General features: G+C 43.0%; 1 protein-coding gene across 1 annotated transcript; it reads left to right on the top strand.

Moving 5' to 3' along the window:
- Positions 1-54,841: 54,841 nt before the first annotated feature.
- Positions 54,842-56,587, top strand: LOC129863894 (sine oculis-binding protein homolog). The gene is made up of 2 exons (XM_055936286.1): positions 54,842-55,180; positions 55,393-56,587. The coding sequence occupies exon 2, from the start codon at positions 55,520-55,522 to the stop codon at positions 56,273-56,275; it is 756 nt and encodes a 251-aa protein (XP_055792261.1). The 5' UTR covers positions 54,842-55,180; positions 55,393-55,519; the 3' UTR covers positions 56,276-56,587.
- The last annotated feature ends 4,361 nt before the right edge of the window (positions 56,588-60,948 follow it).

A 60,948-nucleotide genomic window follows, 5' to 3' on the forward strand; every position in this document is an offset into this window, starting at 1 on the left:
GTCTGTGGTGCTGAAGATTTACAGGTTCATTTGGAGGTTCTCTCTGTTACGCCCTGATGGTTCACTAATTTACAGTGATCATTAACTGTGTGAAGATTCTCCTGGTTGTCAGTAAATGTATGTAATCTAGTCTGCTCCAAGCCCAAAGTGAATGCTGTGGGGCAGGATCCATCTTCCATCTCCAGGGTTTTTCCAGCTGTTGCTCTTTACATCGCAGGGCACAATTGAATGCATCGCACTCACTTGCACCGGATCCTTTTCTCCAGTGCTCTTGCTTCTCATAGTCTCCTTTCCATGTGAGACCGTGGTACTTGACCTTGTTGTTACGGTAGCTATGGTATGTCTTCAGGCTGACTGTGTGGTTATAGTCTTGACACATTCATAACCACCTACACTGTTGCTGTCACACCCACAGCCATCAGCCCATCCTACGGTTAAATGCTCTTAAATGGCCTAATGACATTTCCAACATCCAGATAAGTTCCAAAATAAAGGAAACACCAACATAAAGTGTCTTACTAGGGTGTTGGGCACCACGAGCCAGAACAACTTCAATGCACCTTGACATAGATTCTACAAGTGTCTGGAGCTCTGTTGGAGGGATGCAACATCATTCTTCCACGAGAAATTCCATCATTTGGTGTTTTGTTGATGGTGTTGGATAACGCTGAAGTGCTCAATTGGGTTGAGATCTGGTGACAGATGGATTTGGCATATGGTTTACATTGTTTTCTTGCTCATCAAACCATTCAGTGACCACTCGTGCCCTGTGCATGAGAGAATTGTCATCCTATGGGGGATAGCCATGGTAGCCAAAATAATGGCCTGCCCAGCATTTCTATACATTGCCCTAAGCATGATGGGATGGTAATTGCTTAATTAACTCAGGAACCACACCTGTGTGGAAGCACCTGCTTTCAAAACACTTTGCATCCCTCATTTGCTCAAGTTTTTCCATTATTTTGGCAGATACCTATATGTTTCCTGAGAACTACATATTACATGTAATCTCATCCCAGTATTACTCTCTTCTCTCCCACTTAGCCTAGATTCTGAACGTTGCTTTCCATGTCTTTTAAGGACACATGTACCCTCCTTCCATTGTTTCCATGGTTACTCAAAGCCTATTTCACACTGTCAGAAAATGTTCTGAATTTGCATGTCCAGGTTCTCACAGGGATGTGGCGGTGTTTAAGAATGAAAAGGATGTCAGGATGCAAATGTTAACGCTTCATTACGTGGGGTTTAAAGGCTAATCTGTTCCACTGAATACTGAGTACTTGTCACGGCTGTCGTAAGAACGGGACCAAGGCGCAGCGGATGTTGAGTTCCACATATTCAATTCAAAGAGAAACTTAAACAAAACAAAATATATCAATAATCGAACAACTAAACGTGACTACGTGGTGCACATGCACAAACACAAAACAACATCCCACAAACACAGGTGGGAAAAATAGCTACTTAAATATGATCCCCAATTAGAGACAACGATTACCAGCTGCCTGTAATTGGGAATCATACAAAACACCAACATAGAAAATACAAACTAGAACACAACATAGAAATTAAAAACTACAATACCCCCTAGTCACGCCCTGACCTCCTACACCATAGAGAAACAAGGTCTCTCTATGGTCAGGGCGTGACAGTACTAGCACTGCCAGGAGTTTTCCCATGTTGTGTGGGAAGAGTGATCTGTCTTTATGAAATATGTAGTAATAATAATAATAATAATAATACATGGGACTTACTGTATATAGTGCTTTTCAAGGACCCAAAGGTGGTTAATAGTTGGTATCAGGTAAATAGTGCTGAGCGGTTAGTGCTTTTTGAGGTAGGTTCGGTTTCGGTTAGATTATCTTTTTAAATAATCACAGTTTTCCATTTTGGTTTCGCAAAACAAATAAACAATTAAATACACTATGCATTTTGTGGGTTGAATGCTGTAACAACACATAATACAACCATTTAAAAAGTCCCATGAAGGTATTGACTGCCATTACTGCTTATCACATAATCATATCATTATCTTAGTTTGTTTTATTCACTGCTTTAGCACACTCTGCCAACCCGGATGTCTTAGCCGTGTCTGAATCCTGGCTTAGTAAGACCACCAATAACTCTGAAATCTCCATCCCTAACTACAACATTTTCAGACAAGATAGAACGGCCAAAGGGGGCGGTGATGCAATGCAGAGATAGCCTGAAGAGTTCTGTCCTACTATCCAGGTCTGCACCCAAACAATTTGAACTTCTGCTTTTAAAAATCCACCTCTCTAAAAACAAGTCTCTCACCGTTGCCGCCTGCTATAGACCACCCTCTGCCCCCAGCTGTGCCCTGGATACCATATGTGAACTGATTGCCCCCCATCTATCTTCAGAGCTCATGCTGCTAGGTGACCTAAACTGTGACATGCTTAACACCCCGACCATCCTACAATCTAAGCTTGATGCCCTCAATCTCACACAAATTATCAATGAACCTACCAGGTACAACCCCAATGCCATAAACACGGGCACCCTCATACATATCATCCTAACCAACATGCCCTCTAAATACACCTCTGCTGTTTTCAACCAAGATCTCAGCGATCACTGCCTCATTGCCTGCATCCGTAATGGGTCAGCAGTCAAACGACCTCCACTCATCACTATCAAACGCTCCCTGAAACACTTCAGCGAGCAGGCCTTTCTAATCGACCTGGCCCGGGTATCCTGGAAGGATATCAACCTCATCCCGTCAGTAGAGGATGCCTGGTTATTTTTTTTAAATGCCTTCCTCACCATCTTAAATAAGCATACCCCATTCAAGAAATGTAGAACCAGGAACAGATATAGCCCTTGGTTCTCTCCAGATCTGACTGCACTTAACCAACACAAAACATCCTGTGGCGTCCCGCATTAGCATCGAACAGCCCCCGTGAAATGCTACTTTTTAGGGAAGTTAGAAACCAATATACACAGGCAGTTAGAAAAGCCAAGGCTAGCTTTTTCAAGCAGAAATTTGCTTCCTGCAAAACAAACTCAAAAAAGTTCTGGGACATTGTAAAGTCCATGGAGAATAAGAGCACCTCTTCCCAGCTGCCCACTGCACTGAGGATAGGAAACTCTGTCACCACGGATAAATCCACTATAATGGAGAATTTCAATAAGCATTTTTCTACGGCTGGCCATGCTTTCCACCTGGCCACGCCTACCCCGGTCAACAGCACTGCACCCCCCACAGCAACTCGCTCAAGCCTTCCCCATTTCTCCTTCTTCCAAATCTAGTCAGCTGATGTTCTGAAAGAGCTGCAAAATCTGGACCCCTACAAATCAGCCTGGCTAGACAATCTGGACCCTTTCTTTCTAAAATGATCTGCCGAAATTGTTGCAACCCCTATTACTAGCCTGTTCAACCTCTCTTTCGTGTCGTCTGAGATTCCCAAAGATTGGAAAGCAGCTGCGGTCATCCCCCTCTTCAAAGGGGGGGACACTCTTGACCCAAACAGCTTCAGACCTATATCTATCCTACCTTGCCTTTCTAAGGTCTTCGAAAGCCAAGTTAGCAAACAGATCACCGACCATTTCGAATCCCACGTACCTTCTCCGCTATGCAATCTGGTTTCAGAGCTGGTCATGGGTGCACCTCAGCCACGCTCAAGGTCCTAAATGATATCTTAACCGCCATCGATAAGAAACAATACTGTGCAGCCGTATTCATTGACCTGGCCAAGGCTTTCGACTCTGTCAATCACCACATCCTCATCAGCAGACTCAACAGCCTTGGTTTCTCAAATGATTGCCTCGCCTGGTTCACCAACTACTTCTCCGACAGAGTTCAGTGTGTCAAATCTGAGGGCTCGTTGTCCGGGCCTCTGGCAGTCTCTATGGGGGTGCCACAGGGTTCAATTGTTGGGCCGACTCTCTTCTCTGTATACATCAATGATGTCGCTCTTGCTGCTGGTGAGTCTCTGATCCACCTCTACGCAGACGACACCATTCTGTATACTTCTGGCCCTTCTTTGGACACTGTGCTAACAACCCTCCAGACGAGCTTCAATGCCATACAACTCTCCTTCCGTGGCCTCCAACTGCTCTTAAATACAAGTAAAACTAAATGCATGCTCTTCAACCGATCGCTGCATGCACCTGCCCGCCCGTCCAGCATCACTACTCTGGACGGTTCTGACTTAATATGTGGACAACTACAAATACCTAGGTGTCTGGTTAGACTGTAAACTCTCCTTCCAGACTCATATAAAACATCTCCAATCCAAAGTTAAATCTAGAATTGGCTTCCTATTTCGCAACAAAGCATCCTTCACCCATGCTGCCAAACATACCCTCGTAAAACTGACTATCTTACCGATCCTCGACTTCGGCGATGTCATTTACAAAATAGCCTCCAACACCCTACTCAACAAATTGGATGCAGTGTATCACAGTGCCATCTGTTTTGTCACCAAAGCCCCATATACTACCCACCACTGTGACCTGTACGTGCTCGCTGGTCACCATAGCAGCATCCACCCGTAGCACGCATTCCAGCAGGTATATCTCACTTGTCACCCCCAAAGCCAATTCCTCCTTTGGCCGCCTCTCCTTCCAGTTCTCTGCTGCCAATGACTGGAACGAACTACAAAAATCTCTGAAACTGGAAACACTTATCTCCCTCACTAGTTTTAAGCACTAGCTGTCAGAGCAGCTCACAGATCAATGCACCTGCCCATCTATAAATAGCCCAAACAACTACCTCTTCCCCTACTGTATTTATTTATTTATTCACTCATCTACTTTCAAATTTACCATTCCAGTGTTTTAATCGCTATATTGTATTTACTTCGCAACCATGGACTATTTATTGCCTTTACCTCCCTTATCTCACCTCATTTGCTCACATTGTATATAGACTTATTTTTCTACTGTATTATTGACTGTATGTTTGTTTTACTCCATGTGTAACTCTGTGTTGATATATGTGTCGAACTGTTTTGCTTTATCTTGGCCAGGTCGCAGTTGTAAATGAGAACTTGTTCTCAACTTGCCTACCTGGTTAAATAAAGGTGAAATAAATAAATAAATAAAAAATAACTTATTAACCATCATTTATTCACATTATTCACAATAAATATTTCAGTTGTGTATATTACCTTTGTTTTATTTGATGACTTTATTATTTAATTCCAAGTCATCATCTCATCTCTAAAGAGCTGCTGCCTATTCTGTCTGACAAAATCACTATTTTAGTAGTTCTTCAAAGTAAATAAGGCATACTTTTATGACTGATGATTACCAACTATGAATCACTTAGATAATGTTTTTTCAGGTAGAGATACCTCACGAAGCAACTGCTCTCTATCCCTCTCGCTTGCGCATTCTGCTCTCTTTTACATAGCAAGCGTAAAAGAAACACAGACCGGATATGTAGGCACGCAATGGATTATGTTCATTGTAGTTAATTACCACGTTTTCTGTGCTCAACTATATAGAGTATTGACCTGTTGAAAACTACAACTCTCTAGTACATTGCACAGTTCGGGCTTGATCTGATCCATCTCTTGAGAGAAACTGTGCAATGTGTGCATTGAGCTCAACTAAAAAAAAAAAAAAATTCAGTTAATCACTCAGCACTACAGGTAACTTATGTTACAGAATGCTACATAATAATGTTCAATTATTTAAGCATTTTCCTGCCACCCACCTCATTAGATATGGTCAAAGATGAAATCCATACAGACAATCCTGCTCTAGCTGAATGAAGCAGTTGTTTATCATTTCCAGCATTCCTCTGACAGACTAATAGGGTAAACTGGCATGTAAGCATGGATAATCTGGATAGCTCTTGCGTCTCCCGGGTATACTAGCGAGAGTTAGATCATTTTAACTTCTTGTTGGAATAGTCATGAGTCTCGTGAATGTGGTGCTTTAAGGTCTGTTGTATGATCGTGTATGTGAAGTTAACAGCTGTTGACTATGACAGTGAGTACTGTATGTCATGGATCAGCTTAAAGGTATATGGACCAAACTGGCTGAACAGTTTTGGCTCGTCAGTAGATTGCCTGTCTCTCGTACTCCAAACAGTTCACGTAGCTGAGCCTTTCCTGTTCAGGCTGTCACTATGTCCAGATTTGGAGTTGCATGAATACCTGCTGCTCGTCTCTGCTACACTTCCTCACAGAGCCAGAGTTAAGCCATGAGGGGAGGTGACATATCCAATTTTACAGCCCGCCAGTCTCCCAAATGCTGTTATAAATCCATTCACCCTGTCAACTTAGAGAAGATCTTTCCCTGCTGCACCGATGCAGGTCTCTGTAAGTCATAGGATTAGCATGTTGTGTGGCTGAAGCAGCCAGAAACCACTTTGTAAGGTAGAAGATGAGAGGTGTGTGTGGAAATGCTGTATTGTCTGGGAGATTTTCACAGAATAGCATCTGGTGAATTGATATCTTTGTTCCTCGTGTTGAAAATGTGGGTTGAGCTCCTGTCAACAGCCTCAGCCTCAGCCAATAACTCTCCCACAATCTCTCCCTGCAGAGGATGCCGTCAAATCTTAAAGTCCTTGAGTACAATGTGGATAGAAGCTTGTGTTTTTTTCTCTTGAGACAAAATGGCATCCGGTTATGGAATGCACAATTAGCTTGTGTCCATGAGGGATCATGTCTGCCAACTGCTTAGACTGCAAACAATGTTTGGCTTGACAGACTGACAGAAAACCTATAATACACAGCACACAACACAGACATTTTTTATTATTATTTTTTTATTAATTTTTTATTTAACCTTTATTTAACCAGGAATGGCTAATTGAGATTTAAAATATATTTTTCAAGAGCGTCCTGGCCAAGATAGGCAGCACCAAGTCATTACAAGTAATCTACATGATATCTGAATACAAAAATATACGGTGAGTTAATATAAAAATATAAGTTAAATAACAAATAATGAGTTATTCGTCATATGGTAGTGGTTGCACTGAGATCGAGGGCTATATTTCCAGCTGGTGGTAAGGAAGTGCTAGTGTCAAATGCACATTAGTTTGCGTTTTCATCATGTAAAAACTGGGGTACTGGCATTTTCAAGCCATAACGCCAGGTTCGGCAATTTACCTGATGAGGTAGGGGTGGCAATATTTGAAAACAAGCACAAACGTCACAGTTTTGTGCAGCACAACTAGAGATATTTAAAGATGCCTTTAATACATAAAAAATAGGGACCAGTTTTGGTTCAAGAGTACATCTTTAAGACTTACCAAAAGCATGCCTTAGTGGTAATGCAGTGGTTCTGACATACCATTTTCACAGGCTACCTGCATTCATTGGCTTCTTAGATCATGATAAAGATCTAGCCAATGCCTTTTTTTTTTTTATCTTGCATGTAGGTTGATTTGTCCATGGAGGTATGATGTCACTCTGCCTGCTGAACCATAATTAGGCGCTTGCTGTAACTAGTTAATTAACTCAGAACTTTAACGTCAGCTGGAGGAGGGGTGTCAAAAACATTCCTTGCAACAGCCTGCTGACCCACAGATCCATGAACTAAAGCAGGTAAGCTGTGCTGCTCCTCTTCATAAGTGATGAGTTTTCTTTATTAGCCTACTCTAGGCCTGTACTGTTTTTCGATTAAACAATTAAATGGCCTAAAAAGTACATCCTTACCTCTACAGCACAATGGAGTATGTGGAGACTGTGTCATACCCTCTGTCCTCTCTGAGGGGTTAGTGTGGGGACTCTAGCCTGCTGCTTCTGATGCTGCTCCATCTGATGAATAACGTTCCAAAAAACAGAATGTGTGTGTCAGTAGTTTTATACTGACCTACTCATAATACTGATTAAAGTGTGTTTTTTTGTGAGCGATAAGAGTGTGTTCACTGTTCTATAAAGTTGATGTCAGATGTTTGACTTAATCTTGTTCCCAGACACTTCCACCCAAAAGTGAGGAGGCTGGTGGGCCAACGCTTCAAACTGTGGTCAGAAGGAGCTGGGGTGCAGACGGCTGTCGGCAGACGGTGAGAGTGGAACACACACACACACACACACACACACACACACACACACACACACACACACACACACACACACACACACACACACACACACACACACACACACACACACACACACACACACACACACACACACACACACACACACACACACACACACACACACGTGAGAGGTGAGAGGAGAGTACATATAGGTTAGAATGAATACAATGTGGCTGCTACGTATGAAAGTGAACTGTGTTTATGCGTGATCAGTGGTGTATTAATTCCACCGATTCTGTTGAAAGACCTTTCTTAAACCGAAGCAAACGAAACGGGGATAAAAATACCTACATTTGTCCAATAGAAACTCTCATTTGTAACTGTTGGACTAATGATTGCACCATAGATAAGCTAGATGCAGGCAAGAGTGTGCAAGGCGGTATTAAATGTGTCACTGTCTGTCCATGTGTCACTGTCTGTCATCTCAAATCTCTCTCTCGACCTGTGTACACCTACGTTGTAAACTTTCATTGATAGGCTAGGTTGTAGCAACCTCATGATGGGTATAGGGAAAATTTGAGTATCATGTAGTAGCCTAAACGTATTGATGTTACATTGAACTGGGTGAATGGAATATGAATGACAGTCATCCAACAGGCTGTAATAGAAATAGAAAAAATTGATTGTCCTCCCTCATCATAAACAGCACTGACCACCACTGCTTTTAATATAAGCTCCCTGTCTTGTCGGTCAGTAAAGCCACCAAGCATTGAAGGAATGCAGATAGGTAGTTAGCTAACTAACTAACGTTACTTGTTGGTTGCCCTTATTTATAACTAACCCGGTGAAAGCTAGCTGGAACGATGGTCAGGTAACGTCAGATAGTCACACAGCTTTTACTTTGAAAACAGATTGAACACGTATCCTGTTGCAGCCCCTCTTCTCTACGCCCACACTGTCTCTGTTCATTAATTCAATCTTGTGGACAACATAAGAAAAATTAATTCATGGCGTCTAAAATATTATCCGTCTTACACGGAACCCAAACCGGCTGCGCGCGTGCACCATGGTGCGCCATCGTGCATACATTTATTTTGTCCCCCTACACCAAACGCGATCACGACACACAGGTTAAAATATCAAAACAAATTCTAAACCAATTACATTAATTTGGGATCAGGTCAAAAAGCATTAAACATTTATGGCAATTTAGCTAGTTAGCTTGCACTTGCTAGCTAATTTGTTCTATTTTGATAGCTTGCTGTTGCTAGCTAATTTGTCCTGGGATATAAACATTAAGTTGTCATTTTACCTGAAATGAAGAAGGTCCTCTACTCCGCCAATTAATCCACACATAAAACGGTCAACCGAATCGTTTCTAGTCATCTCACCTCCTTCCAGGCTTTTTCATCTTTGAACTTATATGGTGATTGGCATCTAAACTTTCATTGTATTACTACACCGACCGGCAACACAGTTCGTCTTTCAATCACCCACGTGGGTATAACTGTCACGTTCCTGACCTGTTTTCTGTTGTTTTGTGTGTGTTTGGTTGGTCAGGGCGTGAGTTGGGGTGGGTATTCTATGTTGTGTGTCTAGTTCGTCTGTTTCTATGTTCAGCCTGATATGGTTCTCAATCAGAGACAGCTGTCAATCGTTGTCCCTGATTGAGAATCATATATAGGTGGCTTGTTTTGTGTTGGGGATTGTGGGTGGTTATTTCCTGTCTCTGTGTTTGTGTTCTGCACCAGCTAGGAATGTGACGGTATGTTCTTTTGTTATTTTGTATAGTGTGTTGTTTTGTGTTGATTAAATTCATTATGGAAAATTACCACGCTGCGTATTGGTCCTCTGATCCTTCTCGCCTCTCCTCGTCTGAGGAGGACGACTTAGACTGCCGTTACAATAACCAATGAGGAGATGGCACGTGGGTACCTGCTTCTATAAACCAATGAGGAGATGGGAGAGGCAGGACTTGCAGCACGATTTGCATCAGAAATTATAAAGGAGTTCTATTTTAGCCCTTGGCAACGCAGACGCTCGCGAGCAATGTGGGTGCAATAATTGAATAACATAGATTTCTAAATTTATTTTGCAACGCTCTCGCACGCGACGCGAGCGGTGTGGTCAGCCTATTAGTTGTTGAAGTTTGGATATTGATTGAACAAACCGTACACGGATCCCTAGGGTTTCAAGCTTTGGTTGATGTCAAATTTAATCTTCAAGTTATGTTGGTTCTCCATTTCAACCAAAAATCTAAGTTAAAGAATAGGACTAAATCAAATCACACTTTATTTAGAGTCCATTGAAAAATGTTCTTTGAACTTTGAATTTTGGTTGAGATCGGTATGTTAATCCAACATATCAATTATTAATTTGTAGACAAACTGGAACTAAACTCAGGCTAAGTCAATGGCACAAAATAATGTATGCATCTCCTTCAAATTTTTATATTTGGTTGCGTTGACAACCAAACCCAATTCAATTCCACTTTTGCAATGCAGTAAATAGCCTATTAACTTGTCGACAAGTTAACAAAGTATATGTTGGATTCACGTCTCCAACAAAACAAAGTGGCTCAGATGAATCTATCCAAGCATTAGACACATCTCCTTTAAATGTAGATCTTTGGTTGTGTTGTAAACCTTGCCCAATTCAATATGGCTTTTGTAATACAGTAAATAGTTTAAAGTTCAGGCTATTTATAATTATTTAAATTTTTGTACCTTTGTTTAACCAGGCAAGCCAGTTAAGAACACATTCTTATTTACAATGACGGCCTCCCGGGGAACAGCGGGTTAAAACTTCTTGCGGATCAGTGGGACGCTACCGTCCCAGCTGGCCAACATCTGGTGAAATTGCAGAGCGCCAAATTCAAATTAAATTACTATAAATATAAAACTTTCATGATATCACAAGTGCAATACATCAAAATAAAGCTTAACTTGTTGTTAATCCAGCCACCGTGTCAGATTTCAAAAAGGCTTTACGGCGAAAGCAAACCATGAGATTATCTGAGGACAGCGCCCAGCACACAAATGCATAACAAATCATTTTCAACCAGGGAGTTGCGACACAAAAGTCAGAAATAGCGATATATTATATGCCTTACCTTTGAAGATCTTCTTCTGTTGGCACTCCAAAAGGTCCCAGTTACATTACAAATTGTCCTTTTGTTCAATAAACTCCTTCTTTATATCCATAAAAATTCAGTTTAGCTGGCGCGCTTCAGTCAATAATCCACTTGTTTTCCCTCCTTCAAAATGCATACAAAATGGTTACCAATAAACTTATCCAAACAAGTCAATCAACGTTTATAATCAAACCTTAGGTACCCTAATACGCAAATAAACGATCAAATTTAAGATGGAGAATCGTTATTGTCTTTACCGGAGAAAAATACCAAAGAACGCGCTCTCTTTCACGGAAACACTACAGCCAAAATGGGTGCAAACCTAGAAAAACTACAATTTCTGGCTCATTTTTTTTTTTTAAACAGTTTGAAACTTTCTAAAGACTGTTGACATCTAGTGGAAGCCCTAGGAACTGCAATCGGGCATGATTTTGCCCTATTATAAAAGTGCCAGCCATTGAAATAAGTGGTAGTGTAACGGCGATCCTCCTCCTCTCCATCTTCGGAAAAGGAGGAGTATTGAGGGAACCAAGGCGCAGCGAAGTTTGAACACATATTTATTAAACAAGACGAAAAACGAACACGAACTACACTTGAAATGATACAAAATAACAAACGACGTAGACTGACCTAAACATGAGAACTTACATAGACACGAAGAACGCACGAATAGGAAACAGACTACATAAACCGAACAAACCGTATACAGTTCCGTATGGTGCAAACATAACACAAACACGGAAGACAATCACCCACAAACAAACAGTGAGAACGCCCTACCTAAATATGACTCTCAATTAGAGGAAAACGCAAACCACCTGCCTCTAATTAAGAGCCATACCAGGCAACCCAAAACCAACATAGAAACAGATAACATAGACTGCCCACCCAAAACACATGCCCTGACCATAAACACATAAAAAACAACATAAAACAGGTCAGGACCGTTACAGGTAGGATTATTTTTCTTTTTTTGTGATGGTTTGTCCTCGGGGTTTCGCTTGCCATTTCAGTTCTGTTATACTCACAGACATTATTTTAACAGTTTTAGAAACTTTAGAGTGTTTTCTATCCAAATCTACCAATTATATGCATATCCTAGCTTCTGGGCCTGAGTAGAAGGCAGTTTACTTTGGGCATGCTTTTCATTCGGACGTCAAAATACCGCCCCCTATCCCAAATAAGTTATTATTAGCGTTGTTCAGGGGCAGAACGACAGATTTTTTTCAGTTACTGGACCAACGCTCTAACCACCAGGCTACCTGCTGCCCCGCTATATTACAAACAAATGTAACAGTTTTTATTCAAAGTAGGCCTAACACATCCACGTCCACATTTTGAGGTTACTGTAACTACAAAAGTCATATTATCTAATCATAGAAGCGTGCATGTTCAAGATACAGTAGCATGCAAAGCTTGCAGGTTTGTGGAGAAGTTCACAATATAAATATCTGTGCAGAATCTCAAACAGCAATGATCACTTGCACTATGTACTTTTAATGTAATCTCAACTACATTCCAGGTTATTTGGTTGTGCTATTAGATGAAGCAAAGTGATAATATATTAAGTTGTTGTATAAATACAAAATATTTGACATTTCATTCCCATTTGAACTTTGTTGTCCTTTTGAATCGTTGAAGGTTCAGTGATAACACATTTAGATGACAACTATACCAAAAGTCAGACAATGTTTTCCATTGGAATTTGGTTGTGCTTTAAATGGTTGAAGGCATAATAATAACACATTGGGAATTCAAGAGACTTCTGGTTGCCTTTTTAACATGGGTGAATAGAGGTTGAAATATCATTGATCAACATCTCAACCAAAAAGTACCCACATTTCCACATTGAAATGACGTGGTGTGCCCAGTAGGCAGCTACCATCACTGTGGCATGCACAAGATTGCTGCACCGGTGCAAGATGTCACCTCCGTAGGCCGCACTTCAGGACCTCAGAGACCATTACATATCATAAGGCTTCATACAGTAGCCTGAAACTCGTAGTTTACAGGCAACATCAGGCCTGCAAAATTCCACAAACTTTACCCCAAAATGTTCCAGTAATCTTCCAACCAGGATATCTGGAAAACGCACCAGAATTTTGCAAACCTAACTGTAAATCACATTATGCTGGCTTGCAAAGTGATGTGTAATTTCTATTGGAATCTAGCCAGCGTTACGCTATCCAACAGTTGACATTTGTATTCACCTGCAACCTGCATTCCTAATGACTGCCAGGGTAAAGAACAGTGGGAGGAAACTACCTAAGCCATTTAAACTGGAACAACCATTTCAGTAACGAGTGAAAAAATGTAATGACTGGATTGTTGTCCACATCAGCAACAAACTAACATGGTCCAACCACACCAAGACAGTCGTGAAGAGGGCACGACAAAACCTATTCCCCCTCAGAAGACTGAAAATATTTGGCATGGGTCCTCAATATGTTCCACAGCTGCACCATCGAGAGCATCCTGACTGGTTGCATCACTGCTCGGCCTCCGACCGCAAGGCAATACAGAGGGTAGTGCGTATGGCCCAGTACATCACTGGGGCCAAACTTCCTGCCAAACTTCCACCTCTATACCAGGCGGTGTCAGAGGAAGGCCCTAAAAGTGTTCAAAGACTCCAGCCACCCTAGTCATAGACTGTTCTCTCTGCTATTGCATGGCGAGCAGTACCGGAGAGCCAAGTCTAGGTCCAAGAGTCTTCTCAACAGCTTCTACCCCCAAGCAATAAGACTCCTGAACAGCTAATCATATGGCTACCCAGACTATTTGCATTGCCCCCCCCCCCCCCCACTCTTCTACGCTGCTGCTACTCTGTTATTACATATGCATAGTCACTTTAATAACTCTACCTACATGTACAGTACATATTACCTCAATTACCTCGACATATTGACTTTGTACCAGATGGCGCCGGAGGAGTCAAGATGGAGCCGGCGGAGATGGCTGCCGTTTTACGGTCTCCTAACCAATTGTGCTATTATGTGGTTTTTTTCACAATATTTGTACATTATTTTGTACATAAGTTTCTGCAACCGTATCTTACGGCAGAAAAGAACTTCTGGATATCAGGACAGCAAACACTCACCTCGGATTAGACAAAGATTTTTCAACAACAAGCAGGACTCACACGATATTCTCCAAACACCCCACAGGGCAGACATCCCAGTTATTCGCGAAAGCAAGTGACGCAGAGGACAAAGAGCCGGATGCCTCATCTGGACCCGTAGAAGGCGAGTAGGAAAGCTGCCGTTACCGTCAATATTACTCGCCAACGTGCAATCATTGGACAATAGACTAGGCGAGGTACGATCCCGAATATCCTACCGGGACAGGACACCGGAATACCTAGGATAGGATAAAGCAATCCTTCTGCCCCCCCCCCCCCCCCCCCCCCCTTAAAAGATGTAGATGCACTATTGTAAAGTGGCTGTTCCACTGGATGTCATTAGGTGAATGCACCAATTTGTAAGTCGCTCTGGATAAGAGCGTCTGCTAAATGACTTAAATGTAAATGTAAATGTAAGACAGGAGAAGTACTCCAGGTATAACCAACTGACCCTAGCCCCCCGACACATAAACTACTGCAGCATAAATACTGGAGGCTGAGACAGGAGCGGTCAGGAGACACTGTGGCCCCATCCGAAGAAACCCCCGGACAGGGCCAAACAGGAAGGATATAACCCCACCCACTCTGCCAAAGCACAGCCCCCACACCACTAGAGGGATATCCTCAACCACCAACTTACAATCCTGAGACAAGGCCGAGTATAGCCCACAAAGGTCTCCACCACAGCACAACCAAGGGGGGGCGCCAACCCAGACAGGAAGTTCACGTCAGTAACTCAACCCACTCAAGTGACGCACCCCTCCTAGGGACGGCATGAAAGAGCACCAGCAAGCCAGTGACTCAGCCCCAGTAACAGGGTTAGAGGCAGAGAATCCCAGTGGAGAGAGGGGAACCGGCCCTGGAGAGACAGCAAGGGCGGTTCGTTGCTCCAGAGCCTTTCCGTTCACCTTCACACTCCTGGGCCAGACTACACTCAATCATATGACCTACTGAAGAGATAAGTCTTCAGTAAAGACTTAAAGGTTGAGACCGAGTCTGCGTCTCTCACATGGGTAGGCAGACTGTTCCATAAAAATGGAGATCTATAGGAGAAAGCCCTGCCTCCAGCTGTTTGCTTAGAAATTTTAGGGACAATTAGGAGGCCTGCGTCTTGTGACCGTAGCGTACGTGTAGGTATGTACGGCAGGACCAACTCGGAAAGATAGGTAGGAGCAAGCCCATGTAACGCTTTATAGGTTAACAGTAAAACCTTGAAATCAGCCCTTGCCTTAACGGGAAGCCAGTGTAGGGAAGCTAGCACTGGAGTAATATGATCAAATTTCTTGGTTCTAGTCAGGATTCTAGCAGCCGTATTTAGCACTAACTGAAGTTTATTTAGTGCTTTATCCGGGTAGCCGGAAAGTAGAGCATTGCAGTAGTCTAACCTAGAAGTAACAAATGCATGGATTAATTTTTCTGCATCATTTTTGGACAGAAAATTTCTGATTTTTGCAATGTTACGTAGATGGAAAAAAGCTGTCCTTGAAACAGTCTTGATATGTTCGTCAAAAGAGAGATCAGGGTCAAGAGTAACGCCGAGGTCCTTCACAGTTTTATTTGAGACGACTTTACAACCATCAAGATGAATTGTCAGATTTAACAGAAGATCTCTTTGTTTCTTGGGACCTAGAACAAGCATCTCTGTTTTGTCCGAGTTTAAAAGTAGAAAGTTTTTAGCCATCCACTTCCTTATGTCTGAAACACAGGCTTCTAGCGAGGGCAATTTTGGGGCTTCACCATGTTTCATTGAAATGTACAGCTGTGTGTCATCCGCATAGCAGTGAAAGTTAACATTATGTTTTCGAATAACATCCCCAAGAGGTAAAATATATAGTGAAAACAATAGTGGTCCTAAAACGGAACCTTGAGGAACACCGAAATGTACAGTTGATTTGTCAGAGGACAGACCATTCACAGAGACAAACTGATATCTTTCCGACAGGTAAGATCTAAACCAGGCCAGAACTTGTCCGTGTAGACCAATTTGGGTTTCCAGTCTCTCCAAAAGAATGTGGTGATCGATGGTGTCAAAGCCAGCACTAAGGTCTAGTAGCACGAGGACAGATGCAGAGCCTCGGTCTGACGCCATTAAAAGGTCATTTACCACCTTCACAAGTGCAGTCTCAGTGCTATGATGGGGTCTAAAACCAGACTGAAGCATTTCGTATACATTGTTTGTCTTCAGAAAGGCAGTGAGTTGCTGCGCAACAGCTTTTTCTAAAATTTTTGAGAGGAATGGAAGATTCGATATAGGCCGATAGTTTTTTATATTTTCCGGGTCAAGGTTTGGCTTTTTCAAGAGAGGCTTTATCACTGCCACTTTTAGTGAGTTTGGTACACATCCGGTGGATAGAGAGCTGTTTATTATGTTCAACATAGGAGGGCCAAGCACAGGAAGCAGCTCCTTCAGCAGTTTAGTAGGAATAGGATCCAGTATGCAGCTTGAAGGTTTAGAGGCCATGATTATTTTCATCATTGTGTCAAGAGATATAGTACTAAAACACTTAAGTGTCTCTCCCGATCCCAGGCCCTCGCAGAGCTGTGCAGATCCAGGACAGCTAAGCCCTGGAGGAATACGCAGATTCAAAGAGGAGTCCGTAATTTGCTTTCTAATGGTCATGATCTTTTCCTCAAAGAAGTTCATGAATTTATTACTGCTGAAGTGAAAGCCATCCTCTCTTGGGGAATGCTGCTTTTTAGTTAGCTTTGCAACAGTATCAAAAAGAAATTTTGGATTGTTCTTATTTTCCTCGATTAAGTTGGAAAAGTAGGATGATCGAGCAGCAGTGAGGGCTCTTCGGTACTGCACGGTACTGTCTTTCCAAGCTAGTCGGAAGACTTCCAGTTTTGTGTGGCGCCATTTCCGTTCCAATTTCCTGGAAGCTTGCTTCAAAGCTCGGGTATTTTCTGTATACCAGGGAGCTAGTTTCTTATGACAAATGTTTTTCGTTTTTAGGGGTGCAACTGCATCTAGGGTATTGCGCAAGGTTAAATTGAGTTCCTCAGTTAAGTGGTTAACTGATTTTTGTCCTCTGACGTCCTTGGGTAGGCAGAAGGAGTCTGGAAGGGCATCAAGGAATTTTTGTGTTGTCTGAGAATTTATAGCACGACTTTTGATGCTCCTTGGTTGGGGTCTGAGCAGATTATTTGTTGCGATTGCAAACGTAATAAAATGGTGGTCCGATAGTCCAGGATTATGTGGAAAAACATTAAGATCTACAACATTTATTCCATGGGACAAAACTAGGTCCAGAGTATGACTGTGGCAGTGAGTAGGTCCAGAGACATGTTGGACAAAACCCACTGAGTCGATGATGGCTCCGAAAGACTTTTGGAGTGGGTCTGTGGACTTCTCCATGTGAATATTAAAATCACCAAAAATTAGAATATGATCTGCTATGACTACAAGGTCTGATAGGAATTCAGGAAACTCAGAGAGGAACGCTGTATATGGCCCAGGAGGCCTGTAAACAGTAGCTATAAAAAGTGATTGAGTAGGCTGCATAGATTTCATGACTAGAAGCTCAAAAGACGAAAACGCCATTTTTTTTTTTGTAAATTGAAATTTGCTATCGTAGATGTTAGCAACACCTCCGCCTTTGCGGGATGCACGGGGGATATGGTCACTAGTGTAACTAGGAGGTGAGGCCTCATTTAACACAGTAAATTCATCAGGCTTAAGCCATGTTTCAGTCAGGCCAATCACATCAAGATTATGATCAGTGATTAGTTCATTGACTATGACTGCCTTTGAAGTGAGGGATCTAACATTAAGTAACCCTATTTTGAGATGTGAGGTATCACGATCTCTTTCAATAATGGCAGGAATGGAGGAGGTCTTTATCCTAATAAGATTGCTAAGGCGAACACCGCCATGTTTAGTTTTGCCCAACCTAGGTCGAGGCACAGACACAGTCTCAATGGGTATGGCTGAGCTGACTACACTGACTGTGCTATTGGCAGACTCCACTAAGCTGGCAGGTTGGCTAACAGCCTGCTGCCTGGCCTGCACCCTATTTCATTGTGGGGCTAAAGGAGTTAGAGCCCTATCTATGTTGGTAGATAAGATGAGAGCACCCCTCCAGGTAGGATGGAGTCCGTCACTCCTTAGCAGGTCAGGCTTGGTCCTGTTTGTGGGTGAATCCCAGAAAGAGGGCCAATTATCTACAAATTCTATCTTTTGGGAGGGGCAGAAAACAGTTTTCAACCAGCGATTGAGTGCTGAGACTCTGCTGTAGAGCTCGTCACTCCCCCTAACTGGGAGGGGGCCAGAGACAATTACTCGATGCCGACACATCTTTCTAGCTGATTTACACGCTGAAGCTATGTTGCACTTGGTGACCTCTGACTGTTTCATCCTAACATCGTTGGTGCCGACGTGGATAACAATATCTCTATACTCTCTACACTCGCCAGATTTAGCTTTAGCCAGCACCATCTTAAGATTAGCCTTAACGTCGGTAGCCCTGCCCCCTGGTAAACAGTGTATGATCGCTGGGTGATTCGTTTTAAGTCTAATACTGCGGGTAATGGAGTCGCCAATGACTAGGGTTTTCAATTTGTCAGAGCTAACGGTGGGAGCCTTCGGCGTCTCAGACCCCGTAACGGGAGGAGTAGAGACAAGAGAAGACTCAGACTCAGACTCCGACTCGCTACATAATGGGGAAAACCGGTTGAAAGTTTCTGTCGGCTGAATGAGCGACACCGGTTGAGCATTCCAACAGCATTTCCCTCCAGAAGCCATGAGAAAGTTGTCCGGCTGCGGGGACTGTGCGGGGGGATTTATACTAACGTTACTATCTGTACTTACTGGTGGCACAGACGCTGTTTCTTCCTTTCCTACACTGAAAATAACTTTGCCTAACGATTGCGTCTGAAGCTGGGCTTGCAGCACAGCTATTTTCGCCGTAAGGCGATCGTTCTCCTGTATATTATGAGTACAGCGACTGCAATTAGAAGACATCATGTTAATGTTACTACTTAGCTTCGGCTGTTGAAGGTGTTGACGAACCATGTCCAGATAAAGCGTCCGGAGTGAAAAAGTTGAATGAGGGAAAAAAAGTTGCGATGGAAAAACTAAAAATATAAACGGTAATTAAAAACAGAAACAAAACAAAAAACGTAAAGTTGTCAGCTAGCAAAGTAAAGTTGGCAGCAAAACGCAAAACGCACAGCAACACGTCTGCAGATTCAACAGGAAGTGACGGCACGTTAATCTGTAGGCAGTAGCAACTTCATGATTTAGTCCTCTTTGTTTTGGACTGGGACTTGACGCACCCTTGTGTGTGTGGCGTAGCCGTCTCGCTGTTATTTTTGGAATAGTAAATCCACTCCTTCATCACCACTTTTGGAACTGTGACACTCGTCTATAAAAAAGTGGTCAGATGAAGCAGATGCTAAACTACAGGACTGTTTTGCTATCACAGACTGGAACATGTTCCGGGATTCTTCCGATGACATTGAGGAATACACCACATCAGTCACTGGCTTTATCAATAAGTGCATTGAGGACGTCGTCCCCACAGTGACTGTACGTACATACCCCAACCAGAAGCCATGGATTACAGGCAACATTCGCACTGAGCTAAAGGGTAGAGCTGCCACTTTCAAGGTGCGGGACTCTAACCCGGAAGCTTACAAGAAACTCCGCTATGCCCTGCGATGAACCATCAAACAGGCAAAGCATCAATACAGGGCTAAGATTGAATCGTACTACACCGGCTCCGACACTCGTCGGATGTGGCAGGGCTTGCAAACTATTACAGACTACAAAGGGAAGCACAGCTGTTTCGAGCTGCCCAGTAACACGAGCCTACCAGACGAGCTAAATAACTTCTATGCTCGCTTTGAGGCAAGCAACACTGAGGCATGCATGAGAGCATCAGCTGTTCCGGACGACTGTGTGATCATGCTCTCCGTAGCCGGCGTGAGTAAGACCTTTAAACAGGTCAACATTCACAAGGCTGCGGGGCCAGACGGATTACCAAGACGTGTGCTCCGGGCATGTGCTGACCAACTGGCAGGTGTCTTCACTGACATTTTCAACATGTCCCTGATTGAGTCTGTAACATGTTTCAAGCAGACCACCATAGTCCCTGTGCCCAAGGCAACCTGCCTAAATGACTACCGACCGTAGCACTCACGTCCGTAGCCATGAAGTGCTTTGAAAGGCTGGTCATGGCTCACATCAACACCATTATCCCAGAAACCCTAAACCCACTCCAATTTGCATACCGCCCAAACAGATCCACAGATGATGCCATCTCTATTGCACTCCACACTGCCCTTTCCCACCTGGACAAAAGGAATACTTATGTGAGAATGCTATTCATTGACTACAGCTCAGCGTTCAACACCATAGTACCCTCAAAGCTCATCACTAAGCTAAGGATCCTGGGACTAAACACCTCCCTATCCCTCAACGTAACCAAGACAAAGGAGATGATTGTGGACTACAGGAAAAGGAGCACCGAGCACGCCCCCATTCTCATCGACAGGGCTGTAGTGGAGCAGGTTGAGAGCTTCAAGTTCCTTGGTGTCCACATCAACAACAAACTAGAATGGTCCAAACACACCAAGACAGTCATGAAGAGGGCACTACACAGCCTATTCCCCCTCAGTAAACTAAAAAGATTTGGCATGGGTCCTGAGATCCTCAAAAGGTTCTACAGCTGCAACATCGAGAACATTCTGACCGGTTGCATTTGTGCCTGGTACGGCAATTGCTCGGCCTCCGACCGCAAGGCACTTCAGAGGGTAGTGCGTACGGCCCAGTACATCACTGGGGCAAAGCTGCCTGCCATCCAGGACCTCTACACCAGGTGGTGCCAGAGGAAGGTCCTAAGAATTGCCAAAGACCCCAGCCACCCCAGTCATAGACTGTTCTCTCCACTACCGCATGCAAGTGGTAACGGAGTGCCAAGTCTAGGACAAAAAATCTTCTCAACAGTTTTTACCCCCAAGCCATAAGACTCCTGAACAGGTAACCAAATGGTTACCTGGACTATTTGCATTGTGTGCCCCCCTCCAACCCCTCTTTTACGCTGCTGCTACTCTCTGTTTAAATTATATGCATAGTCACTTTAACTATACGTTCATGTACATACTACCTCAATAAGCCTGACTAACTGGTGTCTGTATATAGCCTTGCTACTCTTATTTTCAGATGTCTTTTTACTGTTGTTTTATTTCTTTACTTACCTACACACACACACATACATGTATCTTTTTTTCCGCACTATTGGTTAGAGCCTGTAAGTATGCATTTCACTGTAAGGTCTACACCTGTTGTATTCTTTGTGACAAATTAACTTTGATTTGATTTGAGCACCCCCTGTATATAGCCGCGCTATTGTTATTTACCGCTGCTCTTTAATTATTTGTTATTTTTATCTCTTACTTAATTTTATTTGTTCTATTTTTTGGGGTTGGTATTTTCTTAAAACGGCATTGTTGGTTAAGGGCTTGTAAGTAAGCATTTCACTGTTATATTCAGCGCATGTGACAAGTAAAATTTGATTTGATTTGAAGTGGTAGATCTGTTCTATATGCACTTTTCTTTGCTCCTCTTTTTGTTTTTGCATCTTTTACTTTCGGTTTTGTATACAAGCTTCAAACCGCTGAACATGCAATATTTTTGTTTAAGGAAAAATATATTTTCACAGTGGTTTGGATGGTACAATGATTCTCTACACTATACCTGCTTGTTTTGTCACATAAACTGAAAATGTCGGAGTGCTTTCTGCCTAGTGCACCTTTAAAAATGAAAAGCTGAAATATCATGAGTCAATAAGAATTCAACCCCATTTTTACATTTACATTTAAGTCATTTAGCAGACGCTCTTATCCAGAGCGACTTACAAATTGGTGCATTTACCTTATGATATCCAGTGGAACAACCACTTTACAATAGTGCATCTAAATCTTTTAGGGGGGGGGGGGTTAGAAGGATTACTTTATCCTATCCTAGGTATTCCTTAAAGAGGTGGGGTTTCAGGTGTCTCCGGAAGGTGGTGATTGTTTTCGCTGACCTGGCGTCGTAAGGGAGTTTGTTCCACCATTGGGGTGCCAGAGCAGCGAACAGTTTTGACTGGGCTGAGCGGGAACTGTACTTCCTCAGAGGTAGGGAGGCGAGCAGGCCAGAGGTGGATGAACGCAGTGCCCTTGTTTGGGTGTAGGGCCTGATCAGAGCCTGAAGGTACGGAGGTGCCGTTCCCCTCACAGCTCCGTAGGCAAGCACCATGGTCTTGTAGCGGATGCGAGCTTCAACTGGAAGCCAGTGGAGAGAGCGGAGGAGCGGGGTGACGTGAGACAAGACGGGCTGCGGCGTTCTGGATAAGTTGTAGGGGTTTAATGGCACAGGCAGGGAGCCCAGCCAACAGCGAGTTGCAGTAATCCAGACGGGAGATGACAAGTGCCTGGATTAGGACCTGCGCCGCTTCATGCGTGAGGCAGGGTCGTACTCTGCGAATGTTGTAGAGCATGAACCTACAGGAACGGGTCACCGCCTTGATGTTAGTTGAGAACGACAGGGTGTTGTCCAGGATCACGCCAAGGTTCTTTGCACTCTGGGAGGAGGACACAATGGAGTTGTCAACCGTGATGGCGAGATCATGGAACGGGCAGTCCTTCCCCGGGAGGAAGAGCAGCTCCGTCTTGCCGAGGTTCAGCTTGAGGTGGTGATCCGTCATCCACACTGATATGTCTGCCAGACATGCAGAGATGCGATTCACCACCTGGTTATCAGAGGGGGGAAAGGAGAAGATTAATTGTGTGTCGTCTGCATAGCAATGATAGGAGAGACCATGTGAGGATATGACAGAGCCAAGTGACTTGGTGTATAGCGAGAATAGGAGAGGGCCTAGAACAGAGCCCTGGGGGACACCAGTGGTGAGAGCACGTGGTGCGGAGACAGATTCTCGCCACGCCACCTGGTAGGAGCGACCTGTCAGGTAGGACGCAATCCAAGCGTGGGCCGCGCCGGAGATGCCCAGCTCGGAGAGGGTGGAGAGGAGGATCTGATGGTTCACAGTATCAAAGGCAGCCGATAGGTCTAGAAGGATGAGAGCAGAGGAGAGAGAGTTAGCTTTAGCAGTGCGGAGCGCCTCCGTGACACAGAGAAGAGCAGTCTCAGTTGAATGACTAGTCTTGAAACCTGACTGATTTGGATCAAGAAGGTCATTCTGAGAGAGATAGCAGGAGAGCTGGCCAAGGACGGCACGTTCAAGAGTTTTGGAGAGAAAAGAAAGAAGGGATACTGGTCTGTAGTTGTTGACATCGGAGGGATCGAGTGTAGGTTTTTTCAGAAGGGGTGCAACTCTCGCTCTCTTGAAGACGGAAGGGACGTAGCCAGCGGTCAAGGATGAGTTGATGAGCGAGGTGAAGTAAGGGAGAAGGTCTCCGGAAATGGTCTGGAGAAGAGAGGAGGGGATAGGGTCAAGCGGGCAGGTTGTTGGGCGGCCGGCCGTCACAAGACGCAAGATTTCATCTGGAGAGAGAGGGGAGAAAGAGGTCAAAGCACAGGGTAGGGCAGTGTGAGCAGAACCAGCGGTGTCGTTTGACTTAGCAAACGAGGATCGGATGTCGTCGACCTTCTTTTCAAAATGGTTGACGAAGTCATCAGCAGAGAGGGAGGAGGGGGGAGGAGGGGGAGGAGGATTCAGGAGGGAGGAGAAGGTGGCAAAGAGCTTCCTAGGGTTAGAGGCAGATGCTTGGAATTTAGAGTGGTAGAAATTGGCTTTAGCAGCAGAGACAGAAGAGGAGAATGTAGAGAGGAGGGAGTGAAAGGATGCCAGGTCCGCAGGGAGGCGAGTTTTCCTCCATTTCCGCTCGGCTGCCCGGAGCCCTGTTCTGTGAGCTCGCAATGAGTCGTCGAGCCACGGAGCAGGAGGGGAGGACCGAGCCGGCCTGGAGGATAGGGGACATAGAGAGTCAAAGGATGCAGAAAGGGAGGAGAGGAGGGTTGAGGAGGCAGAATCAGGAGATAGGTTGGAGAAGGTTTGAGCAGAGGGAAGAGATGATAGGATGGAAGAGGAGAGAGTAGCGGGGGAGAGAGAGCGAAGGTTGGGACGGCGCGATACCATCCGAGCAGGGGCAGTGTGGGAAGTGTTGGATGAGAGCGAGAGGGAAAAGGATACAAGGTAGTGGTCGGAGACTTGGAGGGGAGTTGCAATGAGATTAGTGGAAGAACAGCATTTAGTAAAGATGAGGTCAAGCGTATTGCCTGCCTTGTGAGTAGGGGGGGAAGGTGAGAGGGTGAGGTCAAAAGAGGAGAGGAGTGGAAAGAAGGAGGCAGAGAGGAATGAGTCAAAGGTAGACGTGGGGAGGTTAAAGTCACCCAGAACTGTGAGAGGTGAGCCATCCTCAGGAAAGGAACTTATCAGGGCGTCAAGCTCATTGATGAACTCTCCAAGGGAACCTGGAGGGCGATAAATGATAAGGATGTTAAGCTTGAAAGGGCTGGTAACTGTGACAGCATGGAATTCAAAGGAGGGGATAGACAGATGGGTCAGGGGAGAAAGAGAGAATGTCCACTTGGGAGAGATGAGGATCCCAGTGCCACCACCCCGCTGACCAGAAGCTCTCGGGGTGTGCGAGAACACGTGGGCAGACGAGGAGAGAGCAGTAGGAGTAGCAGTGTTATCAGTGGTAATCCATGTTTCCGTCAGTGCCAAGAAGTCGAGGGACTGGAGGGAAGCATAGGCTGAGATGAACTCTGCCTTGTTGGCCGCAGATCGGCAGTTCCAGAGGCTGCCTGAGACCTGGAACTCCACGTGGGTCGTGCGCGCTGGGACCACCAGGTTAGAGTAGCAGCGGCCACGCGGTGTGAAGCGTTTGTATGGTCTGTGCAGAGAGGAGAGAACAGGGATAGACAGACACATAGTTGACAGGCTACAGAAGAGGCTACGCTAATGCAAAGGAGATTGGAATGACAAGTGGACTACACGTCTCGAATGTTCAGAAAGTTAAGCTTACGTTGCAAAAAATCTTATTGACTAAAATGATATAGTACTGCTGGCTGGTGAAATAGGCTAGCTAGCAGTGGCTGCGTTGTTGACTTTGTTTGAAAGTGTAGCTGGCTAGGTAACCTCTAACTGGCTAAGTAACCTCGACAATTACTCTAGACTACACAATTATCTTGGATACAAAGACGGCTATGTAGCCAGCTAAGATCAAACAAATCAAACTGTTGTACTGTAATGAAATTAAATGTAATACTACCTGTGGAGCAAAGCGGAATGCAACTACTCGCTCCAACCCGGAAGTGCGTATCGTAGAGGGAGAGGCAATAGAAGTGTTGTTTCTTGTATTATTGTCTTTTGTGTCTTTAGAGGACTGCTTCACCTTAATGTCCCCTTTCCCCCCTTTCCCTTTTCTTCTGTCCTTATTTTGTCCCACTTTGTTCCTTCTTTGTCCCTTCTTCTCTTCTGCCAACTAGACACTCCTTGTTAGCTAGCTAGCTTCTTCCAGGAATGTCCCTAGCAACTGCCTAGCAACAGGTAAACAACTTAGCTAGCTAAGAAAACGGTATAATTTTATGAAAAAATTGTTACTTTTTCAAAAGCCTTTCTTCTTTGTTTGGTCTCCTATTCAGTTTGCAGTTTTCTTTAGATTTTTTTCGATGTACTTTACTCTAAAAAAACATTTAAATTTCAATATTTGTAGGAGCTCATCTTTTCAGCTGCTGCTGCTTAATTTGGAACTCCGGATACCGTACTGACTGTACGTTTGTTTATTCCATGTGTAACTCTGTGTTGTTGTTTGTGTCGCACTGCTTTGCTTTTTCTTGGCCAGGTCGCAGTTTTAAATGAGAACTTGTTCTCAACTGGCATACCTGGTTAAAAAAAGGTGAAATAACACAATAGGGGGGAAAAATCTATATACAGTGTGTGCAAATGAGGTAAGTTTACGGAGGTAAGGCAATAAATAGGCCGTAGTGGCGAAGTAATTACAATTTAGCAATTAAACACTGGAGTGATAGATGTGCAAAAGATGAATGTGCAAGTAGAGATACTGGGATGCAAAGAAGCAAAAATAATAATAATTTGAAAATAACAATATGGGGATGAGGTAGTTGGATGGGCTATTTACAGATGCGCTGTGTACAGGTGCAATGATCTGTGAGCTGCTCTGACAGCTGATGCTTAAAGCTAGTGAGGGAGATATGAGTCTCCAGATTCAGAGATTTTTGTAGTTCGTTCCAGTCAATGGCAGCAGAGAACTGGAAGGAAAGGCGGCCAAAGGAGGAATAGGCTTTGGGGGTGACCAGTGAAATATACCTGTTGGAGCGCGTGCTACAGGTGGGTGCTGCTATGGTGACCAGTGAGCTGAGATAAGGCGGGGCTTTACCTAGCAAAGACTTACAGATGACCTGGAGCCAGTGGGTTTGGCGACGAATATGAAGTGAGGGCCCGCCAACGAGAGCATACAGGTCGCAGTGGTGGGTAGTATATGGGGCTTTGGTGACAGAACGGATGGCACTGTGATAGACTGCATCCAATTTGCTGAGTAGAGTGTTGTAGGCTATTATATAAATGACATCGCTGAAGTCAAGGATCGGTAGGATAGTCAGTTTTATGAGGATATGTTTGGCAGCATGGGTGATGGATGCTTTGTTGCGAAATAGGAAGCCAATTCTAGATTTAATTTTGCATTGGAGATGCTTAATGTGAGTCTGGAATGAGAGTTTACAGTCTAACCAGACATCTAGGTATTTGTAATTGTCCACATATTCTAAATCAGAACCATCCAGAGTAGTGATGCTGGACGGGAGGGCAGGTGCGGGCATCGATCGGTTGAAGAGTATGCATTTAGTTTTACTTGCATTTAAGAGCAGTTGGAGGACACGGAAGGAGAGTTGTATGGCATTGAAGCTCGTCTGGAGGTAACTTAACACAGTGTCCAAAGAAGGGTCAGAAGTATACAGAATGGTGTCGTCTGCATTGGGGCTGGATCAGAGAATTACCAGCAGCAAGAGCAACATCATTGATGTATACAGAGAAAAGAGTCGGCCCGAGAATTGAACCCTGTGGCACCCCCATAGAGACTGCCAGAGGTCCGGACAACAGGCCCTCCGATTTGACACACTGAACTCTGTCTGAGAAGTAGTTGGTGAACCAGGCGAGGCGGTCATTTGAGAAACCAAGGCTGTTGAGTCTGCCGATAAGAATTTGGTAGAGTCGAAAGCTTTGGCCAGGTCGATGAATACGGCTGCACAGTAATGTCTTTTATCGATGGCGGTTATGACATCGTTTAGGACCTGGCTGAGGTGCACCCATGACCAGCTCGGAATCCAGATTGCATAACGGAGAAGGTACGATAGGTTTCAAAATGGTCGGTGATCTGTTTGTTAACTTGGTTTTCGAAGACCTTGGAAAGGCAGGGTAAGATAGATATAGGTCTGTAACAGTTTGGGTCTAGAGTGTCTCCCCCTTTGAAGAGGGGGATCACCGCAGCAGCGTTCCAATCTTTGGGGATCTCAGACGATACGAAAGAGATGTTGAACAGGCTAGTAATAGGGGTTGCAACAATTGCGGTGGATAATTTTAGAAAGAGAGGGTCCAGATTGTCTAGCCCAGCTGATTTGTAGGGGTCCAGATTTTGCAACTCTTTCAGAACATCAGCTATCTGCATTTGGGTGAAAGAGAAATGGGGGAGGTTTGGGCAAGTTTCTGTAGGGAGTGCAGGGCTGTTTACCGGGGTAGGGGTAGCCAGGTGGAAAGCATGGCCAGCCGTAGAAAAATACTTATTGAAATGCTCAATTATTGTGGATTTATCCGTGGTGACAGTGTTTCCTAGCCTCAGTGCAGTGGGCAGCTGGGAGGAGGTGCTCTTATTCTCCATGGACGTTACAGTGTCCCAGAACTTTTTGGAGTTAGAGCTACAGGATGCAAATTTCTGTTTGAAAAAGCTAGCCTTTGCTTTCCTAACTGCCTGTGTATATTGGTTCCTAGCTTCCCTGAAAAGTTGCATGTCGCGGGGGCTATTCGAAGCCAATGCAGTACGCCACAGGATGTTTTTGTGCTGGCCAAGGGCAGTCAGGTCTGGAGTGAACCAAGGGCTATATCTGTTCCTGTGGTCTAAAGTTTTTGAATGGGGCATATTTAAAATGGTGAGGAAAGCTCTTTTAAAGAATAACCAGGCATCCTCTACTGACGGAATGAGGTCAATATCCTTCCAGCATACCCGGGCCAGGTCGATTAGAAAGACCTGCTCGCTGAAGTGTTTTAGGGAGCGTTTGAAAGTGATGAGGTGTGGTCGTTTGACTGCAGACCCATTACAGACGCAGGAGATGAGGCAGTGATCGCTGAGATCTTGATTGAAGACATTAGAGGTGTATTTAGAGGGCAGGTTGGTCAGGATGATATCTATGAGGGTCCCGTGTTTACAGATTTGGGGTTGTACCTGGTAGGTTCATTGATAATTTGTGTGAGATTGAGGGGATCTAGTTTAGATTGTAGGATTGCCGGGGTGTTAAGCATGTCCCAGTTTAGGTCACCTAACAGTACGAGCTCTGAAAGATGGGGGGCAATCAATTCACATATGGTGTTCAGGGCACAGTTGTGGGAAGAAGGTGGTCTATAACAAGCGGCAATGGTGAGAGCCTTGTTTCTGGAAAGGTGGATTTTTAGAAGTAGAAGCTTGAATTGTTTTGGCGCAGACATGGATAGTATGACAGAACTCTGCAGGCTGTCTCTGCAGTAGATTGCAACTCCACCCCCTTTGGCAGTTTTATCTTGCTGGAAAATGTTATAGTTAGGGATGGAAATTTCAGGATTTTTGGTGGCCTTCCTAAGCCAGGATTTAGACATGGCTAGGACATCCGGGTTGGCAGAGTGTGCTAAAGCAGTGAGTAAAACAAACTTAGGGAGGAGGCTTCTAATATTAACATGCATGAAACCAAGGCTTTTACTGTTACAGAAATCAACAAATGAGAGCGCCTGGGGAATGGGAGTGGAGCTAGGCGCTGCAGGGCCTGGATTAACCTCTGCATCACCAGAGGAATAGAGGAGGAGGATAAGGGTACGGCTAACGACTATAAAAACTGGTCAGCTAGAGAGTTCGGAACAGTGAGTAAAAGGAACAGGTTTCTGGGCGCGGAAGAATAGATTCAAGGCATAATGTACAGACAAGTGTATGGTAGGATGTGAATACAGTGGAGGTAAACCTAGGCATTGAGTGACAATGAGAGAGGTTTTGTCTCTAGAGATATCATTTAGACCAGGTGAGGTCACCGTATGTATGGGAGGTGAACACAGGGGCTAGGTAAGGCATATTGAGCAGGGCTGGAGTCTCTACAGTGAAATAAGATAATAATCACTCACCAAAACAGCAATGAACAAGACATATTGACATTAGGGACAGGCATGCGTAGCCGAGTGATCATAGGGACAAGTGGGAGGCTAGGCGAGCTGGAGACACAGCGATTCAGACAGCTAGCGGGCCAGGACTAGCAGGCTAGCAGAAGGGCATTAGGGGGGACGTTGCGACGGAAGAAGTCTGTTGTAGCCCCCTCGGATGGTTGCGTTGGCAGACCAGTCGTGTTGGATTGGCAGGGCTCCATGTAGGCAGTAAAAGGGTCCAGGCCAATTGGCAAAATAGGTATTGTAGCCCAAGAAATTGGCTGATGGTCCTCTTCAGCTAGCAGTCCGATATTCTCTAGACAGCTAGCGGGCTGCAGCTATCAGGCTAGCGGATTGGCCTTCAGGGGACGTCGCGACGGAGGAGCCTGTTGACACCCCTTGGGTGGATTACGTCGGTAGACCAGTCGTGGTGGAATCGGCGGGGCTCCGTGTCGGAAGTAAAAGGGGTCCAGGCCAATTGTCAAAATATGTATTGTAGCCCAAGGAGTGGCTGACGGACCTCTTCAGCTGGCCGGGGATGATCCCAGGCTCACTGGTGCTTGCTTCAGGACAGAGACGTTAGCCAGGGGGTAGCCACTCGGATAGCAGCTAACTAGCTGTGATGATCCAGGTGAAAAGGTTCAGAGCTTGCGGTAGGAACCCAGAGATGTGGAGAAAGAGCAGTCCGGTAAGCTCTGGGTTGAAACGCGCTGTGCAGACTGGCAGGACTTGGCCAGGCTAAGGTTAGCTGATGACCGCTAGCGGTGGCTAACTGACTATTAGCTAGTTGCAAAAATCAGAAACTTTCTGTCCAAAAATTATGCTGAAAAACGTATCCATGCTTTTGTCTTTTCTAGGTTAGACTACTGCAATGCTCTACTTTCCGGCTACCCGGATAAAGCACTAAATAAACATCAGTTAGTGCTAAACACGGCTGCTAGAATCCTGACTAGAACCAAAAATGTGATCATATTACTCCAGTGCTAGCCTCTCTACACTGGTTTCCTGTTTAGGCTAGGGCTGATTTCAAGGTTTTACTGCTAACCTACAAAGCATTACATGGGCTTGCTCCTACCTATCTTTCCTATTTGATCCTTCCATATATACCTACACGTACGCTATGGTCACAAGACGCAGGCCTCCTTACTGTCCCTAGAATTTCGAAGCAAACAGCTGGAGCCATTTTTATTGAATGGCCTGCCTATCGATGTGAGAGACGCAGACTCGGTCTCGACCTTTAAGTCTTTATTGAAGACTCATCTCTTCAGTAGGTCCTATGATTGAGTGTAGTCTGGCCCAGTAGTGTGAAGGTGCACGGAAAGTCACTGCAGCAACGAAGCGCCCTTGCTGTCTCTGCCTGGCCGGTTCCCCTCTCTCCACTGGGATTCTCTGCCTCAAGCCCTATTACAGGACTGAGTTACTGGCTTACTGGTGCTCTTCCATGCCGTCCCTAGGAGGGGTGCGCCACTTGAGTGGGTTGAGTCACTGACGTGATCTTCCTGTCTGGGTTGGCGACCCCCTTTGGGTTGTTCCATGGGGGAGATCTTCGTGGGCTATACCCGGCCTTGTCTCAGGATAGTAAGTTGGTGGATGAAGATATCCCTCTAGTGGTGTGGGGGCTGTGCTTTGTCAAAGAGGGTGGGGTTATATCCTGCCTGTTTGGCCCTGTCCGGTGGTATCGTCGGAAGGGGGCACAGTGTCTCCCGACCCATCCTGTCTCAGCCTCCAGTATTTATGCTGCAATAGTTATTGTGTCGGGGGGGTAGGTGCCAGGCTGTTATATCTGGAGTATTTCTCCTGTCTTATCCGGTGTCCTGTGTGAATTTAGGTTCTCTCTCTCGCTCTCTCTCTGTCTCTTTCTCTCTTCTCTCAGAGGACCTGAGCCCTAGAACCATGCATCAGGACTACCTGGCCTGATGACTCCTTGCTGTCCCCAGTCCACCTGGTTGTGCTGCTGCTCCAGTTTCAACTGTTCTGCCTGCGGCTACGGAACCCTGACCTGTTCACTGGACGTGCTATCTGGTCCCGGACCTGCTGTTTTCAACTCTCTAGAGACAGCAGGAGCAGTAGAGATACTCTAAATGATCGGCTATGTAAAGCCAACTGACATTTACTCCTGAGCTGCTGACCTGTTGCACCCTCTATAACCACTGTGATTATTATTTGACCCTGCTAGTCATCTATGAACATTTGAACATTTGGCCATGTTCTGTTATAATCTCCACCCGGCACAGCCAGAAGAGAACTGCCCCCTCACAGCCTGGTTCCTCTCTAGGTTTCTTCCTTGGTTCCCGCCTTTCTATGGAGTTTTTCCAAGCCACAGTACTTCTACACCTGCATTGCTTGCTGTTTAGGGTTTTAGGCTGGGTTTCTGTACAGCACTTTGTGACATCAGCTGATGTAAGAAGGGCTATATAAATACATTTGATTGATTGATTGATTGATTTGGAAAGGCACACACCTGTCTATATAAGGTCACACAGTTGACAGTGCATGTCAGAGCAAAAACCAAGCCATGAGGTCGAAGGATTTGTCTGTAGAGCTCTGAGACAGGACTGTGTCGAGGCACAGATCTGGGGAAGGTCCCCAAGAACACAGTGGCCTCCATCATTCTTAAATGGTAGAAGTTTAGAACCACGAAGACTCTTCTTTGAGCTGGCTGCCCGGCCAAACTGTGGGGATGTTTTACAGGTGGGAGCAGCTGGAGAGAGAACCCGGAGAGACAGCCTGGTGCGGGGGGCTGCCACCGGTGGACTGGTACGTGGAGGTGGCACCGGGTATACCGGACCGTGAAGGAGGACACGTGCTCTTGAGCACCGAGCCTGCCCAGCCTTACCAGGTTGAATGGTCCCCGTAGCCCTGCCAGTGCGGCGAGGTGGAATAGCCCGCACTGGGCTATGCTGGCGAACCGGGGACATCATGCGTAAGGCTGGTGCCATGTATGCCGGCCCGAGGAGACGCACTGGAGGCCAGATGCGTTGGGCCGGCTTCATGACATCCGGCTCGATGCCCAACTTAGCCCTACCAGTGCGGCGAGGTGGAATAGCCCGCACTGGGATAAGCACGCGTACTGGGGACACCGTGCGCTTTACCGCATAACACGGTGTCTGACCAGTACGACGCCCTCTCACTCCACGGTAAGCACGGAGAGTTGGCTCAGGTATCCTACCCGGTTTTGCCACACTCCTCGTGTGCCTCCCCTTCATTTTCAAATAATATTTTTGCAGGAATCTCCTTGCGAATGAAGATTGTATCTCCGCCGGGCTGGGCAACCTGCCTTTGCCAAAGTGTTTTTGTAAATTGATGATAAAGTTTTATATTCTCTTTATATTCACAAAAACTATAAGAAAATAACACCTCGACAACCCACCCCAACTCACGCCCTGACCAACTAAATAAACACAAGAAAAAAGAAAAACAGGTCAGGAACGTGACAGCTTGACATCATGGGAAACTCAAAAGAAATCAGCCAAGACCTCAGTAAAAAATTGTAGACCTCCACAAGTCTGGTTCATCCTTGGGAGCAATTTCCAAACGCCTGAAGGTACCACGGTCATCTGTACAAATAATAGTATGCAAGTATAAACACCATGGGACCACACAGCCGTCACATCGCTCAGGAAGGAGACTCGTTCTGTCTCCTAGAGATGAACGTACTTTGGTACGAAAAGGGAAAATCAATCCCAGAACAACAGCAAAGGACCTTGTGAAGATGCTGGAGGAAACCGGTACAAAAGTATCTATATCCACAGTAAAACAAGTCCTATGTCGACATAACCTGAGAGGCCGCTCAGCAAGAAAGAAGCCACTGCTCCAAACCCGCCATAAAAAAGCCAGACTACGGTTTGGAACTGCACATGGGGACAAAGATCGTACTTTGTGTAGAAATGTCCTCTGGTCTGATGATACAAAAATAGAATTGTTTGGCCATAATGTCCATCGTTATGTATGGAGGAAAAAGGGGGCTTGCAATCCGAAGAACATCATCCCAACCGTGAAGCATGGGGGTGGCAGCATCATGTGCTTTGCTGCAGGAGGGACTGGTGCACTTCACAAAATAGATGGCATCATGAGAAAGGACAATTATGTGGATATATTGAAGCAACAGCTTGGTCACAAATGGGTCTTCCAAATGGACAATGACCCCAAGCATTCTTCCAAAGTTGTGGCAAAATGACTTAAGGACAACAAAGTCAAGGTATTGGAGTGGCCGTCACAAAGCCCTGCCCTCAATCCTATAGAAAATTTGTGGGCAGAACTGAAAAAAGATTTGCGAGCAAGGAGGCCTACAAACCTGACTCAGTTACACCAGCTCTGTCATGAGGAATGGGCCAAAATTGACCCAACTTATTGTTTGAAGCTTGTGGAAGGCTGAAATAAATCCTTCTCTCTAGTATTATTCTGACATTTCATATTCTTAAAATAAAGTGGTGATCCTAACTGACCTAAGACAGGGAATCTTTACTAGGATTAACTGTCAGGAATTGTGAAACACCTTAGCCAAATATATTTAAACTCAGATTATGTAAACTTCCAACTTCAACTGTATGTATGTATGTGTGTTTGTGTTGTGTCGGTCTGTGTGTGTGTGTCATTTGTATGTGTGTATGTACTGTATGTGAATGCGTGTGGGTGTGTCAATGTACTGTGTATGAGTGAGTGTGTATATATTTTTTTACTGTATATATAGTCTAATGATTATGTGTAGGGTCAGTGCAATATAGAGTCATTGCAGATAGTGGGTAGATGGTAGCAGAGTGAACAGTCTATGGCTTGGATGGCTGGAGTTTTTGGCAATTTTTCGGGCCTTCCTCTTACACCGCCTGATATAAAGATCCTGAATGGCAGGGAAGCGCTTTGCGGGCAAGGTTGGTGTATTTGCCATACCAAGCGGTGATGCAGCCAGTCAAGATGCTCTCGATGGTGCAGCTGTATAACTTTTTAAAGCTTAAGAGGGCTCATGACAAATCTTTGCAGCCTGAGGGGGATGAGGCTCTGACTTGTCCTCTTCCCGACTGTGCGGGTGTGTGGACCATGTTAGGTCCTTAATGATTTGGATGCAAAGAAACTTGAAGCACTCAAATCGCTCCTCAACAGCCCCATTGATGTGGATGGGGGCATGCTGTCCTCTCTTTCGCCTATAGTCCACAATCAGCTCCTTGATCTTACCGACATTGAGGGAGATGTTGTTGTCCTGGCACCACACTGCAAAGTCTCTGACCTCCTCCTTGTAGGCTGACTTATTGCCATCGGTGAGCAGGTCTATCACCATTGTGTCGTCAGCAAACTTGATGATAGTGTTGGAGTCGTGTGCAGCCACGCAGTCGTGAGTCAACAGGGAGTACAGAAGGGGCTAAGCACGCACCCCTGAAGGGCCCCCATACCACCTAGGGCGGACCGTCAGAGAATTCAGTATCCAATTGCAGAGGGAGGTGTTTAACTTCTTCTGGCTGCAAGCCCGAGGCCGGCCTCAATATGACAACACCCACTTCAAGTGCAGGGCGCGAAATTCAAAATATATTTTTTAGAAATATTTAACTTTCACATATTAACAAGTCCAATACAGCAAATGAAAGGTACACATCTTGTGAATCCAGCCAACATGTTCGATTTTTAAAATGTTTTACAGCGAAAACAGCGCGTATACAGGACAGACATTTTTCACAGCACAGGTAACATGCACAAAGCCAACCTAACCAACCAAGAACCAACCAAACTAACCAACAAACAACTTCATCAGATGACAGTCTTATAACATGTTATTCAATAAATCTATGTTTTGTTCAAAAAATATGCATATTTCAGGTATAAATCATAGTTTACATTGCAGCTACAATCAGAAATTGCACCGAAAGCAGACAGAATAATTACAGACACCAACGTCAAATACCTAAATACTCATCATAAAACATTTCTGAAAAATACATAGTGTACAGCAAATGAAAGACAGGCATCTTGTGATTCTAGCCAATATTTCCGATTTCTTAAGTGTTTTACAGCGAAAACACAATATAGCGTTATATTAGCTTACCACAATAGCCAGAAACACAAGCCATTTACCAGCAGCAAAAGTTAGCGATCGTAACAAACCAGCAAAAGATATATAATTTTTGACTAACCTTGATAAGCTTCATCAGATGACAGTCTTATAACATCAGGTTATACATACACTTATGTTTTGTTCGAAAATGTGCATATTTAGAGCTGAAATCAGTGGTTATACATTGTGCTAACGTAGCATCTTTCTCCAGAAAACAGGAAACTGGTGACACGTCATACAAAGAGCTATTATACGAGCCCAGATCAAGTTACACACTTCATTTCCTCTCTCACTCCTTGTCGACATCTAGTGGAAGACGTATGAAGTGCATCTAAACTAATAAATATCAAGGACTTTAATAGGCAGCCCTTAGAAGAGAGCATCGATTTCAGATTTTACACTTCCTGTCAGGAAGTTTGCTGCAAAAGGAGTTCTGTTTTACTCACAGATATAATTGAAATGGTTTTAGAAACTAGAGAGTGTTTTCTATCCAATAGTAATAATAATATGCATATTGTACGAGCAAGAATTGAGTACGAGGCCGTTTGAAATGGGCACCTTTTATCCGGCTACTCAATACTGCCCCTGCAGCCCAAACAGGTTAAAAAGCATTTCATGGTTACAGATGTGAGTCGGGGCGATAGTCATTTAGACAGGTCACCATGGCGTTCTTGGGCATGGGGACTATAGTGGTTTGCTTGAAACATGTGGGCATTACAGACTGGGTCAGGGAGAGGTTGAACATGTCAGTGTCGACACTTGCTAGCTGGTCAGTGTATGCTCTGAGTATGCATCCTGGTAATCCATCTGGCCCTGCAGCCTTGAGAATGTTACCCTGTTTAAAGGTCTTACTCACGTCGGCTACGGTGAGTATGATTACACAGTCATTTGAAACAGCTGGTGCTCTCATGCATGGTTCAGTGTTGCTTGCCTTTTAGCGAGCACATAGAAGGCATTTATTTCTTCTATTAGGCTCTGGGCAGCTCGCAGCTGCGTTTCCCTTTTTTAATCTGTGATATTTTTCAAGCCCTGCCACATACGATGAGAGTCGGAGCCGGTGTAATAGGATTCCACCATCCTCCTATACTGTCCTTTCAAGTTTGATGTCTCATCAGATGTGGTAGCGGGCTTTCTTACATGCATCCATGTCTTTTTCCCATGTCCCTTTCCTTGTCAGCACAAACTGACCTCCGTCTCAGCATCATGAATATTGAAATCTTCTCCCATTTAGGAAGCTGATTAAATGGTTGTATGACGAGTGTGGAGCAACTATTAGGCATTTCATTAGGGACTAATGAAAGGCTTTTAGCCGACATCTCATCCTCATTCTCGGGCTTAACCCAACGCTGCCTCACACCGACTCTGACATGAAAAAAATCTTCTCTCTAGCCTCCTAGGATTTCATATTCCAGTGTTTTCTTCTCTTTTAATTAATGCCTAGTTATACAGTATGGATTAACTCTGACTCATTAGTGGAGAGAGGTTCACTATAGGTGCAGTATAGGAAATGTCCTCAAGAAAATTTACTTTAGGATGTGGTGGAAACATAATGACTAGTTGAAAAGATGCTGAGATGATGTATGTTGTCTGGAGGGAGCTGTGTTTTAATAAGTAAGAGATTGTTAGGAGAATATGCAATTGAATAAATTCCTTATTTCCTCTTGGAGGTATCGAATCTGATAATGTCTGCACAGGCACACGCACGCACACACACAGAGACTGCTATGACTGAATTTTGCGGACTGTAACTACGGTGAGAGGGTGCCCTTTCTCACTGATGAGATTAATATGTGTGAGGGAGAGGAGGAGAGGAGGAAGGGAGGAGAGTCAGCGGATACAAGTCTCTGTGGACCCACTCCTAGACAAACACCCAGCCGTGCTGATGTCATAGGCATCATCTGTGTGTGTGTGTGTGTGTGTGTGTGTGTGTGTGTGTGTGTGTGTGTGTGTGTGTGTGTGTGTGTGTGTGTGTGTGTGTGTGTGTGTGTGTGTGTGTGTGTGTGTGTGTGTTTGTGTGTGTGTGTGTGTGTGTGTGTGTGAGTGTGTGTGTGTCACTGAGGACTTGGTGGACTGTATATTCTTCAGGTTAGGATTTATTTTATGTGTTCACTCCATGTAGAGAGGATTACGGGCAAAGTGGTTTAATGACACTGAAGATTCACATTACGGGCACGGAACAACACAGTGTATGTAGTATGGATGGGCTAAGGCACTTAGTGGAATGGCATCTTGCCTCAACCAAACTGTGTTTGGTTCTGAAAAGGAGGGAAATAAAGTTACAATAGTGAATGACATATACATCATACAATCTCCAATTCACATATTTTATAAACAATATGCACGTCTAACATCTTATGCTATACATGACAATACAGTGCTAGGCTGTACACAGTCACTCCACTAATTAAGGATCAAAGGGGTCCCGTCGCACGTGTACTACAAAGCTATGCACCGCCATCTTCAGTACAGGGCTACAACTGCACAATGAACTTGAAATAACTCTACAAGGTTCACAATGAAATACACCCATATTATCTATACAGTTATACAATTACAGGGCATGTAAAAAGGCACTGGGGGTCAGGACACAATACAAATCCTAGTCTAAATGTCCAAAATAGTTTGACAGGAGAGGCGGTTCGTGGTCGCTCGCAGTAGAAATGCCTAATTAGCATATCCATAAAATATGACAATATTGTCGCCGAGTGCGTCTTTAGACATAAGCACCTGAAGGATATGAAATATGTAGTTACATACTGTATCAACAAGGACGCACACTGGCCTTGGCTAACACACTGAAAAGCTAACTGGTGGAAAAACACAGGATGGCTGGAACTTTCTCTCACATGACTTCTCGCGAGCTGATCTTCTTCTATGAGCTGGAGATCGCCCAGCATGCTCTGCTCCACTTCACCAGTGGGTATATTCTACTATGATACCTACTATATCTCCACAGCCTTTTGTACAGTGTGTGAGTGCGTGCGCAGGTGGTTCCATGCGTGCGTGAGTGTGTCTGCGTCTGCGTCTGCCTGTGTTCATTGGGCTCTAAAGTGGTCATCAGTCTTAGCTGATTGCCTCTAAATGTCTCAAATTGCACTCTCTTGTGTTCCTCTTGACTGTCAAGTGTCTATTCAATATTCTCTCCCTCCAGTGTCTGCCTCCATACTAGAATCAAAAGCTGATTATTCAGTGAAGGTTTATCTCCACAGCTGAAATGACATCCGTGGCTTCTCACTGCAGCCACCATGTTTATTTACAAATGTTTGAATACAGCTTTTAATGCTTGATTTCAAGCAGAGTTGGCCCACTCTGGAGAGTCACATGTTGTACAAGCTTTTGTAAAAGCCATTTTAATCTAGCTTCAATTATCTTTTTTCATGACTGTGTTCTTGACTGAGTGTTACTGTTTAAAGCATGTCTGTCTGGGTGGCTGCCTTCTTGTTTAGGGTTGTCAGGGTTTGGGGGTTGGTGGGTGGTTTGCAGTGGCTGGGTTGGTGGGGTGGCTAATGTTATGGGGTGCGTGCCCTCGGCCAGTGAGCAGTCGATGACTGTGTGAGGATGTCTCCAGACAGCTGGGAGGCTGCGGGGCAGCCGTGGCCATGGGCACTCATGACCTTGCTGTCCAGGCTGTCTGTCCGCTGTTTGTAAAGCTGATCTGACAGCACTCTGCTCCGGGCCCTGGGCCCACGTGTGAATGCACAGCCAGGCAGCCAGCAGGTCCCAGACAGACAGACAGACAGACATGACAGACAGACATGACAGACAGACGCTCCATTCACTCTTATGGTGTTCTGAGGATGATGACGCTTGTCCTTCAGGATCAGTGTGAGATGTCACAATCTCAAGTAGACATTTAAAAAATGTCATCTAGACAATTAGATCCAATAGGATCCAGGCTACTGAATGTGTGGGATATAGCAGGCGATTAATGCTTCTAGACATTACCTGACTGTTAACCAAGGAAGTGATATCGTGAGAGATATTTACATTTTCACTTTAACCCCAAAAGCTCCAACAGAGGGAAATGTTGACCCAAATGGGTGAAAAGGTCATCATTTTAAAATCCTTTTTTTATCCTTCTGAAAATGTGGGACTTTGTCAAGCCACTAGTTACCGACAAAAAGCTGCACAATTTACGATGATTTATGTGTTACTATGGAGGAATACAAATCATCTCTCTGTTGTACTGTACACTAGTAGTGCATGGCTAATCTGGAAATGTTGACTCAATAGTGCACCAAATTTGGCACAGAGGTAGATTTATGTACCCGCCTTCAGAAAGTATTCATACCCCTTTCCTTATTACACATTTTGTTGTGTTACAGCCTGAATTCAAAACGTATTAAATATATTTTTTTCTCACCCATCTACACACAATGCCCCATTATGACAAAGTGAAAACATTTTTTAAAAAATGTTTGCAAATGTATTGAAAATGCAATAGAGAAATATCTAATTGACATAAGTATTCACACACCTGATTCAATACTTTCTAGAAGCACCTTTGGAAGCTTTTACAGCTGTGGATCTTTCTGGGTAAGCTCTTTCCAACATTTGCCTATTATTCTTTTAAAACATTCTTCACGCTTCTTTAAAAAATTATTCAACCTCTGTCAAACTGGTTGTTGATCATTGCTAGACAAATATTTTCAGGTCTTGCCATAGATTTTCAAGTATACTGAACAAAAATATAAACACAACATGCAAACATGTCAACAATATTACTGATTTACAGTTCATATATGGAACTCAGTCAATCTAAATAAATTCCTTAGGCCCTAATCTATGGATTTCACATAACTGGGCAGGGGCACAGCCATGGTTGGGCTTGGGAGGGCATAGGCCCACCCACTTGGGAGCCAGACCCACCCACTGGGAAGCCAGGCCCAGCCAATCAAAATTATTTTTTCCCCACAAAAGGGCTTTATTACCACCGGTGGAAAAAGTACCCAATTTTCATATTTGAGTAAAAGTAAAGATACCTTAAAAGAAAACAACTAAAGTAAAAGTCACCCAGTAAAATACTACCTGAGTAAGTCTAAAAGTATTTGGTTTGAAAGTAAAAGTATAAATTAGACAATTTTCCTGTCCTGCTAAGCATTCAAAATGTAACGAGTACTTTTGGGTGTCAGGGAAAATGTAAGGAGTAAAAAGTACATTATTTTCTTTAGGAATGTAGTGGAGTAAAATTAAAAGTTGTCAAAAATATAAATAGTAAAGTGAAGTACAGATACTCCAAAAAATTACTTAAGTAGTACTTTACAGTATTTTTACTTAAACCACCTGACCAAGTTCTAATGCAATGGAACTCAAACACGCCCCAAACACGCCCACATAAAGAAAATTTGAATTAAAAACAGGTTCAGGCCCTGGTTCGACCGTGATCTTGCAGAGTTACTCCACCTCAAGAATTGCATTTGACAAAAAGCTCAGCGCATGCATACTCAGGCTGACTGGCTCTCGTTCAGGCATATGAGAAATAAGTGCACTCAGGCTATCCGGATGGCCAAAGTGAGTTACTTTAAGGAGCAGTTCTCTCTCTGTGGGTCTAACCCCAATAAGTTCTGTAAAACAGTTAAAGACCTGGAGAATAAACCATCCTCCTCACAGCTGCCCATGTCCCTTAATGTTGATGATGTGGTGGTTACTGGCAAGAAGCACATGGCTGAGCTCTCTAATCACCACTTCATTAAGTCAGTTTTCCTATTTGACTCAGCCATGCCTCCTTGCCGTCCAACATTTCCTCATCTCCCACCCTTTCTAATGTGACTATCCCCAATGCTTCTCCCTCTTGTTCCCCTGCCCCGCTACAAAGTTTCTCCCTGCAGGCGGTCACTGAGTCCAAAGTGCTAAAGCAGCTCCTGAAACTTGACTCCCCCAAAAAACACCTGGGTCAGATGGTTTAGACCCTTTCTTTTTTAAGGTTGCTGCCCCTATCATCGCCAAGCCTGTCTCCGACCTTTTGAACCTGTCTCTCCTTTCTGGGAAGTTTCCCATTGCTTGGAAGGCAGCCACGGTTCGTCCTTTATTTAAAGGGGGAGATCAAGCTGATCCTAACTGTTATAGGCCTATTTATATTTTGCCCTGTTTATCAAAAGTGTTGGAAAAACTTGTCAATAATCAACTGACTGGCTTTCTTGATGTCTATAGTATTCTCTCTGGTATGTAGTCTATTTTCCGTTTTCCGTTTTTCCGTTATGGATGTGTCACTGCAACCTTAAATGTACTCAATGATGTCACCATTGCCCTTGACTCTAAGCAATTTTGTGCTGCTATTTTTATTGACATGGCCAAAGCTTTTGATACGGTAGACTATTCCATTTCTTGTGGGCCGGCCAAGGAGTATTGGTGTCTCTGAGGGGTCTAAGGCCTGGTTTGCTAACTACTTCTCTCAAAGAGTGCAGTGTATAAAGTCAGAAAATCTGCTGTCTCAGCCATTGCCTGTCACCAAGGGAGTACCCCAAGGCTCAATCCTAGACTCCATGCTCTTCTCAATTTACATCAACAACATAGCTCAGGCAGTAGGAAGTGCTCTCATTCGTTTATATGCAGATGATACAGTCTTATACTCAGCTGGCCCCTCCCCGGATTGTGTTAATGCTCTACAACAAAGCTTTCTTAGTGTCCAACAAGCTTTCTCTTCCCTTAACCTTGTTCTGAACACCTCCAAAACAAAGGTTATGGGGTAAGAAGAATGCCCCTCTCCCCACAGGTGTGATTACTACCTCTGAGAGTTAAGAGCTTGATGTAGTCACCTCATACAAGTACTTGGGAGTATGGCTGGAAGGTACACTGTCCTTCTCTCAGCACATATCAAAGCTGCAGGCTAAAGTTAAATCTAGACTTGGTTTCCTCTATCATAATTGCTCCTCTTTCAACCAGCTGCCAAACTAACCCTGATTCAGATGACCATCCTACCCATGCTATATTATGCAGATGTAATTTATATATCGACAAGTAAGGGTGCTCTCGAGCGGCTAGATGTTCTTTACCATTCGGCCATCAGATTTGCCACCAATGCTCCTTTTAGGACACATCACTGCACTCTATACTCCTCTGTAAACTGGTCATCTCTGTATACCCATCGCAAGACCCACTGGTTGATGCTTGTTTATAAAACCCTCTTAGGCCTCACTTCCCCCTATCTGAGATATCTACTGCAGCCCTCATCCTCCACATACAACACCTGTTCTGCCAGTCACATTCTGTTAAAGGTCCCTAAAGCACACACATCCCTGGGTCGCTCCTCTTTTCAGTTCGCTGCAGCTAGCGACTGGAACGGGATGCAACAAACACTCAAACTGGACAGTTTTATCTCCATCTCTTCGTTCAAAGACTAAATCATGGACACTCTTACTGACAGTTGTGGCTGCTTTGTGTGATGTATTGTTGTCTCTACCTTCTTGCCCTTTGTGCTGTTGTCTGCACCCAATAATGTTTGTACCATGTTTTGTGCTGCTACCATGTTGTGTTGCCACCATGTTGTTGTCATGTTGTGTTGCTACCATGCTGTGTTGTCATGTGTTGCTGCCTTGCTATGTTGTTGTCTTAGGTCTCTCTTTATGTAGTGTTGTGTTGTCTCTCTTGTTGTGATATGTGTTTTGCCCTATATATATTAATTTATTTTTATTCCCAGCCCCCGTCCCCGCAGGAGGCCTTTTGCCTTTTGGTAGTAACTGACTTGTAACTTGTAACTGACTTGCCTAGTTAAAAAAGCTTAAATCATTCAAAAAAATTAAACACAGGAGTGGCTTGGGGACAAGTCTATGAAAGTCCTTGAGTGTCCCAGCCAGAGTCCTGACTTGAATCCGATCAAAAAACACTGGAGAGACCTGAAAATAGCTGTGCAGCGATGCTCCCCATCCATCCTGACAGAGCTTGAGAGGATCTGCAGAGAAAAAAATGGGAGAAACTCCCCAAATACAGGTGTGCCAAGCTTGCAGTGTTACACCAAAAGAAGACTCGAGGCTGTAATCGCTGCCAAAAGTACTTCAACAATGTGCTGAGTAAAGGGTTTGAATACCTTTGTAAAAAAACATACTTCACAGAGGTTTAGATGGTACAATGATTCTCTACACTATACTTGCCTGTTTTGTCTCATAAACAAAAATTAGGTTAACTTTTCCAATTTCAGCAACCAGAAAATGCCAGAATGATTTCTGCGTTGTGCATCTTTAAAAATGAAACAAAGTCACAGTTTTTATTGAAATAATTCCAAAGGTTAGGTTTAACAGAGCAAATGAAATGTGACCATACTTTATCATTCGGCAAAGCATTCAGACCCCTTGAATTTTCCCACATTTTGTTACCTTACAGCTTTGTTCTAAAATGGATTCAATCTTTTTTCTTCTTCTCATCAATCTACACAAAATACCCCATAATGACAAAGCAAAAACATGTTTTAATTTTTTGGTGCAAATTTATAAAAAAAATAAAACAATTGGTGATTGGTGTCCCTAAACCGGGACGGTTGTTGTTAACGTGCACTAATGTGACTAGAATAACTTTGTATACAACAGCCAACTTTCCGGGACATAGACATAATTTATATGGGCAGACAGCTTAAATTCTTGTTCATCTAACTGCAGTGTCCCATTAACAGTAGCTATTACAGTGATAAAATACCTTGCTATTGTTTGAGGAGAGTGGACAACAACAAAACACTTTTATCACGCCAACTGATTTGATGCATTCACCTCTGAAGGTTAATAATGTACTTACATTCAGTAATCTTGCTCTGATTTTTCCATCCTGAGGGTGACATAGATAAAATGGAGCATAGTTTTGTTTGATAAAATCAATTTTTATAGTCAAATGTAGGAACTGAGGTCTACAGTTTGATCCCACTGCTGTCTCTGGCTCCACATCCACCCTGCCCGGCCATCTAGATGTGTGAAAGTTAGTGAATAAGCTAAGGATCCATTATGTATGACATTCCTGGGAGTGTGTAAACTTACATTTTTTATTACCATTGCATTTTTGTATGTTATCCATAGTTATGTACTTGAAAATGTATCAATTGACCAATTCGGCACATTTGGGCAAACTCCTGGCAGACTTGATACAAAATATTGTATAGTCATGTAATTCTTCACTGGATCTGTCTGAAACTTTGCACACAAACTGCTGCCATCTGTTGGCCAAAATCTAAATTACACCTAGACTCCAATCTGAATGTATGGCCTTTCTCTTGCATTTCAAAGACGATGAAAAAAATATATAGAAAACGCATGTTTTTTTGTTTGTATTATCTTTTACCAGATCTAATGTGTTATCTTCTCTTACATTAATTTCACATTTCCACAAACTTCTACGTGTTGCCTTTCAAATGGTGTCAAGAATATGCATATCCTTGCTTCAGGTCCTGAGCTATAGGCAGTTAGATTGGGTATGAAAAAAAGTGTCCGATCATTAAGAGGTTTTTAACTAACTTTTTAAAAGTATAAAGACATTTTGAAATGTCTACATTTCTACACAATAATCGGAGTTAAAATACAGCCAATGAATAGATCTGATATTAGAATTACCAAAAATGGGAACAAATATCATCAAGCTCTTTAGCCATGTCTTTTCTTGGACCAGTCTGTAAATAGCTATTGTTGTGGCTGTGTGTTGCCAATATAATGTCCCTATATATGACAGCAATAACCTCCACTCGAGTCCTCGTGCTAAACAGTCCCCTGCCACCAACAATTACACGATAAGAGATCTCTTTAATATCATTCCCTCCTTCTATTATATCTGGATTCTCAAAAGTCCACTATGTCTAGGATATTGTGTTAGGGATTAGAGTGGCATTTCTTCCTCTACATGTGGGGAAAGAAAGTTATTAAACAGATAAATGAGAAAAGGATGCTTGGACGTAATTTCCTACTCGGCAAAAACTGGTTGTATCAACGTTGTTCCAACGTAATTTGTCAACGTATTTTGATGTGGAATCTACATACAAAATACATTTGATTTGAAAAAAGTCATTAACTGTTGTTTTGAGGGTGAAATTTCTACCACAGGATTATATCATCATGGTAACATATTTTAGCATAGACAAACTTTGTATAAAATATGTTGAATTTGTACTTTTTAAAGAACGTCGGATCTTCAACGTTATATCCACTACCAGAAAAAGAATAATAGGTAGGGTAGTACCTCCTACTGGAGAAGTGATCTATTTACAGCTACCCTTTGGTCTCCCTTCCAGGGTTTTAACTAAGCCCGGCCCTGCTTAGTTATTTGTCACTGAATATTACAAATGTGCTATCGTGAGAATGATTGTTGAGAATTAATCAGATAACTCAAGTAACTTTTTGTAACTTTTTTTCCTTTTGATTAATCGCATTGTCTGAAAGTATTCAAAAAAACGTGAAAACATCCCAAATACATAATCTAAACAGCTAACAACAACAATGCAATGTAAAAGCAAGTTAACATTGAGGTAAAAAAAAGTATGCTTTCTCAATTTACTTAATTTTGCTAACTGTTAATTTAGACAAAATCAAGACATAAATATTCTTGTTGTGTTTTTTGTATGAAGAATCTTAAATTACATCTTAATTTGAACAAATCCAGAATTTGTGATTAATCGTGGTCACAGCAAATCCTGCAATAAACTCAATAAAAAAGATATATTGTTTGACATCTGTCATTTATACAATGGGCGATTCATAAAACAATTGCCTTAATAGCTTTAAAGGTATCAATAGCATTGTAGTCTCTACTGTCATAATATGTGTTACCCATTCTGTGTTCTTCTTGAAAGTAGCAGCTTTCGCGTCATTACGAAGCACAGGAGCTAGAGGCCTCCATGAAGAGCGCGACTGGCTGTCAGGTGACAAGTGCCATTATGCCAGCTCTGTCACCCCCTGTCCCCTCCTGCCACCATCACACCACACACACGTGTGCACACACCCCTCTCTGAGTCACATGTCAATTTAAAGCACAGTTTACCATATAAGTATTCACCAGCTGCAGCAGGTGTTTTGGTAGACAGCTGAGGAGAACCATCAAAGAGTCTCTGCCACTGGCTCTCAGTGAGCCGGAGAGAGAGATACCGCCACTGCACACCACCAACAGTATTACCTTTATACTGCTTGAAATGCATAATCCCCAGTTGAAATTAAACTCATTCCCACAGAAAACACCTGGTCAGCAGGTTAAACACATCTCCCATGGCAGAGGCCGAAAGGGATTTCATTCCAGAGAAATGGACCATCATGGGAATTTACATGTTCTTTGGCTTGGGGCGAAAATCAGTGGGAAATATCATTCCATTGCAATTTACAATCAAAGATTGCGTCTGGGTATGCTTTAACCTGAAGTTTAATCATGACTGATACTGGAAATCCCTCAAGCAAGAAACACAATCACTGCTCATGTGCAGGGGAGAAAATTTTGACATTCTACAGATGTAGGATCTTAATTTGATCACTCTTTTATTGCTGAGATTTTTTATTCACAGCAGGAAATGCAAACGTGTAGTGTATTCAAGGTTTAAAAATACTTCTAAAGTTTAAAGTTTTCACTTTAAAAAGTCCGACTGGATTTGCCCTAACGAAAAATGTAGAAACCCCTATGAAAAATGTTGATTAATTATCATCAGTGGTGTAAAGTACTAAAGTAAAAATACTTTAAAGTACTACGTAAGGAGTTTTTTGGGATATAAGTACTTTACTTTGTTATTTATATTTTTTTTAACTTTAACTTTTACTTCACTATATTCCTTAAGAAAAGAATATACTTTTTAGTCAATACATTATCCCTGACACTCAAAAGTGACATTTTGCATGCATAGCAGGACAGGAAAATGGTCCACTTCACACACTTATCAAGAGAACCTCCCTGGTTATCCCTACTGGCTCTAATCTGGCAGACTCACTAAACACATAGCTTGTTAGTAAATTATGAAAATTGTGCCGTCTGGTTTACTTAATATAGGGAATTTGAAATTATGCATACTTTTACTTTACAAAATAATTCACATTTCCTGTTGCTGCAGGAGTATTTTCCTGCCGTAGCAAACTGGCTCAAATTAAGATCCTACATCTGTGAAAACATGGGAAAGGGAGAATAACGTTCTGGTAAATAATCCATCAATATAAATGTATTACAGTTTTTTTCAATTGCTAACATGCATTGGTCAAAATTGAAGTCACATTGTCAAAACTCTTCACACAGTCAGCAAACCAGAAGTGTATGTGGACCAAACTGTGAATCATTTTTCATTGCTTTCACACAAAATGCATTCAATGACCACATTCTCCAAAATCCATGAACTCTTTTCTCATTCATTCTCCACCACCTGCAAAACTATATATTTGCAGCACATGTTTTCAAATGCTAACACACTGTTTCCAAAACTGTTAAAAACACATTCAAAACAGAATGATGGCAAATGTCGTGCATTTCTGCAGTAACTAGATTGAAACATATAGAAAATCTCAGCAGAATATTGAATATTTCCAAACACAGCTGATTGCAATTTCAGCTGAAAGTACCCAAGTGTCCTGTTTTTAGTCTCGTTACCAAACAGACAAAAGAGGACGGCTTAGGAATGATTTAGTTTGGAAACATGGATCAAGGAAAAAAGGTTGGAGGGGAAAGAAGATTGGCAGGGAGAGGGAGAATGTGTGGAGGACAAAGGAGAAGAAGACCAAGAGCGGGGGTTTCTGATGAGATAAGGGTCACAATTATTGACCATGTTGTAAACCATGGTCTCTCTTTGAGAGAGGCCGGTTTCAGTTTTTCTCAGTCGCTTTGGTGCATTTTTCACATCATCCCTAACATGTGCAAAATAATAAGTGCATTTCTCAGAACAATTTGTACAAACTGCAATATACAATAGATATGTTTCTAAAGCTAGTCAGTCACTAAAAATCCTTAGTACATCTCTCAAAGGAAATATTCATGCCAATGATCATGTCAGTGTCATCAGAATGATAAGTCATTGAGTCATTGTTCAAGAACAAGGTCGTCAAAATGTTGAGGCATGTTGTCAATGTAACTGTGTACTTTGACACTATTACCTGATGTAAACCTAGGCTACAGTTTGGATGACAGTTACTGTATTGAAAATGCACTTCTATGGCATATATCAATTTCAACAGTACTATTTACATATTACAGTATGTTGGTTATTGATTGAAAGAGACTGGACAACCCAAGGGGCACAAAGGAAAAAAACTAAATTAGAAAGAAACACAGGAAACCACCCCTAAGGCACAACTTTGCCCGCAGCACTGTTGTGCTGTCTCTACACATCCAGACGTTCCTGTCTGTCGGCCCACATATTCTCATCCACATCACACCGGATGTTTTCCCTTCCAATGCAACGTGGAAAGAATCTTTTGGAATGCCTTATCCATCCTCTGCAGGCGTCTACTGTGATGTCCTCACATGCTGCATCCATTGCAGCCAGCAGGGTCATCTGTGTGTGTGGCTGACGATTGTACACCTTCCACCTCCATGCTGAAAAGAACTCCTCAATTGGGTTAAGGAATGGTGAATAAGGTGGGAGGAATTCTATGAGCATCCTCGGGTGGGTCACAAACCAAAGCCTTATGATGTTTGATCGATGGAAACTCACATTATCACAAATGACCACATACTTTGGCAAATCCTCTCTAAACAGACCCCTCTCATCATCAGGGATGAGAGCCCTGTAGAGAGTCTCTAAAAGGTTGAGTAGATGCTGGGTGTTGTATGGCCCTATAAGGGGGATATGGGTTAGGACACCATGCTCCGAAATATCAGCACACGTGCTGATATCCCCCCCCCCCCCCCCCCGTTGGCCTGGCAAATCCACAGTAGCTCTGTGACCGATGATATTCCGAACCCGCCTTCTGCATTTGGTCAGGTTGAAGCCAGCCTCATCCACGTATACAAAGTTGTGAGAGGGTTCACTTGATTCCAACTCCATTATACGCTATATCCCAGAACACACAGTTGAATTTGTTTTGGTAAGGAAGAGTGACATAAAATGTACATATATTGCATGTTCCTTCCACAGCAATGGAAATGTGTGCAGTTTATGCTTACTGTACAATATATCACTATAAAATGTTGCTGTAAAGTAGTTACATAGATATATGTTTTACCTGTACATACTGGTACCGTAGCCCCTTAACTCTGTCCTCATTCCTTTGGAATGGTACACGGTACAGCTGTTTCATACTCATCTGGTTTCTATTTGTCTAAATTGATCAAAGGTGCATCTCATGAAGAATCAATTGGCAAGCATATATAGACAGACCACAACACAGAGTTGCAATTTTCCAATAATGGATGGACCAGGAAACGAACAGGGTCAACAGCCAAGAGGAGGAAGAAGAGGAGCAAGGATGTGTGGTGGAAGGCAAAACAGAGGAAGAGGCAGAAGAGGACATAGGCGCATATCTGATGACATAAGGGCCACTGTTGTAGACCATGTTGTCAATCATTTACAATGATGTCCTTCTTACAATGGCTGAGGCGGGTCGAAGGGTGCAGTCGAATATTGGGAGATCAACCGTGTCCTCAATAGTTCAAACATTTCGAAGAGAGAACAGGTATGTCCACCAATGTACAGTGCACTGTTACTGTATATAAGCAGTATACTGAATACTTCCTACAATGCTTCATATTACAGTAGTCCACTTGTATTTCACAGCATACAGAAATATACTCTATACACATACATACTGCACCTTACATGCACCCACCTGTATGTTTTACAGTAAAATGTGTGTTCGCATAGTTTTTGTCTATGTGAAAGTGTGCGATGCATCACTGCATTTTTCCCCACATAGGACTGCAAGATTACCTCAAACCGGTGGCAGAGGACGCCTTTTCACACCTCAACAGGAGGAGGCTATTTGCACCATGCCATGAGACTCAGGGAAATACAAAGGACCATTATAGAAGACAACAATGTCTTTGAAAACATCCATACGGTTAACATCTCAACCATCGACAGGGTGCTGCATAGAAGACAACTGGTTGATTGTTGGTTGAACTAACACTTTACATTCCTTCATGAGTGAGGGTCAATTTCACCTGCACAATTCATCAATTCACATTTTTGTACAAAAGGTCTAATATAAATGTGTAAAACTATGCTTGACAGTTTATGACAAATAGTTCAACAATTTTGCATGTAATGGCTTATGCAAGGAACTAATGCCTAGATGTTTTGAGGGGTAAGACTATTCAACAGAGAACCATCTACTATATTTTGATCAACATGACATGAGCAATTGATAATGTGGAAAAAAGCTGACAAAAAAGCTTGTACATTATCAATTGCAATTTGTTCAAAGGAATAAGAAATTGCTTTATTAATGATGTGCACAAGTGACTAGATGATTTGGAATTTGTACAAGTAGTATCAAGAATTGCACTTTTGATCTAAGAAATGCACCAAAGCAACTGAGAAAAACTGTAAAGGGTGCAACCAAATCTGCAGCATTCAACAGTTGCATCAATAGTAAGAATTTTGCGCAAAACAACAGGTGAGATGTGTATCCTTCAATGGTAATTGAACTACATATTACAGTACAATACAGTATGTTCACATTCTTACATGTACTGACATTTTGAAATATATTGATTGTTTTGTGTTTTTCAGTAGGATCCAAAGGTTGCCTCCCACAGGAGGGAGAGGCAGAAAATTATCAGATGCGCAGGAAAATGAGCATGTAATTGGCAACAATGCAATATAACTGCGGGAAATTCGGGACAGAGTGCTGGCAGACAATGTCACTTTTGGGAATGTGAATATGGTCAGCACAACGACAATACAGAGAGGCTCATTTATTTTCTGGATGACCTGCATAATCGACTTGTGCCTGCGGAAGAGAGAAGGGCAAGAAACTCCCCTACCTTCATTGCTGTGTGGGATAATGTGGCATTCCACCACTCTGCTGCAGTCAAACTGGTTTGCTGCATATCCCAGGATGTCAGAACTATTCCTGCCTCCATACTCCCCCTTCCTAAACCCCATAGAGGAGTTTTTCTCTGCGTGGAGGTGGAAGGTTTATGACCACCATCCACATGACTAGATGTCCTTACTGGATGCCATGAATGTGGGGTGTGGAGACACTTCTCCTGAAGACTGCCAGGGTGTGGAGACACTTCTCCTGAAGACTGCCAGGGTGTGGAGACACTTCTCCTGAAGACTGCCAGGGTGTGGAGACACTTCTCCTGAAGACTGCCAGGGTGTGGAGACACTTCTCCTGAAGACTGCCAGGGTGTGGAGACACTTCTCCTGAAGACTGCCAGGGTGTGGAGACACTTCTCCTGAAGACTGCCAGCGTTGGATTAGACATTCCAGTAATACTTTCCAAGATGCATTGCCAGAGAACACATAAGATGTGATGTTGATGAGAACTTATGGCCAAATGCAGGAGAGAGAACTAGAACCCTCACAGTACTGTACAGTATGAGAGATTATACTATACATGTTGATGAGAACTAGAACCCTCATAGTACTGTACAGTATTAGTGATTATACTATACATGTTGATGAGAACTAGAACCCTCACAGTACTGTACAGTATGAGTGATTATACTATACATGTTGATGAGGACTAGAACCCTCACAGTACTGTACAGTATGAGTGATTATACTATACATGTTGATGAGAACTAGAACCCTCACAGTACTGTACAGTATGAGTGATTATACTATACATGTTGATGAGAACTAGAACCCTCACAGTACTGTACAGTATGAGTGATTATACTATACATGTTGATGAGAACTAGAACCCTCACAGTACTGTACAGTATTAGTGATTATACTATACATGTTGATGAGAACTAGAACCCTCACAGTACTGTACAGTATGAGTGATTATACTATACATGTTGATGAGAACTAGAACCCTCACAGTACTGTACAGTATTAGTGATTATACTATACATGTTGATGAGAACTAGAACCCTCACAGTACTGTACAGTATTAGTGATTATACTATACATGTTGATGAGAACTAGAACCCTCACAGTACTGTACAGTATGAGTGATTATACTATACATGTTGATGAGAACTAGAACCCTCACAGTACTGTACAGTATTAGTGATTATACTATACATGTTGATGAGAACTAGAACCCTCATAGTACTGTACAGTATTAGTGATTATACTATACATGTTGATGAGAACTAGAACCCTCACAGTACTGTACAGTATGAGTGATTATACTATACATGTTGATGAGAACTAGAACCCTCACAGTACTGTACAGTATGAGTGATTATACTATACATGTTGATGAGAACTAGAACCCTCACAGTACTGTACAGTATGAGTGATTATACTATACATGTTGATGAGAACTAGAACCCTCACAGTACTGTACAGTATGAGTGATTATACTATACATGTTGATGAGAACTAGAACCCTCACAGTACTGTACAGTATGAGTGATTATACTATACATGTTGATGAGAACTAGAACCCTCACAGTACTGTACAGTATGAGTGATTATACTATACATGTTGATGAGAACTAGAATCCTCACAGTACTGTACAGTATGAGTGATTATACTATACATGTTGATGAGAACTAGAACCCTCACAGTACTGTACAGTATGAGTGATTATACTATACATGTTGATGAGAACTAGAACCCTCACAGTACTGTACAGTATTAGTGATTATACTATACATGTTGATGAGAACTAGAACCCTCACAGTACTGTACAGTATGAGTGATTATACTATACATGTTGATGAGAACTAGAACCCTCACAGTACTGTACAGTATGAGTGATTATACTATACATGTTGATGAGAACTAGAACCCTCACAGTACTGTACAGTATGAGTGATTATACTATACATGTTGATGAGAACTAGAACCCTCACAGTACTGTACAGTATGAGTGATTATACTATACATGTTGATGAGAACTAGAACCCTCACAGTACTGTACAGTATTAGTGATTATACTATACATGTTGATGAGAACTAGAACCCTCACAGTACTGTACAGTATGAGTGATTATACTACATGTTGATGAGAACTAGAACCCTCACAGTACTGTACAGTATGAGTGATTATACTATACATGTTGATGAGAACTAGAACCCTCACAGTACTGTACAGTATGAGTGATTATATTATGCATGTTGTTTATGTTTTATTGGTAATTATTATTGCAGCCCTGGAATTTCAGGAATGTGTTTTTTGTTTAAACTTTTTATTTTTCAAAAGTAAATTACTATATGCAAAGATATAGAAAAAATAAAGGTTATTGAATGAAATTGCTGCTTTTCTGATTCATTCTTGTTACATATATTTTAGTACCCTCAATAGAGTGAAAAGGTATTATTCTTATTCTATAATGAAATGCTGATTTATGTGAAATCATTCAAACTTCAAAGACAAGTCCATAATTTATGTAATGCTCCCTGTTTGTGTGTTTTAGGTCAGTGTGTTATGAGTGACAATGTATGCTTTCTGAGTAAGAATTGTTGCCAGTGTTATGGTTGAACAAGTTTATTTTGAGACCTGTATGAAGTGTTTTGGTGGTTTGAGTGAGTTTTGGAGGTGAGATCAACTGTTTGGCCAGATGCATGTTGATAATGCAGACTCTGTGAAGAGTTTTGGAAAAGTGGCTTCAGTATTGACTGATGCTTGTAAGCAATTGAAAAAAACGAATGAGTTTCTAGTGATGAATAACCCAGATATGTTCCATCTGAGCATGTGTGCTGTGGCTCTGAGAGGCCTAGGGTAATTGGGAGGCTGAAGTAGACTTTATTTCCTGTGTGTGTCTGAAGGCGGCTCCACAGTTAATATACCAACCATCTAGACACTGCTGGTGGTGTGCTGTGGTCAGTGTCTCTCTCTCTCCAGCTGTCTCTCTCTCTCCAGCTCACTCAGCTGTAAACTGTGTGTGTGTGTGTGTGTGTGTGTGTGTGTGTGTGTGTGTGTGTGTGTGTGTGTGTGTGTGTGTGTGTGTGTGTGTGTGTGTGTGTGTGTGTGTGTGTGTGTGTGTGTGTGTGTGTGTGTGTGTGTGTGTGTGTGTGTGTGTGTGTGAGACTAAAGTGCTCTGACCTTCTCATTTTCTCAAAAAACCAAAGGCTCCCAGTGACATCCTTTACCAGTTTCCTGTATTCATGGTGAAGGGGATATTTGTCCAATCAACTGTCAGTATTGTGTTGTGGGGAAATGCAGTGTTTCCTGTTTTTCCCATCATCTTCTTCCCATTGGTGTAGGGTGGATTTCTTTGTTTGTGTCCTGGAAAGCTACAGAGTTCTTACAGAGTGTCACATATCTAGGATAATCCATTGCTTATTCATTTTTTTGATTTAACTCTAAGATGTAAATATTGTGTTTTGTCTGTTCCTGGAGGCTGTTGCCATAGCGATAACCAAAATATATATTTTTTTACTAGTTTCCTGTATCCATGGTGACGGGGAGTTTTGTCCAATCGACTGTTGTTACTGTGTGGTGGGGAAATGCAGTGTTTCCTGCTTTTCAAAAGGGCTTCCTCCCATTCGTACAGGGTGGAATTCTTTGTTTGTGTCCTGGAAAGCTACAGAGTGTTCGTACGGTCTTATGGAGTATCTTTGGCCAGAACCTTAAAGAAGAAGTAAGTAACATTTTACTGATTAACATAACACACTTTTTGGGGGCGAATCAAAGCTTTTAACGCTGCACAGTTGACTCAGTTCGGCTGAATGTTAGATTTTTTATTTGAGTCTGTTGGTCAGTTGTATGCAATGTATACTTTTAATTTTGACATTTGAAATTCTGTTTTTTTAACTTAACAATTGCTAAATCCATTATCTTTGTGTTTTAAAGTTTGAGACAAGATGAAGCCTTTTCAAGCAAACTGCTTTGACGCTCAGTGCTGCCTCCATCCGTCACTACCAACAGTCCTTGAGTAACAGACATTTCACCACCCCTCTGGTGACTGAACCAGGGAACCATGCTGAGGCCACAGGTTACCGGTGGCACCCCGCTACAGATCCCACCACAGCCTGTACCCAAGAACAGGCACCCCATCCTCCTGTACTCCATCCAACCCTTACTGAGGGAGACAGTTATCAGTAAGGAAGGCCACCCCCATCCCCAGCCTGACTCCCCCCAAACCTGTGGCACTCAAGGCCCAGGCCAGAGCTGCTGGAGCCTGGATGTGAGAGTGGCTGTGCTGCTTGTGATCGTGGCTGGAGCTCTGATACTGATCCTGCTCTACAGACTCCTCCAGCTGAGGCACAGACTGAGGCTGGCCCAGGCTCAACATTCCCTGGAGTACTACAGTTTCTACCACACCGCCACCTACACCCTCAAGGACCCCCGGCTGCCCCAGATATTGCCCACAAATGGAGATGCTATAGAGGTCACCCCTGTGGCCAACCCTATGGCCCCTATTGTTGTCACCCCAGTACCACCTCCACCGGTCTCCCCACCACCCACTCTTCCCCTCCCTCCACCCCCCATCTTGTCTCTACCCCCTCGCCTACCTCCCCCTCCTCTACTGCCTCCACCCCTTCTCCCACTCTCTTCCTCACTCTCTCTCCCTCTGCCCCTGCCCATCATCCACACCACCCCACCCAGCCCTCACCAGTCCTGGGGCGCCAGCTCGGATGCAGAGGTGTACTCTCGGATCGGAGCGTTCAGACCATCCAGGCTGTCCAGCCTCAGCCACTCACAGGTCATCCTGTTTGAACATTCCTCTCTCTGACATCTTCTCTGGAAATTCCACATTAAGAGCATTCCGCTTTGTGGCTGCTTCTATCAGTTTTGTGAGAATTCTATAACCTATTTTAATGTTCTGAATTTCAGATTTGTGTGTGGGTGTTCTCCCTTGTGATGAGTTCTTTGAGGATCATGAAAGGGATTCTGTTGAGTTCACTGCTCTATTATCCACTCACTGTCGAGTGCATAGGCTTTGAAATGTCGTGTAGCTGAATTGCAAATGTCCATTTTATGGTCCTATTAAAGTCACAAAGAATTTAAAATGGTTGCCCTGATAAAAAAAAAATCTAATCTAAAACCATGTTTATTATGTTTGTCTTGAGACATATCCCATTTCTCCCACAATCACAATAACTGACCTCACTGTTTCCTCTGATGGGCGGAAGACATTTCCTCTGGCGCTTTTCCATCACTGGGTCTCTCCCTATCTCACTCGCTCCTTATGTTTCCTGCCCCTCTCCATAATACTTACTGCTCTCTCTCTCTCTCTCTCTCTCTCTCTCTCTCTCTCTCTCTCTCTCTCTCTCTCTCTCTCTCTCTCTCTCTCTCTCTCTCTCTCTCTCTCTCTCTCTCTCTCTCCTCACAGTCTGAAGGCATGATTGTTTAATGAAATGTTTTATTTGATTGTAATTGTAAAAACATATATATATATTTTAAAGCAGAACAGCTTAACAGTATATATTGCCAACATAATACATGTTTATGTCTGTTAAGTAATGTAAATAGATTAGATCTGTTCATCACCTTCTATAAAGGATTTATAACCTTGTTGGCAGACTTCTGCTCTCGCTTCTTACAAAGGTTTTTGTAAGTTTCCACCATGCCTGACGATTTATTCACCTTCAATAATTAATAGCATTTTATTTCCCCAACTGGTCCTTCATGCATAGTTTATTCATGAGGGGTGATCGTGGGTTGTTATTTGTTTAATGAAGTAGAAGAGCAGGGTGAAACCTAAGACCTCATTTGGTCCAATCCCGTGGGTGACTGTTTATCCCTGGCCATCTCTAACTTTGTTTGCAGGACTGTTATCTGACTTGATGAAAGCATGTTAATACACTACACACATGGGCAGCGTCATAACCAGTCAATGGGATCTGTGTGGAATGAGATTGATACTGTTGTAGAATCTGGACATTGGGCACAGTTAACCACATACCAGATGAGTGAGAAGCGAGGCCTTTCTGAAAAGGGATTCAATTGTAAATGTCCTTTAACATTGTGTGAATCTCTGCCTCTGCACTGCATTACCTATATATCAAAATAATCCCATTTAGATAACTTTTTTCTAGTTATGGTTCTCCTTTTCACAGAGTTTCACTGAAAGTAGCTCAGGTTCAGTAAAGGTCAGGTGCTTTTATTGTAAAACTAGCCACCATGCTGTATATTTCTCCTTTGCTGTCCAGTGTATGACTTTCTGCCACCAAAACCCTTGAGTTAGGAATGCTGCATAATTGCTTCTGTCTCTGCTTGTCATTTTGTCAAATTGAGAACAAATCGTGTTATTAATATTGCCCTCAGAGCCTCAGTGTCCACTATGCAATGTCAATAGAGCTATTTTACTTGCAAAAGAGTCCTCAAACCAGGCAATTAGTATTGGTCAGTTTTTAACAAAGTCTCTCTAGAGATTAAAACAACCACAAAATTAATAAGAGGAAGCGTAATATTTGGTTGTGCAAAACATGCTCCGTGATGGGAGTTAACTCAGTGGGCCAAACATTGTATTATAAGCATACGGACAGCATACTGTATGAGTATGCACAATTCACTATTCTTAACCATTATTTTACCAGGTAAGTTGACTGAGAACACATTCTCATTTACAGCAATGACCTGAGGAATAGTTACAGGGGAGAGGAGCGGGGATGAATGAGCTGATGTAAGCTGGGGATGATTAGGTGACTATGATGGTATGAGGGCCAGATTGGGAATTTAGCCAGGACACCAGGGTTAACACCCCTACTCTTACGATAAGTGCCATGGGATCTTTAATGACCACAGAGAGTCAGAACACCCATTTAACATCCCACCCAAAAGACAGCACCCTACACAGGGCAATGTCCCCAATCACTGGCCTGGGGCATTGGGTCTTTTTTTAGACCAGAGGAAAGGGTGCCTCCTACTGGCCCTCCAACACCACTTCCAGCAGCATCTGGTCTCCCATCCAGGGACCAACAAGGACCAACCCTGCTTAGCTTCAGAAGCAAGCTCATTTTATTCCATTTAATTAATGTATTTTACTTTCATGAGTAGCGTAACCAAAGTTTTTTATAACTAACCCAAGATAGACCAGAGCCTGTCCTTTCCAATGGGAGCAAATTAATTCATCATAATTGGCAGAACAAGCCAGAAGGGCTTGAGCTAGTGAGATGCTATTGATGCATTCTAGCATTTATTTGTGAAGTGCACGTGTGCAAAAACCATTCGCCCTAACACGCTTTCTAAACTATGCAATTTTTTTAAACTTCGGCAAAGGGTAAAGTAAAAAAGAAAAACGCAGTACACTCTGTTTGTTACAGATTCTAGTTTTGGAAACAGAAAATGTTACGGAGATCAAATGTTTCATCGACAATAAAATGAACAGAATGTCGGCCAAAATCCATCTTGCTTCATCTTCTCCCACTGCCGTCCACTGCGCTTCCTCTCATCACCATAATGGGTATTGAGTGGAAGCGCCAACCGGATGCTTCACATTAATGCATCCGGTGAAGTATCTGTCTCTTGACCACAGAAGGTTGGTGGCCCCTTAATTGGGGAGAACGGGCTTGTGTTAATGACTGGAGCGGAATCAGTGGAATGGTGTCAAATTCATCAAACACATGGTTTCCAACTTCTTCTTAATAGGGGGCGCTGTTTTCACTTTGGGAAAAAATAGTGCCCAAATTAAACGGCCTCGTACTCTGTTCTAGATCATATGATATGCATATTATTATTACTATTGGATAGAAAACACTATGAAGTTTCTAAAACTGTTTGAATTATATCTGTGAGTAAAACAGAACTCATTTGGCAGCAAACCTCCAAACAGGAAGTGAAAATTCTGAAAATGGGTCTCTGTGTAAGGCCTTGCCTATTCAATTGCCTTCTATTTATGGATCTGTATGCACTTCATACGCCTTCCACTAGATGTCAACAGGCAGTAGAACGTTGAATGAAGTCTCTAGCCTTTTCTGGGACCGGATGAGACTCGTTGGAGTGAGAGGTCAGCCATATCGGTAGTACTTTGTGACGCACAAGGATTTGTCATATGGTTGGTTGCAATTCATTTGGTAGACACGAGGAAATGCTCCGTCTGGGACGTTATTGGATGTATTTCTTAAAAACATCCTAAAGATGGATTCTCAACTGAGTTTGACCAGTTTATTCAACTTTTATTTTGACTTTTTGAATTTTTCGTTCATGCGTAAAATCTTTGTGGAAACGTGAGCTCCACCATGCTAGCCAAAGTTGCTAATTCGACAGACGTAATGGACATTCTAAAACCAAACAACGATTTATTGTCGAGCTAGGATTCCTGGCACTGCATTCTGAGGAAAGTTCATCAAAGGCAAAGGTAATATTTATGATGTTATTTCGTATTTTTGTGGACTCTTTGGACTCCAACATGGCAGAGAATGGCTGAGCGCTGTCTCAGATTATTGCATGCTGTGCTTTGTACTAAAGTTATTTTTTTAAATCTAACACAGAGGTTGCATTAAGAACCAGTGTATCTTTCATTTGCTGTACAACATGTATTTTTCAGCAAAGTTTATGATGAGTTTTTCTGTTAGATTACGTCGCTGTCTAAATTATCTCCGGACATTTTGCTTTTATTTGTGATGATGGCTGCGTTGTAAAACCCAGATTTGTAGCTATAAATATGCACATTTTCAAACAAAACATAAATGTATTGTATAACATGATGTCATAAGACTGTCATCTGATGAAGTTGTTCAAAGGTTAGTGATTAATTTTAAATAATAATAACAAATAATCTCTATTTGTGGGTTTTGTGAAAGCTATGTTTGCGGTGAAAAAAATGGCGTTGTGTGTTTGGCTATTGTGGTGAGCTAACATAAATATATATTGTGTTTTCACTGTAAAACACTTAAAAAATTAGAAATATTGGCTGGATTCACAAGATGTTTAACTTTCATTTGCTGTACAACATGTATTTTTCATAAAGGTTTTATGATGAGTATTTATTTATTTCACGTTGCTCTCTGTAATTATTCTGGCTATTTTGGTGCTATTTGTGACGATGGCTGCAATGTAAAACTACGATTTATACTTAGAAATATGCACATTTTTGAACAAAACATAAATGTATTGTATAACATGATGGCATAAGACTGTCATCTGATGAAGTTGTTCAGAGGTTAGTGATTCATTTTATCTCTATTTGTGGGTTTTGTGAAAGCTATGTTAGCGGTGACAAAATGGTGTTGTGTGTTTGGCTATTGTGGTGAGCTAACATACATATATATTGTGTTTTCGCTGTAAAACATTTTACAAATCGGAAATGTTGACTGGATTCACAAGATGTTTATCTTTCATTTGCTGTATTGGACTTGTGATTTCATGAAATTATATTATATGATATCCCTGTGGCGCTAGGCTAGGCTATGTTAGTCAGCGTTTCTGATGAGGAGGATCCCGGATCCGGGAGGGTGATTAAGT

This window comes from Salvelinus fontinalis, chromosome 10 (genome assembly GCF_029448725.1).
Source record: "Salvelinus fontinalis isolate EN_2023a chromosome 10, ASM2944872v1, whole genome shotgun sequence".
NCBI lineage: Eukaryota > Metazoa > Chordata > Actinopteri > Salmoniformes > Salmonidae > Salvelinus > Salvelinus fontinalis.

Coding starts and splice junctions, on each gene's coding strand:
- LOC129863894 (XM_055936286.1), top strand. CDS start 55,520: ATGCTGAGGCCACAGGTTACCGGTGGCACCCCGCTACAGATCCCACCA.